At 49.9% G+C, this 72,089-nt stretch overlaps 1 protein-coding gene across 1 annotated transcript; it reads left to right on the top strand.

The window, feature by feature from the left end:
- Positions 1-14,119: 14,119 nt before the first annotated feature.
- On the top strand, positions 14,120-64,554 carry LOC138350509 (uncharacterized). Its single transcript, XM_069301528.1, has 3 exons — positions 14,120-15,354; positions 16,944-17,348; positions 64,280-64,554. The coding sequence occupies exons 1-3, from the start codon at positions 14,121-14,123 to the stop codon at positions 64,432-64,434; spliced, it is 1,794 nt and encodes a 597-aa protein (XP_069157629.1). The 5' UTR covers position 14,120; the 3' UTR covers positions 64,435-64,554.
- Positions 64,555-72,089: the final 7,535 nt, after the last annotated feature.

Raw genomic sequence — 72,089 nt, 5'->3', positions numbered from 1 at the left:
ATCATAAAAGGAAGAGATGCGGCGCGCCTTGCACCCAAATGCTTAGACTGCATCAGTAAAGAGGCAAACCAGATTGGGATCAAACTCAACCCCTCAAAGTCAAAGGCCATGCCCAAAAAAATAGCGAAGCCCAACATTCAACTCACAGTACAGGGCCAACCAATAGAATGGGTCGACACCTATCAGTATCTAGGAATCATCCTGGACACACACATGAATTTTAATGCTGAGGTCACTTACTTGAGAGAGCGAACTGCGGCCCGGACGGCAATCCTCAGGTCGCTAACCTCCCTTTCTGGAGGAGCCAATCTGCAAGTCCTTCGCACATACTATGTACAGGCAGTCAGATCAGTGATCGATTATGCCGCACCTGTACTCACAAATCTATCACACCAACAGTGGAAAAAGCTTGAAGTTGCCCAAAACAATGCTATGAGAGCTGCACTGGGAGCCCCCATGTGGACCAGGCTTGAAACTCTTAGACTGGAGACGGGTTTGCCCTCTCTACAAAAAAGAATATCACAAAGGACAGCTACAATTATCAGTAAGATAATTATTTCTTCCGATCCAATCCCAGTACGGCAGGCCTTGGTGGTTGGACTAGGCCAAAACAATGGAAACTCTTGGGTTGCAAGAGCAGGAAAAGTCCTAAACAGACTACATTTAAAAAGCATGATTCTTGATAGAGAGGGTGATCATCCACACCCAAATTACACTCCTTCCGCGCCGTGGGAAGACCCTACTTTCAAAATAGTAATAGAAAGTCTCCCAATGAAAAAGGCTGCCTATGATCCGACAATCCTAAGGCGCATAATAGAAGAGCAAATGTATAGCATAGCAGTAGCAGGAGCCACCCACATCTTCACAGACGGATCGGTGGACACAGAAAATGAAAGTGCTGGCGCTGCTCTTTGCACGACCAGCGTACAGGCATATTGGAGACTGGGAGGACTAGTATCATCAACCCAAACTGAGCTGTTTGCCATACAACAGGCATTCGCATATGTGATTGCACAAAACACTCAAAATGCAATCATACATACAGACTCAAAAGCTGCACTTCAAATACTAGGACAAAAACAGTGGAAAGATAATGTGGAAATAATTACCACCATTTTGTATCTTGGAGCAGTCGCTAAAGGCAAAGGACTCAACATAACTTTAAACTGGATCCCATCCCATATTGGAATCTCATTAAATGAAAAAGCTGATGAAATTGCTAAATTGGCAACTCGTCATCCAGTGATACATAAAACAATTCAACCCAGACTAGAGAACATAAAAAACATCATCACCAAAAAACTCTCACATCTCAACAAAGCCTACCTGCACCAGAGAATAGCTGAAGGTTCGCCATCTGCAACATGGTATCTTCAGGCTACCAAATTAGAAAGGTTAAATATCCCAAAAGGAATCCACAGGGAAATAGCAGTTAGGTTATATAGACTACGTCTAGGTTACAGATGCAACTGGGAGATTGGTGAACCCCGACAGAGAGAGTGCATCTTCTGCCAAACTGTCACAGAAAAGCCATTACTTCACTATCTACTGGAATGTGAAGCAACCAATGACCTTAGACGAGCTTTAAGAGTTCCTGAATCATGCAGTGGCCACCCTGAAGCCATCAACACAGCCACTCTCCTGGTCAACAAAGGTGTCCAGCAGCTGGACACCCTCATAAAGACTGTGAAGCAGTATCCTCCCCCGCGATAACAGCTTGATGGTTAAAAGCAACCTCAGAATACTGAGAAAAAAAAATTGTACCACTTACGGGCTATTCATGCCCGTGCCACCTCTTGGGTGGCTTAATCTTCATCAATCTTCCTCATCACAATCGAATTGTGAATGGTCCAGGACGGACCGAAACGTCGTCGTCCCTTCACCTTCTAGTGTGTAGTCTGGTCAACTTACTTTAGCCACGTTATTGTGACTCATCGCCTTCTTAGTTAGCTTGTACATAGGGTCAGACCTGTGTTGATTACGTACCATTACTATAAATCCAACAGTTATCTTACTGGGCTTTGCTCGTGTATTGCTTGCTCTAGTGAACTCGGCTGTTGCCTTGGACAGTTGTTCTCGTATTTTCTTGAAAACTAGTTGCATTTGTCTACGCTTTACTTGAAGCGTAAATTACTTGATTTACGCTTAACCAGGAAAAATTAAAGCGTAAAGCGTTTACTTGAACAAAATGATCTACGTTATACAAAGGAGTAGGGGGTATGTTAATAAATTCATTAGCGAGAATCTTATCTATACCATAAAGAATAGCGTGAGGAGTGTCACCTGTGGAAACATTAATTGAAGAATTTATGGCCCACTGAAGTAAGGGTATGAATACATTCCAATTGTTGTTATCAAAATTCAATGTGACCCTCAAGGCATCTAACACTTTCCTGTTAGTACGCTCTGCTAACCCATTACTTGCTGGGTGATATTGCATAATACTACATTTTTTAATGTTATATTAATCGCACAAGCTAGTTAAAATACTATTACTGAATTCTGGACCATTATCTGAAAGGATTACTTTAGGCATACTATATCTACAAATAATTTTGTGAGGGAATGCACTGGCTATAGTTTCTGCTGTTTTGTTCGGGATTGGAACTAGTTCGCAATACCGTGAAAAATTATCAACCATTACAAGCAAGTGTTTGTTCCCTTTTTCTGTGTCTGCAAAATTTGTCAACAAATCCATCGATACTCATTCCCAAGGAGCTTTAGTCGTTGGGTACACATGAATTGGATTAGGTCCTGCTACATGATCCTTGTGCTGTTAGCACATTAAACATCTGTCAACATAATGAGTAATCTCCTTAGCCATTTTTGACCAAAAGTACTTTAATCGACCTTGCTGGAGTGTACGATCCTTTTTTGGATGTGCACTTGCAGGAGCATCATGGATAATTTTTAACACAGTTGGTACCAAGACAGCTGGAACAACTAACTGACAACATTTCCTCGGGGCTCTCCCTAGCTTTACTACTCTATACAGCAAATTGTCCAAAATCACTAACTCTTTCAATGGTACTGGAGGTTTGTGAATTGGGCGAGTATCTTGCTTAGTTAAAAACTTAATGATAGGTGCCTATATAGGGTCTTGTCTCTCTTCCGTCTCTACTACTGTAGCGTCTAATGCAGGGTAATTTAACTGATTCGCAGCTACATGTCGAGAAAACGCATCAGCACAATATTTTGTTTTTCTGGAATATAACCAAATGTGGGACTGAACTCTTGAATTGTGAGCAAATATCTGGCAAACTTTCCAATTGGATTCTTATTCTTGAACAAAGGAATTAATGGTTGGTGATCTGTAAGAACATGAACTGGGTAATTATAAATTGTATCCCTGAAATTTTTAAGAGCCCATACAACTGCTAACGCTTCACGTTCTGATGCACTATAATTTTTCTCTTTAGATAATGTACAGCTTGCATAAGCTATTGCGGGATCTCTGTGACCTGCTGTTTGAGGCAGAACTTGCAGCACTTAACCCAATGCCACTAGCATCTGTAACCAACGTGTAAGGTTTAGAGAAATCTGGGTACCTAAGGACAGGTGACGAGATCAAGGCTGTCGTGAGTTTTTGGAATGAATGTTCCTGGACTTCTTCCCAAACAAAGGTTTCATCTTTCCTTTGCAACTTGTAAAGTAGAGCAGCTATAATAGAGAATCCAGCAATAAATGAACGATAAAATCCTACAAGACCTGTGAACTGTCTTATGGCTTCTGCTCTCTGAGAATGGGGTAAACGATGTGCTGGTACATAAATTGGCATAGTTCCTTGCTCAAGGGGAATTTTATGTGTAATAAGAGGAATGAGACCAAACTTTTCTCCTGGTAGAGCAACAACGGCTCTATTCCTGTTTAGAATTTCCAAAAGTTGAACCAGAGTCAGGGAAGTCAGTAGGACTGAGGTGCACTGCACTTCTAGCTGAGATCCCTGTTCTCCTGGTGTGAGAGTACAAACAGTATGTTCCATGGAGACATCATCCACCACTTGCACCGGTAACGAGTAATGGGCAAAATTTTCAACATGGGTGCCAGACTGGAGATGGATGTCGGCATTACTAGTGTTTGCAATATACAATGTAACGGTACCATCCTTCACTGTGTGCCAGGAGGGTTCAACAAATGTACCGTTCACTTTACACGTATAACTTTCCGCAATGACATCCGATAACTCAGGGACTCCCTGAACCTTAAATGTGTTGAGAGAATGAGAGTGCAGCACAGTGTCAGTAGAAGTCGAACACTGACTTCAGAGATGGAAGCTGCTAGGCAAGCAAGACAACGAGAATCCGTTAGGGCGTTCCCTTCCAGAAAATCTCGATACTCGCTCCCTAACAACTGCACAACTAAGATGCTTCTATCGAGTGCCGGTATTCTTGGGTATGCTACTGCGACAAGGATCTGACAAACCTACGCTAGCGAGTTGGGTTTGACAAAATTAACGTAGTCTGATTGAAGGTTGAACTCATGGCCCTGTCGATACATGCTGCACAAGGGTATGACGTGGTCTTTGATACTTATGTTCCAACGATGGGGAAACAAGGCAATATTTTTATCAATAATGGTGTACAGACCTAAGAGAATGTCACCAGGAAAATGGATATAGTCAACAACTAAACAGGTTATTGAAAGTGTGGTGTCATCTAACTTGAGTGGAAGGTCAATTTCTTCCTGAACTTTTACTGTGTTTCCTAAAACACCACTTAGAAAAGGTATGGGTGACTTTTTTACTGGAGTAGAGTACTTACTTGCAATATCCCTAAGAGCTGAGGCCTTGACAATATTAATTTTTGCACCAGAGTCAAGAAAAACTTTTAAAATTCTACTATGTACGATGGCTGAGACAAGGGGGCCATCACTTGATACTGGACATGTTACTACTTTTGATTTATGTTGTCTAGGGTATCTGCGTCTCGTCTGGGTCAAATACACTGCGATTCTGTCAACATCTACAACTGGTCGAGAGTCAGTGTCCAAATCTATTTTGGATAGCTACTGAGTAGACAGGGAGGGCACTAGGACTGGCTAACTTGAATTGGTTAGCAGATGGCTTTGGGAATTTCCCGACAACATGGAATGAACATTTTGAGGTCCAGCAGTCAGTGATCGAGTATTAAAATTGGACGTTGTATTATGGTTGTGCTGGGAGTTGTAATTACAAGAGTTTTGATAATGTCTAGGACGCTGTGCGCCTCGCCAAGACTGACCGTGGGAATTACAAGGTGGAGATGTCCTTTGCCTAGCTCTACAATCTGCCGTGTGGTGACCAACTTGTTTATGATACTTGCAATATGGGAGCCTAGAATTATTAGATTGACGAGGAGACCGAGAGAATTGTCTAGGGGGTGATGATTGAGGAGTGGACCAACAGTCCCTTGCGAGGTGGTTAGTCTTACCACAATGCCAACATGAGGGATTGGATGGTTGTGTGCTATGGCGTTTCAGCAACTTATGAGGAGGAAAATTTGACTGCGGCTACGACCATGGGTGCGGTTCTGTGACCAAGCGTTTTGAGAGTTTGTGGGAGGATGCTGAGGGTCTGTTACTACATTCACATTGTCAGAGGACGGCAACAATTGAGCACTTCAGGGAGCTAGTTTATCGGCGGCATTATTGATAGCCTCAAACACTTCACCAATTTCAACTTTAACTCAAAAATTTTGTTGCTCAATGATCGGTTTAGTATGCTCTGGGGCAAAATTAATTAAAGTCCCAAATGCAATCATTTTGGCCATGGCCTGGGGGATCAATGTTTTGTCCTTATCATCCCATGAGGAACTAAGCATGGCAGTCTCCAAGGCATACAGATACCGATCAAGACGGCTAGTAAATGCATTAAACGATTCACAAAGGCTGAATGGTGGCATTGGCAATATTCTTGACTAACCTATACGGGTCGAGGTCTCCTTTGTTAACAAAGTGCCAGTGAAAGAAATCCTTATATTCTGACCATGACTGGAGGCTAACAATGGCTTTCTCGTCTACCACAAAATGTGCATCACCTCTGGTTGTGTGAACGGCTGACCGAGCAATTGCCAAATATTCGGCATCATTAGGTTCAGAAAAACAGGCCTTGGTTTTAGCCTCAACCTTGCTAAACCAGGACTCTAACAAACAGGATTCGCCAGCAAAAAACGGAATAGTCATTTCCTGAGCTGACCTTTGGACAGTAGCACAAGCAATTGCTAAATTGGAGGGAGAAGAAGTTGCAACAGTGGAAGGCTTTATCACATCCATGGAAGTAATGTTGGAACGCAGATAATACTTAAATGCACCAGGCATCAGAAATAGAATACACAAAAATAAACACTCAAAAATATCAAACTTGGTTAATGTAAGGAAATGGCAGAAATAAAACTATTAAATTGGGCTAGGCAACAAAATAATTCAAAACAAGCAAAATTGTGAATTAAATCAGCAATCTGGTATGAAAATGGTTGGAATTAGATGTATATAAATTAATTATACCAGGCTAAGCACTGCAAATTAAATTAAAAAACTGTTAAGGGCAATTGCAATTTTGATAAAAAATCAACACAACACGTGGCAATACAGGAAATATTAGTGTAGCACAGAAACTGGATACAAGTATATATAAATTTCTATGGTAAAAATTATTATATGAAATGTTGAAAGAATAAATTTCTATTTTATGTCTGAAGAAATTAAATTTTTTATATTGTGCAAATCCTTAACTGCTACTAAAACAATGATTTCTTACTTCTCTGGACTTTGAATTTACCAATAACACTCTAGTAGCACAATTAAAACTCAATGAAATTACTGTGAGAAGCAGGAATGTTGAAAATGACTCAGAGAAACTGTGGGTGGAGTATGTAACCAGCTCCAATATTTAACAAGTCACTGAATGGGTATTACATGTGATGTTGTGGATATTATTATGTAAATCACTGTTAGAACATGGCACAGGAAGGCTCATCTATCAATTATTTATCTTGGGGGTGCAGTTCATGAGAATCACCAGTAGCCAAATTAGGAGAAACGTCGTGAAGGTGTTGTTGTTGTTGTTGTTGTTGAGTTAGGGGCGACGACGATCGGGGGATCGGATGCGCCCCGGCGTACCCGTGAAGGGTGAATCGCGAAGCCAGGAAAGGCGAAAAGCCAAGCCAAAACGCGAAACGAGTGACGCCAAGCACTAGAAACTAATACGCCACACGACAAAGCAACGCACAAAGGGAGAGGCAGAAGCACAGACTAGAACAGGGCAAACAAACAGCCAGAAGGGCACACAGCATGTCATAAAGCAAATACACAGGAAATCAGAGCACATATTTGCCCGGGAACCTTACATTGAACGCCTCCCAGAGCACCCATTGCCAAGGGTCTCGTCCATCCACCGGGTACGCCATAACATCTGGAACTGGGGCAACAAACACCTGCAAACTGGGGACCCAGATGGTAGTACTCATGAGGCGAGAAGTCGCCACTCGCCCCCACAGGAAGGGAACTTGCCCCCCACGAAAGCACTCCGGGCCGTCAGACAGCAGTAACTCGGCAATCTTCGACCAGTGACCCGGTGGCATCACAGACGCCGGCAACACGTCCCTCAGGGGCCCAACTCGCACCACAGGGGTACCTGCAGCCCTGGGCACACCACCAGACGACAGCAGGGAACCCGGACGGCGCGCATCCTTCCGTAACGTCACCACCAGGCCACGCCCAGCACCAGAGTCCACACTATCCCTGGCAGCGGAAGCCACCACCCCCCACTGTGGAGAGTCCCCCGGCGGAGAAAGAACCGAAGGCACGTCCGAGACACAGGCACCAGCACCAGCAGGCACATGTACCTCCACCACCACGAACTGCGGAGACATATCCGTATCCACACCGTCAATACCCGAAGACCCGCAGTCACTGAAGTCACCAACGTCCGCCCAGGCAGAAGACGAACGCCGGGAACGTTTGGGCACCGGCCGGATATCGTCAGAGCCGGTAAGTGACCCAGAAACACGGGTACCACGAGCCGGAGGAACCGACGCCCGACACAGAACGGCAGCAGCCTCTACCACAAGGGGAACCGGGCAACACACAGCAGGAGTCTCCGCAGTCACCCCATCACCAAGCACATCCGGGACCTGAGTCACGGACACAGGGCCAGGCACAGCATCAGAAGACGAGGGAGAAGACAGCGACGTCACACAGGGAGCTCCAGGAAGGCCCACGAGAGCAGCTGGGACAGCGACAGGATCAGGCAGACCAACCGACGGGACCTCAAGAACCGGAGGAGGGACGGCAACAACCGGAGGAACGGCAGGCGCCGCCGGGGAAACCGCAGCAGCAAACGGGACGCGCACCTCCTCATCAACATTACCGGAGACTGCCTCCAGAGGGAGCGATGGGAAATCCTCGTCGTGGAACAAGTTGACAGGAGCAACTGGGGCCTCAGAGCACCCGGCAGCCTGATGCCCCAACAAGCCACACCGGAAACAGGTACGAGGCTGCCGGGCATAATATACCCGGACGTAGTATCCCATAAGCCGGACAGAAAAAGGTATATCCGACCGCAGGCGCATCCCCAACGTGCGAATGTTTGTACGCCTCCCAGCATACCACCCCAAGGAGAGCGTGTTCACCCGCACGCTGACAACAGAACCAAACCCCCCAAAGTAACGCCGGAGGAGGTCATCAGGGAACTCCAGGGGCGCACCACGGATACTGACATAAGTCAGGGCACCACTGCGGTCCGATATCGCCACAGAGCCGGCATCGTCTGGCAACGGCAACGTACGCCCCCTGTACCGACGGAGGAAGTCCCGGTACTCGTCCTCCCCCACGAAATTAATAACAACCCGATGGGCCTAACTAGCTCCACACCGTAAATAGCTTCCACCGGGATACGAAGCATGTCACACATCACCATCTCGATGGTCGGAACAGCAAACAACTCCAACAGCCACGGATGGTCGGTAAACGTCCTCACTCCACGGCTGCTAGCAGTCGACTCCTCCGTCGTTAAGGTGCGTGAAGATCACATGCAGGGTTTTGTTTTCGTATTGGTGTAGCAGGCAGCGCTCCTATCGGCCGTGCGCGAACATCTTCTGGGACCCTGCACTGGAATTGATGTTACAAGCGCGACGATAAACGCTGAGACGATGATATTGCGTCGATGGTGGTGGAGGAAGCACGATTTGCTAGGCAGGAGTTCACAGAAAAATGATGTAGCACGGGGCTGTGGCGATGGTGAGAGGAGGCGAGGAGTATGTAAGCTGGTGGCGAAACTTAGTCAGACAATTGCAGTCCACCAATTATTCTCAAACATCTGTACAACACATACGATGATGAGTTGATACTTGCGACAATGACTGACGGCGATTGCAGTAGCTTGATCACTCACAAGGCTTGATGCTGTCAGCTTGGGTGATGATTGTGGAGGTGGCGCAGGTTCCAAGATGGTGCAGGAAATTAAAAAATCGCTGGCGGCGCAAATTCCTCTCCCTTCACTGATGAAATTTCGTTCTCACTTCTAAATATTTCGCCTTACTTCTGAGAACGTCGACCTAGAGTAGTGGCTAATGGTAGGACCCCGGACTGGCACAATAATTGATGCGTGGGGTGGCAGGATGGCGGCTTATGGCGGCGGTGGCGGTGGAGGCTGGAACACGTGGTGATGTGGGTACATGAATTTTCGATGCCAGAAAATTAATTCTGGATCCAACAGCTGCTACCAGTATTAGTTTCCTTCTTCGATATGTATTGTTGTTGCTGGATAGTAGATAATACACGATTGATGACTTCAGCAGTTTATTGAGGAAGGTAACAAGTAGTATATCTGGCCTTCCGAGGTCCTACCTAACTCTGAGGTCTGTGAGATACTGACCGGTCACCGGAACGACTAGTCCCAGCCCTCTGCAGAGAATGACGTCAGAGGCTTACTTGATTGTGATTGGCTATCCCCAACCGTCGTACAAAATGAATACTAACATATGTGACTCTAGGCAGCCCCTGTATGTGCCTTCAGGCGAACCCTTTATGTGCCTCTATGCGGCCTCTTTATGCATCTCTTGGCGGTCCACTTATGTGCCCATAGGCGACCCCTTTATGTACCTTTAGGCGGCTCCTTTATGTACCTCTAGGTGGCCCCTTTATGTGCCTCTAGGCGGCCCCTTTATGTGCTTCTAGGCGGTCCCTTTATGCTCCTCTTGGCGGCCCCTTTACGTACCTCTAGGCGGCCCATTTATGTGCCTCTAGGCGGACCCTTTATGCGCCTTTCGGCGGCTCATTTATGTGCCTATAGGCGGACTCTTTATGCACCTCTTGGTAGCCCCTTTATGTGCCTCTAGGCGGTCTCTTTATGTGCCTCTAGGCGGACCCTGTATGTGCCTTTAGGCGGCCCCTTTATGTGCCTCTAGGGGGCCACTTTATGTGCCTCTAGGCGGCCCTTTATGTGCCTCTAGGCGGCCCCTTTATGCACCTCTAGGCGGCCCCTTTATGTATCTCTTGGCGGCCCATTTATGTGCCTCTAGGGGGGCCCCTTTTATGTACCTCTAGGCGGCCCCTTTATGTACCTCTTGGCGGCCACTTTATGTGCCTCTAGAAAGATCTTTATGCACCTTTAGGCAGCCTTTTTTTGTGCCTCTAGGCGGACCTTTTCTGTGCCTCTAGGCGGCCCCCTTATATGCATCCAGGCGGCCCCTTTATGCGCCTCTAGGCGGCCCCTATATGCTTATAAGAGGTCTCTTTATGCGCATCTAAGCGGTCTCTTTATGTGCCTCAACGTGGCCCATTTATCAAAGCGGCATCTTTATTTGCTTCTAGGCGGCCCTTTTATGTACCTCTAGGCAGCCTTTTTATGTGCCTCCAGGAGTCCCATTTATGTGCCTCCAGGAGTCCCATTTATGTGCCTCTAAGCGGCCCCTTTATGCGCATCTAGGCGGCCCCTTTATGCGCCTCTAGGCGGCTTCTTTATGCGCCTCTAGGCGGCCCCTTTATGCGCCTCTAGGCGGCCCCTTTATGCGCCTCTAGGCGGCCCCTTTATGCGCCTCTAGGCGGCCCCTTTATGCGCATCTAGGCGGCCCCTTTATGCGCCTCTAGGCGGCTTCTTTATGCGCCTCTAGGCGGCCCCTTTATGCGCCTCTAGGCGGCCCCTTTATGCGCCTCTAGGCGGCCCCTTTATGCGCCTCTAGGCGGCCCCTTTATGCGCATCTAGGCGGCCCCTTTATGCGCCTCTAGGCGGCTTCTTTATGCGCCTCTAGGCGGCCCCTTTATGCGCCTCTAGGCGGCCCTCTATTTTTGCTCCTATGAGAGACTCTCAGGGGACGGAAATTTACTTGTAGTAAACTCCATGTAAGTTGTTTACATTGTACTGTGAATATTGTCCACAAGAGAGCGGAGGAGGAGAGGGCGATCTACACAGAATCTCAGCTGGGAACTTTAGCTATAAAATAAATAAATAATTCAAAGCCCAATTAATATGATATTGCAAAGTTCGCAGTAGGGGTAGCTTTGGCACTGCGTAAAGTTGTAGTCGCTACATATATGCCCTGGGTATATATGTAGCCCTGGGTATGTGCCCTGTTGGGCACATACCCAGCAGGAATCACTGTTTGGAATTAGTTCTAGCTCCCTGGGTCTGGTCCTCAACATCGAATAAACACAGAGACAAACATTAATTGTTATTTATACAGATTTATCGTTTCTTGTTCTATTTTGTGTTGATATAGTTAACAACTTATTATTATTACCTTTGATATAACTTTTCATCCTTTTGACAACATCAATAATATCAACTATACTTTCCAAAGAATGTGTAAACATAGCTTCCTTAATCGCTTTTAATAAGGGAGATTTCTAATTCCTGAGATCAACTTTGTCATTCTTCACTTTACGGGATCAAGTTAAATTATGTCCAGTATATTGTATGTTGACCAAACTGAACTGCATAATCTAAATAGGTCCTTACAAGAGCAAGATAAAGGCAGAGAATAACATTACTAAATGCTACACCGTATATTTCTGTGTGAGAAAATGAGCACCATTACTCTACCTAAACCAGAAGCCAACACCACAATGATCACAGGAGTTAGGTCAAAATATTGACAAGTTTTAAGTTATAAAATATAACAAAATGCAGGAGGCAGACTTTGGAATTTTATTTGTTTTAGTGATCTCAAAAATGTATTTCTGGCCCAATGTTTAACACTAACATCTTGTTTTAATAACGTTAAATTGTTCTTCCAGATGACAGAATTCTGAAGAATATGAAGACAGAAGAAATTTACTAGTTAAAGAACAAATTAATAATAACAAATAAAGCTGGATCCGAATATTGCATTAACATGTGAACACATTTAGTAAAATTTGGTTTATTTGGAAATCACTTATATTGTTGGTCAATTAAGTGACTGTATTGTGGTTAATGCAGTCGGATCATCAACGATTAGATCCGAGTTTGATTTCCTGGCAGTGTGAGATGCTCAGCTTCCTGATACCTCTGTTCACCTAGCAGTAAACATTAACCTGGAAATTAGTCAACTGTTGAGGGATGCATCCTAAGGAAGGTCTGTCGTTGGCTTAGGAAGGCCTACACAAGCCTAACAAGCTGCCCGTCTCCGACAGTGGGAAACAATGTTATGTTTTTAAACATAATATAATAACAAAACCAGCGTGGGACATTTACTGCTTGTGTGAAACTTGACAACAGTTGTGTGAGGTGAGAATCATACGGCCCAATATGGCGGCCTCGAGTCCTGTTATCCAACCGGAAGATGTGAACAGACTGCGGTATGGACTGGCTGTGACTAAGGCAGGACGAGACGCGCTAGCAAGTGTTTATGTGGTCGTACCGGGGCACCTTCCCAGTAGGGACTTACCTCACTCAGGACTTGGGGTACACCAATGCTCAGTACAGGCGTGTCTTTGATGATCACCAGAGGAATAAACTAGAAGCTTCCTCTGACGCGGCTACTTTTGACATCACCCTGTTGTATAAACTCCTGCAACGTGTGTGTGGTCTGGCTGAGATGAATGACCCCACGTGGACCGCTCCAGGGCCTCAGGGACCATCACTTGAACACCTCATTTACAGCCTGAAGCAACACCGAAACACGTTGGCCCATGATAATGTGAGAATGTCAGAGCAAGATCTTACATCAACACTTACGGAGCTCAGTGACTTATTGGCCACGATGCTGGCAAAGGCCGGCGTCTGGTGTAGGACAAACAGCCAGGTTAAGGACCACGTGACCAGAGATGTCACCGAGTATATTAGTGGTCTGCTAGCGAAGGTCAGAGAGCCGCTGGATCCCTCAGATGTGGCGTACTTGCCTCAGCTCCGCCAGGAGATTAAGATGTTCAAAAGCCACATCACAGAAGAGGTTAAGCAGATGAGCAAGCAGGAGCTAACTGACGGGTATAAACTGCTGTACCAGATTGTTCCCGCACCCTGGCTCCTCCTCAACATTAACTACAACCCAAGTCTTGCTTTTACACGACTGCGACTCCTCGAAGATCCCGTCATAGGGGCAAGACCCTCCCACGCTGCCAAGGGTCAGGATATAAACTATGAAGACATCTTGAGTATGAGACGAGAGGACGGAAGAGTCTCTCAGTGTGTCCTCCTGACGGGGGAAGGTGGTATGGGCAAGACAACTTTACTCAAGCTCATCCTCGAGAAGTGGGTAGAGGACCCAGCTGCCATACGTCACCTGGGCACTGTGGACCTCGTTTTCTATGTACAGTGCAGGGACAAACATCTTAATACCTTCGATGATCTCCTGCACCAGTTGCTGCCTCAAACACTTAGTGATTCTGACGCTGACTTCGAGCTGTTTAAGGAGATAATATTGAGCTTAAATATATTAGTCCTGATTGACGGCTACGACGAGGTCAACGACCATTCAGGAAGGCTGGTGGAGGAGCTGTTGCACCTGCCTGGCAAGGATGTGAGGTTGGTGATAACCACACGGCCGGGGTGGGACCAACACCTGTCACAGCTCGTCCCACACACCAGACCTCGCTGCAACATCCTCGTCTTGGGCATTACTCCAGAACGTCGCGTGGAGTTCGCCGAGAGAACCATCAAGGTGCTGGAGGAGGAAGAGAGCCAACGGAGTGTCATAACAGGAAGGTTTACCCAGCGGCTGGAGCAGATGAGTGAGTTCCTGGGTGAGTACCTCAACACTCCACTCACCTTGACCTTGTTGGCGCTGCTGTGTGTCGAGGCTCCAGAAGAATTTAACAACCTCACCACAAACACTCAAGTCTACGAGAAGATTCATGACTTCATAACCAACAAATTAGTATCCAGACTCACAGACAAACGTATGACTGAACCCAAAGGAAAATGTGACGAAAATGTGAAAAAGTTTTTGAGGTTCTTAGAAGAGATTAGTTTAAGAGGGATCCAGAGGCAGGAGTACGACCTTTGGCCGGAGACGGAAGCGCAGATTAGGGAGAAGTGTGAGTCTCTGGGACTGCCACAGGAGGAGGTCTTGTCCAACTATTTCACAAGAACCAGCTACCGTCGGGGCCTCAATGTGGTGTGGGTATTTGGCTATTTTCACGCCAGGTACCAGGAGTATTGTGCCAGCAGGAGGCTGGTCGATCTCTTGTTGAGGGCTGAACAAGAACGAGGTGATCCAGCATCACTCCGTGTGTCAGGGGAAAGGTCTATAATCATTGACCTCTTGGTGGATGTTGTACGTAAGAAAAAGGGTTCCTTGAGAGATCATCTGAGAGGGTCAAAGTTTGATATTAGCGACGTGCAACATGAGCTTTGGGAGCGCCCCAGATGGCAAAGTATTTTACTCAGCACTACCGGGGTGCTGTGTGCCCGGGGAGTAGAGCACAAGTTCATTACTCACATAACTGATCTGTGCGAGATGGTTACACATGAACCTGACGAGCTGTTGAAGCATGTAGCAGAGTCCCGTGGGAGTGAGCACGTCATCCAAGCCGTGTGTGAGAAGCTGCGTTTAGAACACGTGTGGACAATATGGAGTGTTGACTCGTGTGTTGTCCTGCCGCTTGTTCTTAAGAAGGTGACACCTAAGAACATTTACCTAATCATGAACGATACACCCCAACTAAAGCAGTGTCTGTCTACACTGTCTGTGCTGGCAAAAATGAAGGTAACCATATCCTTAGTTCTTGGCGATAGATTATACAGCAAAGACGGAAATATTGATAAATCAAAACTATGTTTGGAGAGGCTGACAGCCCCCGGCAGTAAGTGTACCTTAGAGGGGTTTGATGGTCACTTGCCTGATGCAGCCATACCCCTCCTGCCTCACACCCTCGGGAGCCTCACCCTGTACCTCACACTACACCAACTGCCCGTCCTCATCCGTCACCTGTCTCACCTTCCTCACCTGCAGACTCTTGGTAAATATTCATATTTTCCACCATAATTTTTAGGGTTATTTATTAATACCAAAATTACGCAAAGGGCTTCATTCGTCATGTTTAATATAGTAATTCAGATTTACATTGTTTACATATATGTTTACAACCTTATGGACGAAAGACTCCTTATATTGTTTACAAACATAATCACCTTATGGGAGACAAACACCTTATATTGTTTACAAATATAGTTACCTTAGGGCGAGACATTGTTTACATATATAGTTACCTTAAGAGCGACAAACACCTTATATTGTTTACAAATATAGTCACCTTAAGGTTGACAAACCTTCTACTTTGATTACAAATATAGACTTATTAAGGGCGACTACATAAATAATAAATTTTCGAAACATTCCGCTGCTGTATAAATTCTTGTGCATAAATAATTTCATGAAGTATTTAGCGACGCCATACTTTTGGTTCAGATGACTTACCACTCTGACTTTGACTCGTGGTACAGATCTCCATTCACTGTGACCTAATTCCTTTTCAGGATGACCTTTCACTGTGACCTAATTCCTGTTCTAGATGACCTTTCACACTGACCTAATTCCTGTTCAAGATGACCTTTTACTGTGACCTAATTCCTGTTCAAGATGACCTTTCACACTGACCTAATTCCTGTTCAAGATGACCTTCACACTGACCTATTTCCTGTTCAAGATTACCTTTCACTGTGACCTAATTCCTGTTCAGGATGACCTTTCACTGTGACCTAATTCCTGTTCAGGATGACCTTTCACTGTGACTTAATTCCTGTTCAAGATGACCTTTCACACTGACCTAATTCCTGTTCAAGATGACCTTTCACACTGAACTAATTCCTGTTCAAGATGACCTTCACACTGACCTAATACCTGTTTAAGTTGATCTTTCACTGTGACCTAATTCCTGTCCAAGATTACATTTTACTGTGACCTAATTCCTGTTTAAGATTACCTTTTACTGTGACCTAATTCCTGTTTAAGATGACCTTTCACCGTGACCTTGATCCTTGGTTAATAAGACCTTCCGTAACTTTGATCCATAATTCAGGTGACCCATCTATCCCTGTGACCTTGATACTTGCTCCAGATGACCTTTCACTGTGACCTTGACTTAGTTTACATGACCTTTCACTGTGACCTTGACTTAGTTTACATGACCTTCTAATGAGACCTTGACTTAGTTTATATGACCTTCTAATGAGACCTTGACCATTGATAAAGATGACCATGACCATGATACAGATGACCTTGACCATCGATACAGATGACCTTGACCATTGATACAGATAACCTTGACTGTGACCTTGACAATTGATACAGATGACCTTGACTGTGACCTTGACAATTGATACAGATGACCTTGACTGTGACCTTGACCATTTATACAAATGACCTTGACCGTGGCTTTTAAAAGCTATTAATACATAGTTTAGATGCTATTAATACTGTTCAAAATACGGACTTGTCATCAGGTAATAAACCCAGCAGTAAGGTGAGTGGATGGCTCAGTATGTCTTCTTGTTATATCTTAGAACATAACAGTAACGACAGTGACTGTATCTCAGTGTATGTCTTCAGACATTGACCTGGACGCCACGGGCTACGTGGACCCGGACACCCTGGACGACACGGGTTACGTGGACCCGGACACCCTGGACGCCACGGGCTACGTGGACCCGGACACCCTGGACGCCACGGTCTACGTGGACCCGGACACCCTAGACGCCACGGGCTGCGTGGACCCGGACACCCTGGACGCCACAGGCTTCGTGGACCCGGACACCCTGGACGCCACGGGCTACGTGGACTCGGACACCCTGGACACTCTGCCGTGCCAGGGAAGGACGCTCGTACTGACCATCAGGCGGGACATTACTGATGACGACCCCGCCATAGACTGGTGCTGCCACCTGGCGGCTCAGCTGTGTCCTCCCTCAAGAGGACGGTATAGTGGCCTGGACTTCTCTAACACGCGTCTCACCAGTACGTATTGACGACATTTTAACACGTGAATATCTGTACCTCAGATGTTTAATTCACAGTGCTTCCAGTGGTTTCAAAAATATTTTTACATTAAAAGTCATGAATTAGAGAACTTATAAGGCTTCTTGAGTAACTTTGAGCACCGTTTAGCGACCAAGAATATTCATTAAACAAGCTTCACTGCTTATAAGATAACACTAATCAATATTAAGCCCAACAATGTCTTGCTTAATACAAGCTAGACTTACTTGATATAAGTTTTCTTTGGCATGAGTGTGTGACATAGACAGGTGGTGGTGTGGAGAGTAGCCAGGTGTGGGCTTTAGTGTTCCCTCTCATGTGCAGGTGTGGGTCGGGAGAGTAGCCAGGTGTGAGCATCAGTGTTCCCTCTCATGTGCAGGTGGGGCCCAGGAAACAATTTTAGGTTGCCACAAGGTACCTGGAAGGTGTTTGAAATCTGTGGCAACGTTTGTTTTCATGTATTAGTTACGTTATTGTGTGGTTGTAAATAAGTTGCCACAACTTACTGCACAACTTTGGCTAAACAATTTTGAGACCGTGTCGCAACCTTAAATGTTGCATAAAAATAGTTTTCCTGATTGATGGAATATATATATATAAATGCAGAAATATATTAAAAATATATTTTTACATAAACTAGAAATAAAATTGAAGCATAATAAAAGGTAGGTTAAAAATATTTTATTCATTACTTTCACTTAATGGAGAATCCATGGTAGTGGTGGTGGAATTGTTGCTGGGTTGTGGTTGGTGGCAGTGGTGGTAGGTTGTGATTGGTGGCAATGGTGGGTGATGTTTATTGTTGGTGGTAGTGGTTGGTGGCAGTGGTGGTAGGTTGTGATTGGTGGCAATGGTGGGTGATGTTTATTGTTGGTGGTAGTGGTTGGTTCTAGTGATGGTTAATAGTTGTGGATAGTGGTGTTGGTGGTGGTTGATTGCTGTGGTTGGTAATTGTGGTGGCTGATGGTTGTGATTAGTGGTAGTGGTGGTTAATGCTAATGGTGGTTGAGGTTGTGGTGGTTTATGGTATTGGTGGTTGATAGCTCTGGTGGTTGATGTCTGTGATGGTTGATGGCTAAGGTGGTTGATGGTGGTGGTAGTTAATGGTTGTGGTGGTTGATGGTAGTGTTTGTTGATGGTTGTGGTGGTTGATAATAGTGTTTGTTGATGGTTGTGGTAGTTGATGGTAGTATTTGTTGATGGTTGTGGTGGTTGATGGTAGTGTTTATTGATGGTAGTCGTTGTTGATGGTTGTAGTGGTTGATGGTTGCGGTGGATGATGGTAGTGTTTGTTGATGGTTGTGGTGGTTGATGGTAGTATTTGTTGATGGTTGTGGTGGTTGATGGTAGTGTTTGTTGATGGTTGATGGTAGTGTTTGTTGATGGTTGTGGTTGTCGATGGTAGTGTTTGTTAATGGTTGTGGTGGTTGATGGTAGTGTTTGTTGATGGTTGATGGTAGTGTTTGTTGATAGTTGTGGTGGTTGATGGTAGTGTTTGTTGGTGGTAATGGTGGTTAATTGTTGTGGTGGATGATTGTTGTGGTGGTTGATTGTTGTGGTGGTTGATGGTTGTGGTGGTTGATGGTTGTGGTGGTTGATTGTTGTGGTGATTGATGGTTGTTGTGGTTGATGGTTGTGGTGGTTAATTGTTGTGGTGGTTGATTGTTGTGATGGTTGATGGTTGTGGAGGTTGATTGTTGTGGTGGTTGATGGTTGTGGTGGTTGATGGTTGTGGTGGTTGATTGTTGTGGTGGTTGATGATTGTGGAGGTTGATGGGTGTGGTGGTTGATGGGTCTGGTTGGGGGGTTAATTGCGGTGGTGGTGGTTGATGGGTCTGGTTGGGGGGTTAATTGCGGTGGTGGTTGTTGTGGTTCGTGATAGTAGTGGTTGATTGTTGTACTTTATGTAGTGCCGGTTGTTGGTTATAGTTCGCGTGGGTGTTGGTTTATTAATTGTGGTGTTTGGTGGTAGTGTTGGTTGATTGTTGGTGGTAGTGGTGGTTGATTGTTGAGGTTGTTGTTGGTGGTTTATGGTTGTTGGTTGTTGATAGCTGTGGTTGGTGGTAGTGGTTGTTGATAGTAGTGGTTGAGGGCAGTGGTAGATGGTGGTTGTGGTCGTTGATTGTTTGTGGTAGTGGTGGTTGATTGTTGTGTTTGTTGATGATTGAGGTGTTTGATGATTGTTTTGGTTGATGGCAGTGGTTATTGATGGTTATGGTTATTGATAGTAGTTGAAATTGAAATTGATATTGAAATAAGTTTATTGAAGTAAAATACACACAAAGGGATGAGGTAGCTCAAGCTATTCTCACCCCGATCAGTACAAAGTGTTCATACATATATAGACACACATCACAAACAATAAACATATTACAGAACATTTTGAGCGATAAACATATACATTTCCTCCTTTACACAAGTAGTATGGTATCAGACGTACACACAAATACTTCTATGACTTATGTATACTGTATAGACAATTTGCAAGAAACATGCAGATAATTCAACAAAAGATTACAGTCGTGGTGCAAAATTCTTATATCTCTCCAGAATATCATCAACCTTTCCGTTGTGACACATCTAGGCTTTTTGTTCAGGAACAGTCCTTATCTCAGTGTTTCTCTATACATTAATCAACGGACAATCAAGAACATAATGGGCAAGGGTGTGAGACCTTAACATACAACATAGTTTACACTTCGTGTCATTATCATGAACACCTATCCCATATTCCCAGTAATATTTGTACCCAAGCCTGAGCCGCATGTGCACAGTCACTCCAAGCATTTCTCCTTTTACCATAACTGAAATGGATGTTTTGACTCACACACATATAGTGTTGCATGGTTTGGCTTCCCTCATACATTATACCTCTCCTCGCCACTTCTGCCTGTGCCTGAATATTTCTGATTTTGCTTCTTATTTGTCTCATTGTGAATTCACATTCGATGTCAACTTGAGGTTTTAATGTGGCACGTTTGGCCAAGTCATCCGCCACCTCGTTGAGCACTATTCCAACATGAGATGGAATCCACATGAATTTCACATTGTGACCTTTCAGCTGTATCTCAGTTATCCTTTTCTTACAATCCTCAACTATGGACATGAAGACTGGATTTCGACTGTTTAAGGACTCCAGTGCTCCTCGGCTATCGACAAATACAAAAACATCTTTGTCGTCATGACGTACTTCCTCCAAACACGCCAGAATGGCCTGCAGTTGAGCACTGATAGTAATGGTGGTTGGTTGTTGTAGTTAGAGGAGGAGGTCGAGGAGGAAGGAGGAGGAGTAAGGAGGAGAAAGAGGAGGAAGGAGAAGGTCGAGGAGGAAGGAGAAGGTCGAGGAGGAAGGAGAAGGTCAAGGAAGAAAGAGGAGAAGGTCGAGGAGGAAGGAGAAGGTCAAGGAAGAAAGAGGAGAAGGTCGAGGAGGAAGAATGAGAAGATCGAGGAGGAGAAGGTGTTGGTGGTGGCTGTTGGTTGTTGTTAGTGGATATTGATGGTTGAAGAACATAGAAGGATTAGGAAAAATATGGAAGGCAGGAACGAGAAGGAAGTTTAAGGTAGGAGTAGGAAGATTACGGAAGGAGGAAGAAAAATATGGAAGGAGGAAAAATAAGGAAGGAGGAAAAATAAGGAAGGAGGAAGAATAAGGATGGAGGGAGAATTAAGAAGAAGGAAGAAGAATAAGGAAGGAGGAGGAGGAATAAGGAAGGAAGGGGAAAAATAAGGAAGGAGGAAGAATAAGTAATGAGTAGGAATAGTAAAGAAGGAGGAAGAAGAATAGGGAAAAAGGAAAAAGAAGGAAGGAGGAGGAAGAATAAGGAAGGAAGAGGGAGCCGAGCGGACAGCACACTGGACTTGTGATCCTGTGGTCCCGGGTTCAATCCCGGGTGCCGGCGAGAAACAATGGGCAGAGTTTCTTTCACCCTATGCCCCTGTTACCTAGCAATAAAATAGGTACCTGGGTGTTAGACTGCTGTAACGGGCTGCTTCCTGGGGGTGGAGGCCTGGTTGAGGACAGGGCCGCGGGGACACTAAAGCCCCGAAATCATCTCAAGAAAACCTCATGATAACTAAGGAAGGAGTAGGAAAAATAAGGAAGGAGTAGGAAAAATAAGGAAGGAGTAGGAAAAAAGGAAGAAGGAGGAAGAATAATGAAGGACGAGGACAAATATAGAAGAAGGATGAAGAATATGAAAAGTGCCTACGTACGTAAATACATAAATACACAGATTTACATAAGCCCTACATAAAGTGTACGAAGTGTCATTAATGTGCATTTACAAAGGTGAAGTGCAAATTCTGATCAGCTTCCATATTTACTTTATACACATACATATACATACACATGCGAACAAGCCTGAATGGTGAACATTTGTAGAACATGGAGTGAACACAGAAAACATGAAAAAAATGTGAAAAACGCAGCAGAATATAGAGATAATATGCAAATACAGTATGATTATTGAAGGTTTGGATACGTTGGGGATAAGAAGGTAAGGGGGGGAAAGGGTAAGGTAATTACTCTGATAAAGAGTTAGGCTGGAGAGGGACTTGATCGGATATATTTATGTTCGATGATCTAAGTCAGAGGAAACGGTTTTACTACGTTAGAAGTAAGGTGATCTTAAATCTCAGGTGATTTAGTTGGATAATAAAGAACTTGTACAAAATGAGCTAAGCGGGGAATAAGAGTTGAAGCTCCGTAACTGAACTGGCCTTTTATTTACTATGTCTGAAAATGTAGTTGGGTGTTTAAATCTCCGGGGGATTTGGACTGATAGTAGTGAATTTACAGGAGTGAACTTGGACAGAGGACAAGAGCTAGAGTTTGGTAACTGCCCCGATCTTATTTACTGTGTCTGAAATACAGAGGGTAAAAATTTCAGGGAAATTGATGGGTTATTTACAAAGATACGAGAGAGAACTAACGTGGGGACGAGAGCTGGAGCTCGTTAACTGTTTTTTATCTTATTTACGGTGTCTGAAATACAGAGGGTAAAAATTTCAGGGAAATTGATGGGTTATTTACAAAGTTACGAGAGAGAACTAAGGTGGGGACAAGAGCTGGAGCTCGTTAACTGTTTTTATCTTATTTACGGTGTCTGAAATACAGAGGGTAAAAATTTCAGGGGAATTGAAAGGATATTAACAAAGACTTGAGGAGGAAGTAGGGTGGGGGACGAGAGCTGGAGCTCAGTAACTGACTTGATCTTATTTACTACGTCTGAAATATGACTGTTTAAAATTTCAGGGGGGATTGGACTGCTAGTAGCGAAAATGTGGTCTCTGTCAAATTTGGGTCTTCAATTGGACTCTGATTAATTTCGATCATGAACTGGACTCTGAATATTTTGGCACAAAGTGGACTCTGGCGAATTTTTGGTATAAACTGGACTCTGATGAAAATTGGGTAGAAAATGGACTCTGTCAAATTTCTGTCGTTAATTGGACTCTGATCATTTTTGGGTAAAAACTGGACTCTGATGAAGTTTGAGCTTAAACTGAACTCTGACGAATTTCTGTTGTTAATTGGACTCTGATCATTTTTGGCCTTTACTGGACTCTGATGAAATTTTGGTATAAAATGGACTCCGAAGAATTTTGCTAACAAAGTGGACTCTGACGAATTTTGCTCACAAAGTGGACCCTGATCATTTTTGGGTAAAAACTGGACTCTGATGAATTTTGCTAGAAAACTGGACTCTGACGAATTTTGAGCTTAAACTGAACTCTGACGAATTTCTGTTGTTAATTGGACTCTTGTGATTTTTCTGGGTAAAACTTGACCCTGACAAATTTCTGTTGATAATTGGACTCTGATCATTTTTTTGGTAAAAACTGGACTCTGAAGAATTTTGCTCACAAAGTGAACTCTGTTAATTTCGGGGAAAAACTTGTCTCTGATTATTTCAGGCATTAGTCTCGGAGGCAGCTTCAGTATTAAAGGTTACATTGAGATGCCTCGGTTGATTTGTGTAAAACTGACTGGTTAACCCTTACACTGCTCAGGGGTCATATGGACATTTACACCCCTGTGCGCAAGAAAAAAAAAAATTCAAAAAAATTTTTTCGTCTTCTAAACATGTTAATTTGTGTCCCCTGAGCACGGAAAAAAAAAAATCGTAGGTGACATATTTTGGGCGCAATTGAACGAGGAAGTCTGGCAAAAAGTGAGCGTTGACAGAGCGGTCGTCAGACCCGGTCAGCGTCACCCGCGTTGACAGATGGGAGTTGCCACAAAGATATTATTACCTAATTGTTTCAATGTCTCCGATTGATTTTTTCTTAGTTTTTTTGCAGTAATATTATTCAATAGTGTGTATTGTAATATATTTATATAATAAAAGTGGTTAATAATCGCTATACTCAAAAGTATGATGTGCATATTAGTGATTCAATTATTATGTTTATAAAACAATAAACAAATAGTTTTGCTGCTATTACACTCTATACACAGGTTATATATAAGTATTGGCATGTTTTGGTCACCATACCGAACCATTAAGTTGGTATTGAGAGTCGAAAAGCAACGAGGAGTTACCGCCACACACCAGCCAGCCACTCGCTGCCACTCCCTCAACACACGCACTAAACTTTCTCCCCCAACAATACCAGTTGTGGTGTTATTACACTATATACAGACGTTATATATAAGTATGTGTATATTTTGTTCACCACAACTGTACAGCTAAGCTGATATAGTTAGTTCAGGCACTAAGAGTCGTCGCTATACACAGATGGCGGCTGGCGGCTCCCTCACTCTTTCAAAGTCACACGCACTAAACTTTCTCCCCCCACAATACCTTTTGCAGTGTTATTACCCTATATACACATATTATATATAAATATCTACATGTTTTATGCACCGTAACTGTACACCTAAGCTTGTAGTGCGCCCAAAGAGCATAGTGGCCACCCTCTAAACAGCTAGAGAAATCGTGCAGACGACGTCACCTCCGTCACCCATATGGCTCCTCCCAGCATAATCCTTTTGCTGTTATTACACTAATACACACATTATATATAAGTATCTACATTTGTGTTCACCATAGAGAACCACTGACCTGGTATGGTGAACGCAAACAATAACAGGTGGCCACACAGTCAGTAAACGATGCTGTCTCCCTCCGTCTCTCAGCATCACTCCTCACACAGCGCTAATTATTACAACAATCCTGCTATTATCACAACCCTGGTTATTTATATCACAGTCATTGGTCATCTGTAATATTGTCATCGCTAAATAATAACAATTATATATTTATTTTGACATTTTTCGGCGATGCTGTGGTCACAAGCTGAACATCAATGCTGTTCGCTCATGCTGCGTGCGCCGGCCTTGGTTGCTCCAACAGTACTGTGCCTCTCACACCTCAGAATATTGCCCACGATTTTTTTTTTAAATGGCATCTGTTTACAAGAGCCCTGAGGAAGCTACTGTGAACCCCGTGTAGCCGTGGGCCATTTGAATCAGGCCTGGCACCCTATGGCGTATATATACGCCATGCGCACCATGGGACATGTTACTCAGGGCGTGTATATACGCCATGCGCAGTTTAAGGGTTAATGAAAAAGGAACAAACATTACGATGTCAGAAAATAGCTGTAAGGAAATACGAAGAGAGAACAATATGAAAGGAGAGAGAGAGAGAGGGTGGAGGGATGGTCCAGATATTATGGAGAAGATAAGATTATAGAGGTGACCTGAAGGCAACGTCTGGCTGGCAGCGTAAAGTAAACACAGGTGACGCGAGAGATTAAGAGGTAAGGGGGAGGGAGGGGGTGTGATGTATGAGCAGAATATGCAGGGGGAGGGCATGGTAGGGAAATGATTCAGTTATATAGCAATATACTAGTTTCTAAGTAAAAATGCTACTTAAATGTATAAGGCCTAAATATCTGTTTATTATTAGTAGGAACTCTGAAAAAATTTAGCCCATAAGAACTGAACAAAACTCGTATGACATTATTTTCATCATAAAAACTTTTAACAAACTTCTAAAGACTCGGAAATTATTTTTCTCATAAGAATTCCTTACTCCAAAATCTGTGACTGCCCAAATTTACCTGAAAAACCCTGGCTCATATGCGTGATATTTGACCTGAAAACCCTGGCTCATATGCGTGATATTGGACCTAAAAATCCTGGCTCATATGAGTGATATTGGACCTGAATACGCTGGTTCATATGCGTGATATTTGACCTGACACAAAATATCACGTTTACGCTGTCAACCCTACTACTCTCATCCAATGTACCACTACCCTCCTCCTCTGCACCACAACCCTCCTCTTCTGCATCACTACCCTCCTCCTCCTCTGCACCACTTCTTTATTCCTCCTACTCTGCACCACTATCCTCCTCCTCCTCTGCACCACTACCGTCCTCCTACTCTGCATCACTACCCTCCTCCTCTGCACCATTACCATCCTACTCCTCTGCATCACTACCCTCCTCCTACTCCTCTGCACCACTACCCTCCTCCTCCTCTGCATCACAACCCTCCTCCTCCTCCTCTGCACCACTACCCTCCTCCTCCTCTGCACCACTACCCACCTCCTCCTCTGCACCACTACTCTCCTCTTCTGCACCACTACCCACCTCCTCTGCACCACTACCCTCCTCCTCTGCACCACTACCCTCCTCCTCCTCTGCACCACTACCCTCCTCCTCCTCCTCTGCACCATTACCCTCCTCCTCTGCACCACTACCCTCCTCCTCCTCCTCTGCACCACTACCCTCCTCCTCCTCTGCACCACTACCCTCCTCCTCCTCTGCACCACAACCCTCGTCCTCTGCATCACTGCCCTCCTCCTCCTCTGCACCACTACCCTCCTCCTCCTCTGAACCACAACCCTCCTCCTCTGCATCACTACCCTCCTCCTCTGCATCACTACCCTCCTCCTCCTCTGCACCACTACCCTCATCCTCCTCTGCACCACTACCCTCCTCCTCCTCTGCACCACAACCCTCCTCCTCTGCATCACTACCCTCCTCCTCCTCTGCACCACTACCCTCCTCCTCCTGTGCACCACTACCCTCCTCCTCTGCAGAACTATCCTCCTCTGCACCACTACCCTCATCCTCCTCTGCACCACTACCCTCCTCCTCCTCTGCACCACTACCCTCCTCCTCTTCAGCACCACAACCCTCCTCCTCCTCTGCCCAACTACTCTCCTCACCCTCTGCACCACACCCCTCCTCCTTCTCCGCATCACGACCCTCTTCTTTACCACCACTACCCTCATCCTCCTCCTCTGCATCACTACCGTCCTCCTCCTCTGCATCACTACCCTCCTCCTCCTCTGCACCACTGCGCTCCTCCTCCTCATCATCACTACCCTCTTCCTCCTCTGCATCGCTACCCTCCACCTCCTCCTCTGCACCACTGTCCTCCTCCTCTGCATCACTACCCTCCTCCTCTGCACCACTACCCTCCTCCTCTGCACCACTACCCTCCTCCTCTGCATCACTACCTCCTCCTCTGCACCACTCCCCTCCTACTCCTCTGCACCCCTATACTCCTCCTGCGCACCACTACCCTCCTCTTCTGCACCACTACTCTCCTCCTCCTCTGCATCACTACCCTCCTCCTCCTCTGCTCCACTACCCTCCTCCTCCTCTGCACCACTACCCTCCTCCACCTCTGCACAACTACCCTCCTCCACTGCACCACTACTCTCCTCCTCCTCTGCATCACTACTCTCCTCCTCTGCATCACTACCCTCCTCCTCCTCTGCATCACTTCCCTCCTCCTCCTCTGCACCACTACCCTCCTCCTCCTCTGCACCACTACCGTCCTCCTGTGCATCACTACCCTCCTCCTCCTCTGCATCACTTCCCTCCTCCTCCTCTGCACCACTACCCTCCTCCTCCTCTGCACCACTACCCTCCTCTTCATCTGCCCCACTACTCTCCTCCTTCTCTGCACCACTACCTTCCTCCTCTGCATCACTACCCTCCTCCTCCTCTGCACATCTACCCTCCTCCTCTGCATCACTACCCTCCTCCTCTGCACCATTACCCTCCTCCTCTGCATCACTACCCTCCTCCTCTGCAGCACTACCCTTCTCCTCCTCTGCACCACAACCCTCCTCTTCCTCTGCCCCACTACTCTCCTCCTCCTCTGTAGCACTACCCTTCTCCTCCTCTGCACCACTACCCTCCTCCTCCTCTGCACCACTACCCTCCTTCTCTACACCACTACCCTCTTCCTCTGAATCACTACCCTCCTCCACCTCTGCACCTCTACCCTCCTCCTCCTCTGCATCACTAAACTCTTCCTCAACACCAATACCCTCCTCCTCCTCCTATGCACCACTTGCACCACTACCCTCCTACTCCTCTGCACCACTTACACCACTACCCTCCTCCTCTGCACCACTTGCACCACTACCCTCCTCCTCCTCTGCACCAATACCCTCCTCCTCCTCCTCTGCACCATTTGCACCACTACCCTCCTACTCCTCTGCACCAATACCCTCCTCTTCCTTTGCACCACTTACACCACTACCCTCTTCCTCTGCACCACTAACCTCCTCCTCTGTACCACTACCCTCCTCCTCTGCACCACTACCCTCCTCCTCCTCTTCACCACTTGCACCACTAACCTCCTTCTCTGTACCACTGCCCTCCTCCTTCTCTGCACCACTACCCTCCTCCTATGCATCACTACCCTCCTCCTCCTCCGCACCACTATCCTCCTCCTCCTCTGTACCACTACCCTCCTCCTCCTCTGCAGCACAACCCTCCTCCTCTGCATCACTACCCTCCTCCTCCTCTGCAGCACTAGCCTCCTCCTCCTCTGCACCACTACCCTCCTCCTCTGCGCCACTACCCTCCTCCTCCTCTGCACCACTACTCTCCGCCTCTGCACCACTACCCTCCTCCTCTGCAACACTACCCACCTCTTTTGCACTACTACCTTCCTCCTCTTCCTCTGCACCACTACCCTCTTCCTTCTCTGCACCACTACCCTCCTCCTCCTCTGCACCACTACTCTCCTCCTCCTCTGCACCACTACCCTCCTCCTCTGAATCACTACCCTCCTCCTCTGCACCACTACCCTCCTCCTCCTCTGAACCACAACCCTCCTCCTCTGCATCACTACCCTCCTCCTCTGCATCACTACCCTCCTCCTCCTCTGCACCACTACCCTCATCCTCCTCTGCACCACTACCCTAATCTTCCTAAGCACCACTACTCTTCTCCTCCTCTGAACCACTACCCTCCTCCTCTGCACCACTACCTTTTTATTCTGCATCACTACCCTCCTCCCCCTCTGAACCACTACCCTTCTCCTCTGCATCACTACCCTCCTCGTCCTCTGCATCACTACCCTCCTCCTCCTCTGCAGCACTACTCTCCTCCTCTGCATCACTACCTTCCTCCCCCTGTTCCCCACTAGCCTCCTCCTTTGAACCACTCCCCTCCTTCTCTACACCACTACCCTCCTCGTCTGCACCACTACCCTCCTTGTCTGCACCACTACCCCCCTCCCCCTCTGCACCTCTACCCTTCTCCTCTGCACCACTACCCTCCTCCTCCTCCTCTGCCCCACTACTCTCCTCACACTCTGCACCACAACCCTCCTCCTCCTCCGCATCACTACCCTCCTCCTTACCACCGCTACCCTCCTCCTCCTCCTCTGCACCACTACCCTCCTCATCTTCTGCACCACTACCCTCCTCCTCCTCCTCCTCCTCCTCCTCCTCCTCCTCCTCCTCCTCCTCCTCCTCCTCCTCCTCCTCCTCCTCCTCCTCCTCTGCACCACTACCCTCATCCTCCTCCTCTGCACCACTACCCTCATCCTCCTCCTCTGCATCACTACCGTCCTCCTCCTCTGCATCACTACCCTCCTCTGCACCACTGCCCTCCTCCTCTGCATCACTACCCTACTCCTCTGCACTATTACTCTCCTCCTCTGCTCCACTACCCTCCTCCTCCTCTGCATCACTACCCTCCTCCTCCTCTGCATCACTTCCCTCCTCCTCCTCTGCTCCACTACCCTCCTCCTCCTCTGCACCGCTACCCTCCTCCTCCTCTGCAACACTACCCTCCTCCTCCTCTGCACCTCCTCCTCTGCATCATTACCCTCCTCCTCTGCATCACTACCCTCCTCCTCCTCTGCACCACTACCCTCCTCCTCCTCTGCACCACTACCCTCCTCCTCCTCCTCTGCACCACTACCCTCCTCCTCTGCACCACTACCTTCCTTCTCCTCCTCTGCACCACTACCCTCCTCCTCCTCTGCACCACTACTCTCCGCCTCTGCACCACTACCCTCCTTCTCTGCAACACTACCCACCTCCTTTACACTACTACCTTCTTCCTCTTCCTCTGCACCACTACCCTCGTCATTCTCTGCACCACTACCCTCCTCCTCTGCATCACTACCCTCCTCGTCTGCACCACTACCCTCCTCCTCTGCATCACTTCCCACCTGCTCTGCATCACTACCCTCCTCCTCTGCAGCACTACTCTCCTCCTCCTCTGCATCACTACCCTCCTAATCCTGTTCCCCACTAGCCTCCTCCTCTGAACCACTCCCCTCCTCTTCTACACCACTACCCTCCTCGTCTGCACCACTACCCTCCTCCTCCACTGCACCTCTACCCTCCTCCTCTGCACCACTACCCTCCTCCTCCTCCTTTGCACCACTACTCTCCTCCTCCTCTGCACCACTACCCTCCTCCTCCTCAGCACCACTACCCTCCTCCTCCTCCTCTGCATCACTACCCTCCTCCTCTTCAGCACCACAACCCTCCTCCTCTGCCCCACTACTCTCCTCACCCTCTATAACACAACCCTCCTCCTCCTCCGCATCACTACCCTCCTCCTTACCACCACTACCCTCCTCCTCCTCCTCTGCACCACTACCCTGCTCTTCTTCTGCACCACTACCCTCCTCCTCCTCCTCCTTCTCTGCACCACAACCCTCATCCTCCTCCTCTGCATCACTACCGTCCTCCTCCTCTGCATCACTACCCTCCTCCTCTGCACCACTGCCCTCCTCCTATGCATCACTACCCTACTCCTCTGCACCACTACCCTCCTCCTCTGCTCTACTACCCTCCTCCACCTCTGCACCACTACCCTCCTCCACCTCTGCACCACTGCCCTCCTCCACCTCTGCACAACTACCCTCCTCTACTACACTACTACTCTCCTCCTCCTCTGCATCACTACCCTCCTCCTCCTCTGCATCACTACCCTCCTCCTCCTCTGCACCACTACCCTGCTCCTCTGCATCACTACCCTCCTCCTCCTCTGCATCACTTCCCTCCTCCTCCTCTGCACCACTACCCTCCTCCTCCTCTGCATCACTTCCCTCCTCCTCCTCTGCACCACTACCCTCCTCTTACTCTGCCCCACTACTCTCCTCCTCCTCTGCACCACTACCTTCCTCCTCTGCATCACTACCCTCCTCCTCTGCACCACTAACCTCCTCCTCTGCATCACTACCCTCCTCCTTATCTGCACCACTACCCTCCTCCTCCTCCTCTGCACCACTTGCACCACTACCCTACTCCTCCTCTGCACCAATACCCTCTTCCTCCTTTGCACCACTTACACCACTACCCTCCTCCTCTGCACCACTACCCTCCTCCTCCTCTGCACCACTTGCACCACTACCCTCCTATTCTGCATCACGACCCTCCTCCTCTGAACCACTACCCTCCTCCTCTGCATCCCTACCCTCCTCCTCCTCTGCATCACTACCCTCTTCCTCCTCTGCAGCACTACTCTCCCCCTCCTCTGCATCACTACCCTCCTCATCCTGTTCCCCACAACCCTCCTCCTCTGATCCACTCCCCTCCTCCTCTACACCACTACCGTCCTCGTCTGCACCACTACCCTCCTCCTCCTCTGCACCTCTACCCTCCTCCTCTGCACCACTACCCTCCTCCTCCTCCTCCTCCTCTGCACCACTACTCTCCTAAACTGCATCACTACCCTCCTCCTCTGCACAACTACCCTTGTCCTCCTCTGCACCACTACTCTCCTCCTCCTCTGCATTACTACCCTCCTCCTCTGCATCACTTCCCTCCTTCTCTGCATCACTTCCCTCCTTCTCCTCCTCTGCACCACTTCCCTCCCCCTCTGCATCACTACCCTCCTCCTCCTCTTCACCAGTACTCTCCTCCTCCTCTGCACCACTACCCTCCACCTCCTCCTCTGCACCACTACCCTCCTCCTCTTCATCACTACCCTCCTCCTCCTCTGCACCACTAACGTCCTCCTCCTCTGCACCACTACCCTCCTTCTCCTCCTTTCCACCACTACCCTCCTCATCCTCCTCTGCACCTCTACCCTCCTCTTCTTCTTCACCACTACCCTCCTCCTCCTCCTCCTCCTTCTTTGCACTACTACCCTCATCCTCCTCTTCTGCATCACTACCGTCCTCCTCCTCTGCATCACTACCCTCCTCCACCTCTGCACCACTACCCTCCTCCTCCTTTGCATCACTACCCTCTACCTCCTCCTCTGCACCACTACCCTCTTCCTCTGCATCACTACCCTCCTCCTCTGCACCACTACCCTCTTCCTCTGCATCACTACCCTTCTCGTCTGCACCACTTCCCTCCTCCTCTGCATCACTACCCTCCTCCTCCTTTGCACCACTACCCTCCTCCTCCTCTGCATCACTACCCTCCTCCTCCTGTGCATCACTACCCTCCTCCTCCTCTGCATCACTTCCCTCCTCCTCCTCTGCACCACTACCCTCCTCCTCTGCACCACTACCCTCCTATTCCTCTGCCCCACTACTCTCCTCCTCCTCTGCAGCACTACCTTCCTCCTCTGCATCACTACCCTCCTCGTCTGCACCACTACCCTACTCCTCTGCATCACTACCCTCCTCCTCTGCACCATTACCCTCCTCCTCTGCATCACTACCCTCCTCCTCCTCTGCACAACTACCCATCTCCTCTGCATCACTACCCTCCTCCTTCTCTGCACCACTACCCTTCTCCTCCTTTGCACCACTTGCACCACTACCCTCCTCCTCCTCTGCACCACTACCCTCCTCCTCCTTTGCACCACTTGCACCACTACCCTCCTCCTCCTTTGCACCACTTGCACCACTACCCTCCTCCTCCTTTGCACCACTTGCACCACTACCCTCCTTCTCCTCTGCACCACTTGCACAACTACCCTCCTCCTCTGCACCACTACCCTCCTCCTCTGCACCACTTGCACCACTAACCTCCTCCTCCTCCTCTGCACCACTACCCTCCTCCTCTGTACCACTACCCTCCTCCTTCTCTGCACCACTACCCTCCTCTTCTGCATCACTACCCTCCTCCTCTGCACCAATACCCTCCTCCCCCTAGCCTGCACCACTACCCTCCTCCTCCTCTGCACCACTACTCTCCTCCTCCTCTGCACCACTACCCTCCTCCTCCTCTGCCCCACTTGCACCACTACCCTCCTCCTCCTCTGCACCACTACCCTCCTCCTCTGTACCACTACCCTTCTCCTTCTCTGCACCACTACCCTCCTCCTCTGCATCACTACCCTCCTCCTCCTCCGCACCACTATCCTCCTCCTCTTCTGTACCACTACCCTCCTCCTCCTATGCACCACAACGCTCCTCCTCTGCATCACTACCCTCCTCCACTGCACCAATACCCTCCTCCCCCTCCTCTGCATCACTACCCTCCTCTTCTGCACCACTGCCCTCCTCCTCCTCTGCACCAATACCCTCCTCCTTTGCACCACTTACACTACTACCCTCCTCCTCTGCACCACAACCTTCCTCCTCCGCACTACTACCCTCCTCCTCCTCTGCACTACTTGCACCACTACCCTCCTCCTCCTCTGCACCACTACCCTCCTCCTCCTCTGCACCACTACCCTCCTACTCCTCTGCACCACTACCCTCCTCCTCCTGTGCACCACTTACACCACTACCCTCCTCCTCTACACCACTACCCTCCTCCTCCTCTGCACCAATACCCTCCTCCTCCTTTGCACCACTACCCTCCTCCTCTGCACCACTACCCTTCTCCTCCTCTGCACCAATACCCTTCTCCTCCTTTGCACCACTTACGCAACTACCCTTCTCCTCTGCACCACTACCCTCCTCCTCCTCTGCACCACTACTCTCCTCCTCCTCTGCACCACTACCCTCCTCCTCCTCTGCCCCACTTGCACCACTACCCTCCTCCTCCTCTGCACCACTACCCTCCTCCTCTGTACCACTACCCTTCTCCTTCTCTGCACCACTACCCTCCTCCTCCGCACCACTATCCTCCTCCTCTTCTGTACCACTACCCTCCTCCTCCTATGCACCACAACCCTCCTCCTCCTCTGCAGCACTAGCCTCCTCCTCCTCTGCACCACTACCCTCCTCCTCTGCGACACTACCCTCCTCCTCCTCCTCTGCACCACTACTCTCCTCCTCTGCACCACTACCCTCCTCCTCTGCCTCACTACCCACCTCCTTTGCACTACTACCCTCTTCCTCCTCCTCTGCACAACTACCTGTGAGATTTTTCTCTACGCCTACCTCCCTTAGGAGGTGGACTACAAGTTTAAAGTCTGCTCACTGCAGTTAAGCATGAGTCCAATAGAAAAAGGAAAAGCGGGAGCAAACCGCCAGGCCTCCACCACTAGGGGTGAAAACCTGTCCACAATAGGCCGCTGGCTTCTTCTAGTTAAACAGGACGTTAAAACTAATAAAGGGTAACCGACGGGTTCTCACAATCAAATTTTTATATTTGATGTGGCGCTATGAATTGGAATTCGAATTCCCAAGAGCAGCCGTTGTATCCATTATCACATCAACATTTAATCGTAATATGCAGAAATATGGTGGAATAATATGGTAGAAGGGTTGACATCAAAGACCGTTTTCTATAACATAACAATTTATTAATAACAAGAGACTAACTACTACATTACCAAGATTACGATACGTTAATGTCCATCCAGTGGCACGATAACAAACAGCTAAATAGCAACCCTTGCTGTGAGGCTGCATACTGAACTAACCTGAACACAGGTGTGCCCACTGATGACGCAATATTGCAAATCAAAGAAAAATATCACAGACTAAGTTACACCACAGCGAATGGTTACGTTATTGTCCAACAAGTGGCATTTGCAACACAGCTATTCAACAGCCCCTTGAGAAGTGACAGCAGGCTCCATCTTGCTGACACTTCGGGCTGACAACATGAACTAACTGAACAAATGAAGGATATCCACTGAAGACACAAGCATGCAATCAATAGTGTCTCGGTTTCCCTGACAGCTACTATAATCACAAGCTTAGGGGTCCTCCCGCCCCCCAGGAGAGACCCACGTAACTAGGCGGGTAGTTCAACAGTGACCCCCCCTATCACAACCCAGTGTGAACACTCTTTGCAACTCCCTACAAGAAGTTGCACTGTTGTAAACAGTAACAAAGACAGGCAAGGCGGGATTCTGGGACACAGCTCCACAGATCCCTAGATGACTCTACTCTCGTCACCAGACGACAACCAAAAGAAATTGCCTTAAGTGATTAATTACGTTAATTGACTGATCGCAGCAGTCAGCAACAAAGTACTACGGTAATCATAAACAATTGTCTCCCACTAGACAACAACATGATGATACTCTACGTTAATCTTTAACACTTGTCTCTCTCTTGTTAACAATAACTCAACATATATTACATCACACTTGACTCCTTGCAAGTATTCAGTGAGTAATTCTAAATTAAGGTCAAACGGACCACTAATTACATCCCCATTGAGTTACGTTAACTAAGCCTACCCTAACTTGGTAGCTTCTCAACAGTCTGTGTCAAAAATTTACTAGTGAGTGTTAATTACCCTAATTAATTCCCTAATTAATTCTGAGCAATTAATTAACTGTCACCAGGAACGATAATTAATCATCCATAAATACGTCTCACTCCGCACTGCCTAAGCAGGTCTCATCAAACACTGTGAATTCACGGGGAAGGAGTTAATTACCCCTAATTAACAAGATGTGCCACTAATCCACTGTCCTCAGACAGGATATGATTAATACAACGATTTATGCTAGCTCCATGACCTCGCTTTACCGAGTCATCGGAGCTCTCAGATGTTAATTATGTAATGATCTGGGGCTCAGATCATTAGTTCTCCCTTCTCCCCTCCTTTCCCTCTCCTTCTCCCCTCCTTTCCTTCTCCCCTCCTTTCCTTCTCCCCTCCTTTCCTTCTCCCTCTCCCCTCCTTCCTTCTCCCCTCCCCTTAGCCGTCATTCGTCTCCTCCTCTTCCCCCACCCCCCTGTCGCCCATTTGTCAGGGTCAAGAGGTTGACCTGAGGGTGGTCTTGGATACCTCTCCATCCCCCTCTCATTCCCTCTCTTTCCCTCTCAGAAGCGGTCCCGTCCCCATACGAGGCAAAGTCAAATGTCCCTACTCGTATCTTAGAGGAGACAGGCTTGAACATAATTTATCAGTTTTGTAAACATTGCTCGCAGGTGCCTGGGGCTCCATAGAGGCGCCTTGTCACCCTTCTCTTAGCTGGGGAGAGCTGACTCAATCTTCAGGAATTCATGTAGCTTTCCACGGCAGATCAGTGAAGGTGATTGGCCTGAGATAAGGACCAAGTCCTTATTGGCCCTAGAGTGCCAGAACTCAGGCCTAGGTGTTAAATGGTTGGCCATTGCCAAAATAATGGGTGGAGCCCTGGGGCTGTATTAGATGGTGGGAGGAGTAATCCTTCCCAGCAATAAGCTGGGAAAACAAAATTTCATCAGTGTGTCTTGGGAGTTTATTAGGAACAGGGCCGCAAGCCCGTATCCTCGGGGCTGAGGGCAGCCATCAACATCGTGGCCATAGTGCGGGTATTTAAGGTATAGTAGCACTTGAGTTTCGTGCCCTCAATAAATATCCATTGTGCCTCTAGGGAATAGAATAGGTTATGTGTTCAAATTGTCTTAATTTACATGTTTCATAAAATAAATTGTATAGCTTGTCCAGTGGTATTCACTTAACTCCCCTTTGATATATTTTGGTACTTTGTCATTTTTAGGTGTTGTATTGGAAGCCCTCAGGTTCTCCTACAATTAATCGATAGTAAAGTTGCCCTTGGATTCAAATAAGTAACGTAAATTAAACAAACTAATTTTCCAAAATTTATTACTGAAATTCATATTACCCGGAGTCCCATGGTTACTGATTCCTTGCCTTCCTGGGGGATCGGTGATAAGACACATTCAGGTGTGGTTGGTCGGGAAGGTGGTGGCAGTGTTAATGTGTTTTGTTATTTTTTTAACTAATAACCCTTGTCCTTGGTGTATCTTCCTCATTTAATATTCCTCTTATATACGGGGCAGTCCAGTGAGGGGTCATACTGGACTGTAACAGTGTTAAGCTGGGGTATTGAGTGAAGAGAGACAGAGAATTACAACAGAGAGCGTATAGTACGATTATGAGAGATAACAAGATAACAGGATTAATACTGGGGAACATTGGGTTATTACAATAGAGGCCGCGGTAATTACGACAGGGTAAAGCGGTCATCACAATTACTCCACTAATTAACCTGAGCCACTAATTGCTATACCCCAGAAAGTAATTAGTCTCGAGCAAATTACGTTAACACAAATACTGACAGACCCTGACAGATCCTCTCCCACTATGTGAATTCATGATGAGAAGGCTAATTACATAATTAGCTAGAGTGGTCAATTGGTTGTCACACGGACAATTAATTGCTCCCGAGATATCTCACTCAAGCTCAACGCTGTTCTCTCTCATAACAGCTCTCACTCACTCCACAATAAGTGTGCACCCCCTATCCAGTTCATTACCCCTTACTTAATTAACTCACTGAATCCTTAAGTCCTCAACACAACTTAAAGAAACAAAGTAACCCCAGTGTTACATAGGTCACACTACAATGGCATGCAGCAACACAAATGCACTGCCCACATATGGTTGCGGCTACTGCAACTCGTTAATTACTGTGCCCACACAATAATGACACACGGTTGTGCAACACACAAGAGTATACCAATATTACTGCCCCCCTTATCTTGCACCCGTTGCAAAGGACTACTGTGAACACACATTTACCTCAGCAAGGCAATTAACCCATCAATTGCCTGCTCTCATTAAGTACTGTGAATTCCCCTGAATAATCCTAGAGGTCCCTTAAACCCTCAACACAGTTCCTAGGGCAACAATAATATCGTATAAACTGGTAACAACACTGCACAAACCTGCAACATAATGATGCCGTCAGCATACCCCACATGCTAATGACATCATTAGGCAATCAGTCAGCAATCACATCTACTGACTTACCACACAACACAGTACATAAAGCATGCAAATGAACACATAGAAATGGCATTCACATAATCAATGCAAATTATATCATCAGGTAAATGTAACTAACTACACAGACCTCAGGGGTCCCCACTGACATCCCTGCAACCTGGCCTGCCTACCTCTAATGATTATAATTTATATACGGTACTCTATGGCATTAATCCAGCCTGAACGATTATATAGAATCGACAGGCTCGATCACTTATATGGGAAATCTCTACACTGACCGGTTACATACTCGAGTCAGTCTACACATATATACATCATGATACTACAGTGTGGTCCCGTGTATAATATCTATCTCCGGATACCGCCCTGCCAGTCACCTGGACGTGCTACAAACAACAGTCTCTCAGCTGCTTCTCTAGCCTAACGAGGCTCTGAGACAACTCTTACCGGGAATTTCCACCAGTACTCATCAAACTGTACACAATGATAATAGTGCTCACGTCTTTCTCTCCTTATCTTTTACTCATTTCCCAGGTCACTACCTCACTGGCTGTCAACACTTAGCTTGCTCCTCATGCGTCGACAAGATGTGGCCCTAGGCTGTCCCGGGAAAGTGGCCAAGTGGCCCAAGGAGGTGGCCAAGGCATGTGGCCACAGCATGGCCCACAACGCCCCTCCCGAGCTGAGGGGGTGGTAGCCGGCGAGCGGGTGGGTAGCCGGCGCGCGGGCCGAGCCGAGCCTGGCCATGCGGCTGGGTGGCCTGAGGGTGGCCACGGGTAGCGCATGACGTCATAGCACCCCACTCGGCTGAGCTGGTGCGCGGGGTGGGGTGGGGGTTTGGCCGCGCGGGCGGCCTGAGGTGGCCTGGGGGTGGCCACGGGTTGACGCGGGCGGCCTGGATTGGCCGCGCACATGGGTGCCTCAGGCTGGCAGGCTGCCGCCCATAGGCGTACACACGCGGATGGGGAATCACTAACAACCCCAACAAACGAGAGCCTGCCTTACTCTACACTGGGGTGACAATGGCCAGCGGCGTCCCCACACTGACGCAGCCTGGCGGAATTCAAAGTCCAACATGGGCCTGTAATCACACCACAATTACACTAGGAGGCCCTGCTCGATTCCACTAATTGCCCAACAACACTAGACAGGTTATTCAAACCACCTGTTACACCATGAGGCTCTGCCAGCTGCCTCATGGGTGAACACTGTATCTTTAGCTTTTTACTGTTCCTTCCGTAAATCCTTGGCCACAATTCACGCCAATTGGGCCTTGACACAACCCCTAATGGCAGGAGTGCCATGCTCAATGAGTAATTTGGACGACAGAAGCGATTAACGGGGGGTTGGAGGTGGCGGGCCTGCCACCTCCACCAGTCACTTCTTCTTCTGCTTGCCGCCCAATTCAAACTGCTCTATGGCGGGCAGGGAAGCTCAAATGCCCATATCTCCCCCCTTACTTTGTCTTGACCAATCAGCCCAAAGCAGGCACGGCTCCCTCGTGCCGCTCCCAATCACAGCTCTTCCCGCCAAAACTCGGCTTGGAGCACACATGCCTACTCCAATCACAACCTCACTCACCCCTCGAGCGTCCCGTGACGTCACAAGGAGGGGGAGGCCTAAAGACAATGGCGTGATGTCTCACATGTCGGGGGGGGGGGGGGCAACGTTCACCCCACTCTCCCCCCCCCCCACCTCTAACGGTTTTAGTCAAGTATCCTCCTCATCCTATTTCACAGAAACAGTAAAATTCTCTGTAATTCTCTCTACAGAGCAATCACAGACTTCTGACTACTCACAAATGATAGACCAAAACATAAGCTTTCATTCAACACCCAACAAGTATATGTTAGTTTAAAAGCTTCAGTTTCTAGAGCGACTAGCCTAATCTAGAAACTAGGAAAACTAGCTGAGGGAATCTAGATTCCCTCACATTACCCTCCTCTTCCTCTGCACCACTACCCTACTCCTCCTCTGCACCACTACTCTCCTCCTCTGAACCACTACCCTCCTCCTCTGCATCACTTCCCAACTCCTGTGCACCACTACCCTCCTCTTCCTAAGCACCACTACTCTCCTCCTCCTCTGCACCACTACCCTCCTCCTCTGCATCACTACCCTCCTCCTCTGCATCACTACCCTCCTCCTCTGCACCCCTACCCTCCTATTCTGCATCACGACCCTCCTCCTCTGAACCACTACCCTCCTCCTCTGCATCACTACCCTCCTCCTCTTCTGCATCACTACTCTCCTCCTCTGAACCACTCCCCTCTTCATCCTCTACACCACTACCCTCCTCGTCTGCACCACTAACCTCCTCCTAATCTGCACCTATTCCCTCCTCCTCTGCACCACTGCCCTCCTCCTCCTCCTCTGCACCACTACTCTCCTCCTCCTCTGCATCATTACCCTCCTCCTCCTCTGCACTACTACCATCCTCCTCCTCTTCACCACTACCATCCTCCTCCTCTGCACCACTACCCTCCTCCTCTTCATCACTACCCTCCTCCTCTGCATCACTACCCTCCTCCTCCTCTGCATCACTTCCCTCCTCCTCCTCTGCACCACTACCCTCCTCCTCCTCTGCTCCACTACCCTCCTTCTCCTCTGCACAACTACCCTTATCCTCCTCTGCACCACTACTCTCCTCCTCTTCTGCACCACTACCCTCCTCCTTTGCATCACTTCCCTCCTCTTCTGCACCACTTCCCTCCTTCTCTTCCTTTGCACCACTACCCTCCTCCTCTGCATCACTACTCTCTTCCTCCTCTGCAGCACTACCCTCCTCCTCCTCTGCACCACTACCCTCCACCTCCTCCTCTGCACCACTACCCTCCTCCTCTGCATCACTACCCTCCTCCTCTGCACCACTACTCTCCTCCTCTGCATCACTACCCTCCTCCTCTGTACCACTACTCTCTTCCTCATACTCTGCACCACTATCCTCCTCCTCATCTGCACCACCACCGTCCTCCTCCTCTGCATCACTACCCTCCTCCTCCTCTGCATCACTTCCCACCTCCTCCTCTGCACCACTACCCTCCTCCTCCTCTGCTCCACTACCCTACTCCTCCTCTGCACCACTACCCTTCTCCTCCTCCTCTGCACCACTACCCTCCTCCTCCTCTGCACCACTACCCTCCTTCTCCTCCTCTGCACCACTACCCTCCTCCTCCTCTGCACCACTACCCTCCTTCTCCTCTGACCCACAACCCTCCTCCTCTGCATCACTATCCTCCTCCTCCTCTGCATCACTATCCTCCTCCTCCTCTGCACCACTACCCTCCTCCTCCTCTTCACCACTACCATCCTCCTCCTCTGCACCTCTACCCTCCTCCTCTGCATCACTACACTCCTCCTCTGCATCACTACCCTCCTCCTCCTCTGCACCACTTCTCTCCTCCTCCTCTGCACCACTACCCTCCTCCTCCCCTGCTCCACTACCCTCCTCCTCCTCTGCACAACTACCCTTACCCTCCTCTGCACCACTACTCTCCTCCTCTTCTGCACCACTACCCTCCTCCTCTGCATCACTTCCCTCCTCTTCTGCACCACTTCCCTCCTTCTCTTCCTCCGCACCACTACCCTCCTCCTCCTCTGCACCACTACCCTCCTCCTCCTCTGCACCACTACCCTCCACCTCTGCACCACTACCCTCCTCCTCTGCATCACTACCCTCCTCCTCTGCACCACTACTCTCCTCCTCTGCACCACTACCCTCCTCCTCTGCACCACTACCCTCCTCCTCCTCTGCACCACTAACGTCCTCCTCCGCTGCATCACTACACTCCTCCTCCTCTGCACCACTACCCTCCTCCTCCTCTGCACCACTACCCTCCTCCTCCTCCTCCTCTGCACCACTACCCTCCTCCTCCTCTGCACCACTACCCTCCTCCTCCTCTGCACCACTACCCTCCTCATCCTCCTCTGCACCACTACCCTCCTCCTCCTCAGCACCACTACCCTCCTCCTCCTCCTCCTCTGCACCACAACCCTCCTCCTCTGCATCACTACCCTCCTCCTCCTCTGCACCACTACCCTCCTCCTCATCCTCCTCTGCACCACTACCCTCCTCTTCTTCTGCACCACTACCCCCCTCCTCCTCCTCCTTTGCACCACTACCCTCATCCTCCTCTTCTGCATCACTACCGTCCTCCTCCTCTGCATCACTACCCTCCTCCACCTCTGCACCACTACCCTCCTCCTCCTCTGCATCACTACCTTCCACCTCCTCCTCTGCACCACAACCCTCTTCCTCTGCATCACTACCCTCCTCCTCTTCACCACTACCCTCCTCCTCTGCATCACTACCCACCTCCTCTGCACCACTACCCTCCTCCACCTCTGCACCACTACCCTCCTCCTCTGCACCACTACCCTCGCCTCCTCTGCACCACTACCCTCCTCCTCTTCCTCTGCACCACTACCCTCCTCCTCTGCATCACTACCCTCCTCCTCTGCACCACAACCCTCCTTCTCCTCTGCACCACTATCATCCTCCTCCTGTGCACCACTACCCTCCTCCTCTGCACCACTACCCTTCTCCTCTGCATCACAACCCTCCTCCATCTCTGCACCACTACCCTCCTCCTCCTTTGCACCACATGCACCACTACCCTCCTCCTCCTCTGCAGCAATACCCTCCTCCTCCTTTGCACCACTTACGCCACTACCCTCCTCCTCTGCACCACTTGCACAACTACCCTCCTCCTCCTCTGCACATATACCATCCTCCTCCTTTTCACCACTTACACCACTACCCTCCTCCTCCTCTGCACCACTTGCACCACTACATTCCTCCTCCTCTGCACCACTACCCTCCTCTTCTGTACCACTACCCTCCTCCTCCTCCGCACCACTACCCTCCTCCTCCACTGTACCACTACCCTCCTCCTCCTGTGCACCACAACCCTCCTCCTCTGCATCACTACCCTCCTCCTCCTCTGCAGCACTAGCCTCCTCTTCCTCTGCACCACTACCCTCCTCCTCTGCGCAACTACCCTCCTCCTCCTCATCTGCACCACTACTCTCCTCCTCTGCACCACTTCCCTCCGCCTCTGCCTCACTACCCACCTCCTTTGCTCTACTACCCTCCTCCTCCTCCTTTGCACCACTACCCTCCTCCTCCTCTGCACCACTACCCTCCCCCTCTGCATCACTACCCTCCTCCTCTGCACCACTACCCTCATCATCCTTCTCTGCACCACTACCATCCTCCTCCTCAGCAACACTACCCTCCTCATACTCCTCCTCCTCTGCACCACAACCCTCCTCCTCTGCATCACTACCCTCCTCCTCCTCTGCACCACTACTCTCCTCCTCTGCACCACTAACGTCCTCCTCCTCTGCATCACTACCCTCCTCCTCCTGTGCACCACTACCCTCCTCCTCTTTTCCACCACTACCCTCCTCATCCTCCTCTGCACCACTACCCTCCTCTTATTCTGCACCACTACCCTCCTCCTCCTCCTCCTCCTTTGCACCACTACCCTCATCCTCCTCCTCTGCATCACTACCGTCTTCCTCCGCTGCATCACTACCCTTCTCCACCTCTGCACCACAACCCTCCTCCTCCTCTGCATCACTACCCTCCACTTCCTCCTTTGCACTACTACCCTCTTTCTCTGCATCATTACCCTCCTCCTCTGCACCACTACCCTCCTCCTCCTCTGCACCACTTCCTTCCTCCTCTGCATCACTACCCACCTCCTCTGCACCACTACCCTCCTCATCCTCTGCACCACTACTCTCCTCCTCTGCACCACTACCCTCTCCTTCTCTGTACCACTACCCTCCACCTCCTCCTCTGCACCACTACCCTCCTCCTCTGCATCACTACCCTCCTCCTCTGCACCACAACCCTCCTCCTCTCCATCACTACCCTCCTCCTTCTCTGCACCAATACTCTCTTCCTCCTACTCTGCACCACTATCCTCCTCCTCCTCTGCACCACCACCGTCCTCCTCTTCTGCATCACTACCCTCCTCTGCACCACTACCCTACTCCTCTGCATCACTACCCTCCTCCTCTGCACCATTACCCTCCTCCTCTGCACAACTACCCTCCTCCTCTACACCATTAACGTCCTCCTCCTCCCCATCACTATCCTTCTCCTCTTCTGCACCACTAACCTCTTCCTCTGCACCACTACCCTCCTCCTCGTCTGCACCACTCCCCTCCTTTTCCTCATCTGCACCACCACCCTCCTCCTCCTCTGCACCACTACCCTCCTCCTCCTCTGCACCACAACCCTGTTCCTCTGCATCACTACCCTCCTCCTCCTCTGCATCACTTCCCTCCGCCTCCTCTGCACCACTACCCTCCTCCTCTTCTGCACCCCTACCCTCCTATTCCTCTGCCCCACTACTCTCCTCCTCTGCACCACTACCTTCCTCCTCTGCATCACTACCCTCCTCTTCTGCACCACTACCCTACTCCTCTGCATCACTACCCTCCTCCTCTGCACCATTACCCTCCTCCTCTGCATCACTACCCTCCTCCTCTGCATCACTACCCTCCTCCTCTGCACCATTACCCTCCTCCCCTGCATCACTTCCCTACTCCTCTGCATCACTACCCTCCCCCTCTGCACCACTACCCTCCTCCTCTGCATCACTACACTACTCCTCTGCATCACTACCCTCCTCCTCCTCTGCATCACTACCTTCCACCTCCTCATCTGCACCACTACCCTCTTCCTCTGCATCACTACCCTCCTCCTCTTCACCACTACCCTCCTCCTCTGCATCACTACCCACCTCCTCTGCACCACTACCCTCCTCCACCTCTGCACCACTACCCTCCTCCTCTGCACCACTACCCTCTCCTCCTCTGCACCACTACCCTCCTCCTCTTCCTCTGCACCACTACCCTCCTCCTCTGCATCACTACCCTCCTCCTCTGCACCACAACCCTCCTTCTCCTCTGCAACACTATCATCCTCCTCCTGTGCACCACTACCCTCCTCCTCTGCAACACTACCCTTCTACTCTGCATCACAACCCTCCTCCTTCTCTGCACCACTACCCTCCTCCTCCTTTGCACCACATGCACCACTATCCTCCTCCTCCTCTGCAGCAATACCCTCCTCCTCTTTGTCACCACTTACGCCACTACCCTCCTCTTCTGCACCACTACCCTCCTCCTCTGCACCACTTGCACCACTACCCTCCTCCTCCTCTGCACATATACCATCCTCCTCCTTTTCACCACTTACACCACTACCCTCCTCCTCCTCTGCACCACTTGCACCACTACCTTCCTCCTCCTCTGCACCACTACCCTCCTCTTCTGTACCACTACCCTCCTCCTCCTCCGCACCACTACCCTCCTCTTCCACTGTACCACTACCCTCCTCCTCTGCGCAACTACCCTCCTCTTCCTCCTCTGCACCACTACTCTCCTCCTCTGCACCACTACCCTCCTCCTCTGCACCACTACCCTTCTCCTCTGCATCACTACCCTCTGCCTCACTACCCACCTCCTTTGCTCTACTACCCTCCTCCTCCTCCTTTGCACCACTACCCTCCTCCTCCTCGGCACCACTACCCTCCTCCTCCTCTGCACCACTACCCTCCCCCTCTGCATCACTACCCTCCTCCTCTGCACCACTACCCTCATCATCCTTCTCTGCACCACTACCATCCTCCTCCTCAGCAACACTACCCTCCTCATCCTCCTCCTCCTCTGCACCACAACCCTCCTCCTCTGCATCACTACCCTCCTCCTCCTCTGCACCACTACTCTCCTCCTCTGCACCACTAACGTCCTCCTCCTCTGCATCACTACCCTCCTCCTCCTGTGCACCACTACCCTCCTCCTCTTTTCCACCACTACCCTCCTCATCCTCCTCTGCACCACTACCCTCCTCATATTCTGCACCACTACCCTCCTCCTCCTCCTCCTCCTTTGCACCACTACCCTCATCCTCCTCCTCTGCATCACTACCGTCCTCCTCCTCTGCATCACTACCCTTCTCCACCTCTGCACCACAACCCTCCTCCTCCTCTGCATCACTACCCTCCACCTCCTCCTTTGCACTACTACCCTCTTTCTCTGCATCATTACCCTCCTCCTCTGCACCACTACCCTCCTCCTCCTCTGCACCACTTCCTTCCTCCTCTGCATCACTACCCACCTCCTCTGCACCACTACCCTCCTCATCCTCTGCACCACTACTCTCCTCCTCTGCACCACTACCCTCTCCTCCTCTGTACCACTACCCTCCACCTCCTCCTCTGCACGACTACCCTCCTCCTCTGCATCACTACCCTCCTCCTCTGCACCACAACCCTCCTCCTCTCCATCACTACCCTCCTCCTCCTCTGCACCAATACTCTCTTCCTCCTACTCTGCACCACTATCCTCCTCCTCCTCTGCACCACCACCGTCCTCCTCTTCTGCATCACTACCCTCCTCTGCACCACTACCCTACTCCTCTGCATCACTACCCTCCTCCTCTGCACCATTACCCTCCTCCTCTGCACAACTACCCTCCTCCTCTACACCATTAACGTCCTCCTCCTCCCCATCACTATCCTTCTCCTCTTCTGCACCACTAACCTCTTCCTCTGCACCACTACCCTCCTCCTCGTCTGCACCACTCCCCTCCTTCTCCTCATCTGCACCACCACCCTCCTCCTCCTCTGTACCACTACCCTCCTCCTCCTCTGCACCACAACCCTCTTCCTCTGCATCACTACCCTCCTCCTCCTCTGCATCACTTCCCTCCGCCTCCTCTGCACCACTACCCTCCTCCTCTTCTGCACCCCTACCCTCCTATTCCTCTGCCCCACTACTCTCCTCCTCTGCACCACTACCTTCCTCCTCTGCATCACTACCCTCCTCTTCTGCACCACTACCCTACTCCTCTGCATCACTACCCTCCACCTCTGCACCATTACCCTCCTCCTCTGCATCACTACCCTCCTCCTCTGCATCACTACCCTCCTCCTCTGCACCATTACCCTCCTCCCCTGCATCACTTCCCTACTCCTCTGCATCACTACCCTCCCCCTCTGCACCACTACCCTCCTCCTCTGCATCACTACACTACTCCTCTGCATCACTACCCTCCTCCTCCTCTGCATCACTACCCTCCTCCTCCTCTGCTCCACTACCCTCTTCTTCTGCATCTCTACCCTCTTCCTCCTCTGCACAACTACCCTCCTCCTCTGCATCACTACCCTCCTCCTTCCCTGCACCACTACCCTCCTCTGCACCAATACCCTCCTCCTCCACTGCATCACTACCCTCCTCCACCTCTGCACCACTACCCTCCACCACCTCTGCACCACTACCCTCCTCCTCCTTTGCATCACTACCTTCCTCCTCCACTGCATCACTACCCTCCTCCACCTCTGCACCACTACCCTCCTCCTCTTCTGCATCACTACCCTTCTCCTCCTCTGCACCACTACCCTCTTCCACCTCTGCACCACTACACTCCTTCTCTGCATCACTACCCTCCTCCTCTGCCCCAATACCCTCCTCCCCCTCCTCTGCATCACTACCCTCCTCTTCTGCACTACTGCCCTCCTCCTCCTTTGCACCACTACCCTCCTCCTCCTCTGCACCACTACCCTCCTCCTCCTCTGCACCACTACCCTCCTCCTCCTTTGCACCACTAACACTACTACCCTCCTCCTCTGCACCACTACCCTCCTCCTCCTCTGCACCAATTGCACCACTACCCTCCTCCTCCTCTGCACCACTTGCACCACTACCCTCCTCCTCCTCTGCACCAATACCCTCCTCCTCCTTTGCACCATTTACACTACTACCTTCCTCCTCCGCACTACTACCCTCCTCATCCTCTGCACCACTAGACTCCTCACCCTCTGCACCACTTGCACCACTACCCTCCTCCTCCACTGTACCACTACCCTCCTCCTCCTGTGCACCACAACCCTCCTCCTCTGCATCACTACCCTCCTCCTCCTCTGCAGCACTAGCCTCCTCTTCCTCTGCACCACTACCCTCCTCCTCTGCGCAACTACCCTCCTCCTCCTCCTCTGCACTACTACTCTCCTCCTCTGCACTACTACTCTCCTCCTCTGCACCTCTTCCCTCCGCCTCTGTCTCACTACCCACCTCCTTTGCTCTACTACCCTCCTCCTCCTCCTTTGCACCACTACCCTCCTCCTCCTCTGCACCACTACCCTCCCCCTCTGCATCACTACCCTCCTCCTCTGCACCACTACCCTCATCATCCTTCTCTGCACCACTACCATCCTCCTCCTCAGCAACACTACCCTCCTCATCCTCCTCCTCCTCTGCACCACAACCCTCCTCCTCTGCATCACTACCCTCCTCCTCCTCTGCACCACTACTCTCCTCCTCTGCACCACTAACGTCCTCCTCCTCTGCATCACTACCCTCCTCCTCCTGTGCACCACTACCCTCCTCCTCTTTTCCACCACTACCCTCCTCATCCTCCTCTGCACCACTACCCTCCTCTTATTCTGCACCACTACCCTCCTCCTCCTCCTCCTCCTTTGCACCACTACCCTCATCCTCCTCCTCTGCATCACTACCGTCTTCCTCCTCTGCATCACTACCCTTCTCCACCTCTGCACCACAACCCTCCTCCTCCTCTGCATCACTACCCTCCACCTCCTCCTTTGCACTACTACCCTCTTTCTCTGCATCATTACCCTCCTCCTCTGCACCACTACCCTCCTCCTCCTCTGCACCACTTCCTTCCTCCTCTGCATCACTACCCACCTCCTCTGCACCACTACCCTCCTCATCCTCTGCACCACTACTCTCCTCCTCTGCACCACTACCCTCTCCTCCTCTGTACTACTACCCTCCACCTCCTCCTCTGCACCACTACCCTCCTCCTCTGCATCACTACCCTCCTCCTCTGCACCACAACCCTCCTCCTCTCCATCACTACCCTCCTCCTCCTCTGCACCAATACTCTCTTCCTCCTACTCTGCACCACTATCCTCCTCCTCCTCTGCACCACCACCGTCCTCCTCTTCTGCATCACTACCCTCCTCTGCACCACTACCCTACTCCTCTGCATCACTACCCTCCTCCTCTGCACCATTACCCTCCTCCTCTGCACAACTACCCTCCTCCTCTACACCATTAACGTCCTCCTCCTCCCCATCACTATCCTTCTCCTCTTCTGCACCACTAACCTCTTCCTCTGCACCACTACCCTCCTCCTAGTCTGCACTACTCCCCTCCTTTTCCTCATCTGCACCACCACCCTCCTCCTCCTCTGCACCACTACCCTCCTCCTCCTCTGCACCACAACCCTCTTCCTCTGCATCACTACCCTCCTCCTCCTCTGCATCACTTCCCTCCGCCTCCTCTGCACCACTACCCTCCTCCTCTTCTGCACCCCTACCCTCCTATTCCTCTGCCCCACTATTCTCCTCTTCTGCACCACTACCTTCCTCCTCTGCATCACTACCCTCCTCTTCTGCACCACTACCCTACTCCTCTGCATCACTACCCTCCTCCTCTGCACCATTACCCTCCTCCTCTGCATCACTACCCTCCTCCTCTGCATCACTACCCTCCTCCTCTGCACCATTACCCTCCTCCCCTGCATCACTTCCCTACTCCTCTGCATCACTACCCTCCCCCTCTGCACCACTACCCTCCTCCTCCTCTGCATCACTACCTTCCACCTCCTCCTCTGCACCACTACCCTCTTCCTCTGCATCACTACCCTCCTCCTCTTCACCACTACCCTCCTCCTCTGCATCACTACCCACATCCTCTGCACCACTACCCTCCTCCACCTCTGCACCACTACCCTCCTCCTCTGCACCACTACTCTCTCCTCCTCTGCACCACTACCCTCCTCCTCTTCCTCTGCACCACTACCCTCCTCCTCTGCATCACTACCCTCCTCCTCTGCACCACAACCCTCCTTCTCCTCTGCACCACTATCATCCTCCTCCTGTGCACCACTACCCTCCTCCTCTGCACCACTACCCTTCTACTCTGCACCACAACCCTCCTCCTTCTCTGCACCACTACCCTCCTCCTCCTTTGCACCACATGCACCACTACCCTCCTCCTCCTCTGCAGCAATACCCTCCTCCTCCTTTGCACCACTTACGCCACTACCCTCCTCCTCTGCACCACTACCCTCCTCCTCTGCACCACTTGCGCCACTACCCTCCTCCTCCTCTGCACATATACCATCCTCCTCCTTTTCACCACTTACACCACTACCCTCCTCCTCCTCTGCACCACTTGCACCACTACCTTCCTCCTCCTCTGCACCACTACCCTCCTCTTCTGTACCACTACCCTCCTCCTCCTCCGCACCACTACCCTCCTCCTCCACTGTACCACTACCCTCCTCCTCTGCGCAACTACCCTCCTCTTCCTCCTCTGCACCACTACTCTCCACCTCTGCACCACTACCCTCCTCCTCTGCACCACTACCCTTCTCCTCTGCATCACTACCCTCTGCCTCACTACCCACCTCCTTTGCTCTACTACCCTCCTCCTCCTCCTCTGCACCACTACCCTCCTCCTCCTCTGCACCACTACCCTCCTCCTCCTCTGCACCACTACCCTCCCCCTCTGCATCACTACCCTCCTCCTCTGCACCAATACTCTCTTCCTCCTACTCTGCACCACTACCATCCTCCTCCTCAGCAACACTACCCTCCTCCTCCTCCTCTGCACCACAACCCTCCTCCTCTGCATCACTACCCTCCTCCTCCTCTGCACCACTACTCACCTCCTCTGCACCACTAACGTCCTCCTCCTCTGCATCACTACCCTCCTCCTCCTGTGCACCACTACCCTCCTCCTCTTTTCCACCACTACCCTCCTCATCCTCCTCTGCACCACTACCCTCCTCTTATTCTGCACAACTACCCTCCTCCTCCTCCTCCTCCTTTGCACCACTACCCTCATCCTCCTCCTCTGCATTACTACCGTCCTCCTCCTCTGCATCACTACCCTTCTCCACCTCTGCACCACAACCCTCCTCCTCCTCTGCATCACTACCCTCCACCTCCTCCTTTGCACTACTACCCTCTTTCTCTGCATCATTACCCTCCTCCTCTGCACCACTACCCTCCTCCTCCTCTGCACCACTTCCTTCCTCCTCTGCATCACTACCCACCTCCTCTGCACCACTACCCTCCTCATCCTCTGCACCACTACCCTCCTCCTCTGCACCACTACCCACTCCTCCTCTGTACCACTACCCTCCACCTCCTCCTCTGCACCACTACCATCCTCCTCTGCATCACTACCCTCCTCCTCTGCACCACAACCCTCCTCCTCTGCATCACTACCCTCCTCCTCCTCTGCACCAATACTCTCTTCCTCCTACTCTGCACCACTATCCTCCTCCTCCTCTGCACCACCACCGTCCTCCTCTTCTGCATCACTACCCTCCTCCTCTGCACCACTACCCAACTCCTCTGCATCACTACCCTCCTTCTCTGCACCCTTACCCTCCTCCTCTGCACCACTACCCTCCTCCTCTACACCACTAACGTCCTCCTCCTCCCTATCACTATCCTCCTCCTCTTCTGCACCACTAACCTCCTCCTCTGCACCACTACCCTCCTCCTCCTCTGCACCACTACCCTCCTCCTCGTCTGCACCACTCCCCTCCTTCTCCTCATCTGCACCACCACCCTCCTCCTCCTCTGCACCACTACCCTCCTCCTCCTCTGCACCACAACCCTCTTCCTCTGCATCACTACCCTCCTCCTCCTCTGCATCACTTCCCTCCACCTCCTCTGCACCACTACCCTCCTCCTCTTCTGCACCCCTACCCTCCTATTCCTCTGCCCCACTACTCTCCTCCTCTGCACCACTACCTTCCTCCTCTGCATCACTACCCTCCTCTTCTGCACCACTACCCTACTCCTCTGTATCACTACCCTCCTCCTCTGCACCATTACCCTCCTCCTCTGCATCACTACCCTCCTCCTCTGCATCACTACCCTCCTCCTCTGCACCATTACCCTCCTCCCCTGCATCACTACCCTACCCTCCTCCTCTGCATCACTACCCTCCTCCTCTGCACCATTACCCTCCTCCCCTGCATCACTACCCTACTCCTCTGCATCACTACCCTCCTCCTCTGCACCACTACCCTCCTCCTCTGCATCACTACACTACTCCTCTGCATCACTACCCTCCTCCTCCTCTGCATCACTACCCTCCTCCTCCTCTGCACAACTACCCTCTTCCTCTGCATCTCTACCCTCTTCCTCCTCTGCACCACTACCCTCCTCCTCTGCACCACTACCCTTCTCCTCTGCATCACTACCCTCCTCCTCTGCATCACTACCCTCCTCCTTCCCTGCACCACTACCCTCCTCCTCTGCACCAATACCCTCCTCCTCCACTGCATCACTACCCTCCTCCACCTCTGCACCACTACCCTCCTCCACCTCTGCACCACTACCCTCCTCCTCCTTTGCATCACTACCTTCCTCCTCCACTGCATCACTACCCTCCACCTCTGCACCACTTCCCTCCTCCTCCTCTTCTGCATCACTACCCTTCTCCTCCTCTGCACCACTACCCTCTTCCACCTCTGCACCACTACACTCCTTCTCTTCTGCATCACTACCCTCCTCCTCTGGCCCAATACCCTCCTCCCCCTCCTCTGCATCACTACCCTCCTCTTCTGCACCACTGCCCTCCTCCTCCTCTGCACCACTACCCTCCTCCTCCTCTGCACCACTACCCTCCTCCTCCTTTGCACCACTAACACCACTACCCTCCTCCTCTGCACCACTACCCTCCTTCTCCTCTGCACCACTTGCACCACTACCCTCCTCCTCCTCTGCACCAATACCCTCCTCCTCCTTTGCACCATTTACACTACTACCTTCCTCCTCCGCACTACTACCCTCCTCATCCTCTGCACCACTTGCACCACTACCCTCCTCACCCTCTGCACCACTTGCACCACTACCCTCCTCCTCCTCTGCACCACTACCCTCCTCTTCCTCTGCACCACTTGCACCACTACCCTCCTCCTCCTTTGCACCACTTACACCACTACCCTCCACCTCCTCTGCACCACTACCCTCGTCCTTCTCTGCACCACTACGCTCCTCCTCTGCATCACTACCCTCCTCCTCCTCCGCACCACTATCCTCCTCCTCCTCTGTACCACTACCCTCCTCCTCCTCTGCACCACAACCCTCCTCCTCTGCATCACTACCCTCCTCCTCCTCTGCAGCACTAGCCTCCTCCTCCTCTGCACCACTACCCTCCTCCTCTGCGCCACTACCCTCCTCCTCCTCCTCTGCACCACTACTCTCCTCCTCTGCACAACTACCCTTATTCTCCTCTGCACCACTACTCTCCTCCCCCTCTGCACCACTACCCTCCTCCTACGCATCACTTCCCTCCTCTGCACCACTTCCCTCCTTCTCCTCCTTTGCACCACTACCCTCCTCCTCTGCATCACTACCCTCCTCCTCCTCTGCAGCACTACCCTCCTCCTCCTCTGCACCACTACCCTCCACCTCCTCCTCTGCACCACTACGCTCCTCCTCTGCATCACTACCCTCCTCCTCTGCACAACTACTCTCCTCCTCCTCTACATCACTACCCTCCTCCTCTGCACCACTACTCTCTTTCTCCCACTCTGCACCACTATCCTCCTCCTCTGCACCACCACCGTCCTCCTCCTCTGCATCACTACCCTCCTCCTCCTCTGCACCACTACCCTCCTCCTCCTCAGCACCACTACCCTCCTCCTCCTCCTCCTCTGCACCACAACCCTCCTCCTCTGCATCACTACCCTCCTCCTCTTCTGCACCACTAACGTCCTCCTCCTCTACACCACTACCCTCCTCCTCTGCACCACTACTCTCCTCCTCTGCATCACTGCCCTCCTCCTCATCTGCACCACTACCCTCCTCCTCAGCACCACTACCCTCCTCCTCCTCCTCCTCTGCACCACAACCCTCCTCTGCATCACTACCCTCCTCCTCTTCTGCACCACTAACGTCCTCCTCCTCTGCATCACTACCCTCCTCCTCTGCACCACTACCCTCCTCCTCCTCTGCACCACTATCCTCCTGCTCCTCTGCACCACTACCCTCCTCCTCTGCACCACTACTCTCCTCTGCATCACTGCCCTCCTCCTCATCTGCACCACTACCCTCCTCCTCCTCTGCACCACTACCCTCCTTCACCTCTGCACAACTACCCTCCTCCTGTGCACCACTACCCTCTTACTCTGCATCACTACCCTCCTCCTCTGCACCACTACCTCCTCCTCTGCGTCACTACCCACCTCCTCTGCAACACTACCCTCCTCCTCCTCTGCACCACTACCCTCCTCCTCTGCACCACTACCCTCTCCTCCTCTGCACCACTACCCCTCCTCCTCCTTTGCACCACTATCCTCCTCCTCCTCTGCACCACTACCCTCCTCCTCTGCACCACTACTCTCCTCCTCTGCATCACTGCCCTCCTCCTCATCTGCACCACCCCCCTCCTCCTCCTCTGCACCACTACCCTCCTTCACCTCTGCACAACTACCCTCCTCCTGTGCACCACTACCCTCTTACTCTGCATCACTACCCTCCTCCTCTGCACCACTACCTCCTACTCTGCGTCACTACCCACCTCCTCTGCACCACTACCCTCCTCCTCCTCTGCACCACTACCCTCCTCCTCTGCACCACTACCCTCCTCCTCCTCTGCACCACTATCCTCCTCCTCCTCTGCACCACTACCCTCCTCCTCTGCACCACTACTCTCCTCCTCTGCATCACTGCCCTCCTCCTCATCTGCACCACTACCCTCCTCCTCCTCTGCACCACTACCCTCCTTCACCTCTGCACAACTACCCTCCTCCTGTGCATCACTACCCTCCTCCTCCTATGCTTCACTTCCCTCCTCCTCCTCTGCACCACTACCCTCCTCTTCCTCTTCCCCACTACTCTCTTCCTCCTCTGCACCACTACCCTCCTCCTCTGCATCACTACCCTCCTCCTCTGCACCACTACTCTCCTCCTCTGCATCACTACCCTCCTCCTCTGCACCATTACCCTCCTCCTCTGCATCACTACCCTCCTCCTCAGCACCACTACCCTCCTCCTCTGCATCACTACCCTCCTCCTCTGCACCACTACCCTCCTCCTCCTCTGCACCACTACCCTTCTCCTCTGCATCACTACCCTCCTCCTTCTCTGCACCACTACCCTCCTCCTCCACTGCATCACTACCCTCCTCCACCTCTGCACCACTACCCTCCTCCTCCTCTGCATCACTACCCTCCTCCACTGCACCAATACCCTCCTCTGCATCACTACCCTCCTCCTCTGCATCACTACCCTCCTCCTCCTCTGCACCACTACCCTCCTCCTCTGCACCACTACCCTCCTCCTCCTCTGCACCACTACTCTCCTTCTTCTCCTCTGCTCCACTACCCTCCTCCACTGCACCAATACCCTCCTCTGCATCACTACCCTCCTCCTCTGCATCACTACCCTCCTCCTCCTCTGCACCACTACCCTCCTCCTCTGCACCACTACCCTCCTCCTCCTCTGCACCACTACTCTCGTTCTTCTCCTCTGCTCCACTACCCTCCTCCTCCTCTGCACCACTACCCTCCTCCTCCTCTGCACCACAACCTTCCTCCTCTGCATCACTACCCTCCTCCTCCTCTGCACCACTACCCTCCTTCTTCTCTGCACCACTACCCTCCTCCTCTGCAGCACTACCCTCCTCCTCTTTAGCACCACAACCCTCCTCCTCTACCCCACTACTCTCCTCACCCTCTGCACCACAACCCTCCTCCTCCTCCGCATCACTACCCTCCTCCTTTCCACCACTACCCTCCACCTCCTCCTCTGCACCACTACCCTCCTCTTCTTCTGCACCACTACCCTCCTCCTCCTTTGCACCACTACCCTCCTCCTCCTCTGCATCACTACCCTCCACCTCCTCCTTCTCTGCACCACTACCTTCCTCCTCTGCACCACTACCCTCCTCCTCCTCTGCACCACTATCCTCCTCCTCCTCTGCACCACTACCCTCCTCCTCTGCACCACTACTCTCCTCCTCTGCATCACTGCCCTCCTCCTCATCTGCACCACTACCCTCCTCCTCCTCTGCACCACTACCCTCCTTCACCTCTGCACAACTACCCTCCTCCTGTGCACCACTACCCTCTTACTCTGCATCACTACCCTCCTCCTCTGCACCACTACCTCCTCCTCTGCGTCACTACCCACCTCCTCTGCAACACTACCCTCCTCCTCCTCTGCACCACTACCCTCCTCCTCTGCACCACTACCCTCTCCTCCTCTGCACCACTACCCCTCCTCCTCTGCACCACTACCCTCCTCCTCTGCATCACTACCCTCCTCCTCTGCACCACTACCCTCCTCCTCCTCTGCACCACTATCCTCCTCCTCCTCTGCACCACTACCCTCCTCCTCTGCACCACTACTCTCCTCCTCTGCATCACTGCCCTCCTCCTCATCTGCACCACTACCCTACTCCTCCTCTGCACCACTACCCTCCTTCACCTCTGCACAACTACCCTCCTCCTGTGCACCACTACCCTCTTACTCTGCATCACTACCCTCCTCCTCTGCACCACTACCTCCTACTCTGCGTCACTATCCACCTCCTCTGCACCACTACCCTCCTCCTCCTCTGCACCACTACCCTCCTCCTCTGCACCACTACCCTCTCCTCCTCTGCACCACTACCCCTCCTCCTCTGCACCACTACCCTCCTCCTCTGCATCACTACCCTCCTCCTCTTCACCACTACCCTCCTCCTCCTCTGCACCACTATCCTCCTCCTCCTCTGCACCACTACCCTCCTCCTCTGCACCACTACTCTCCTCCTCTGCATCACTGCCCTCCTCCTCATCTGCACCACTACCCTCCTCCTCCTCTGCACCACTACCCTCCTTCACCTCTGCACAACTACCCTCCTCCTGTGCATCACTACCCTCCTCCTCCTCTGCTTCACTTCCCTCCTCCTCCTCTGCACCACTACCCTCCTCTTCCTCTTCCCCACTACTCTCTTCCTCCTCTGCACCACTACCCTCCTCCTCTGCATCACTACCCTCGTCCTCTGCACCACTACTCTCCTCCTCTGCATCACTACCCTCCTCCTCTGCACCATTACCCTCCTCCTCTGCATCACTACTCTCCTCCTCTGCACCACTACCCTCCTCCTCTGCATCACTACCCTCCTCCTCTGCACCACTACCCTCCTCCTCCTCTGCACCACTACCCTTCTCCTCTGCATCACTACCCTCCTCCTTCTCTGCACCACTACCCTCCTCCTCCACTGCATCACTACCCTCCTCCACCTCTGCACCACTACCCTCCTCCTCCTCTGCATCACTACCCTCCTCCACTGCACCAATACCCTCCTCTGCATCACTACCCTCCTCATCTGCATCACTACCCTCCTCCTCCTCTGCACCACTACCCTCCTCCTCTGCACCATTACCCTCCTCCTCCTCTGCACCACTACTCTCCTTCTTCTCCTCTGCTCCACTACCCTCCTCCTCCTCTGCACCACTACCCTCCTCCTCCTCTGCACCACAACCCTCCTCCTCTGCATCACTACCCTCCTCCTCTGCACCACTACCCTCCTTCTTCTCTGCACCACTTCCCTCCTCCTCTGCAGCACTACCCTCCTCCTCTTTAGCACCACAACCCTCCTCCTCTACCCCACTACTCTCCTCACCCTCTGCACCACAACCCTCCTCCTCCTCCGCATCACTACCCTCCTCCTTTCCACCACTACCCTCCACCTCCTCCTCTGCACCACTACCCTCCTCTTCTTCTGCACCACTACCCTCCTCCTCCTTTGCACCACTACCCTCCTCCTCCTCTGCATCACTACCCTCCACCTCCTCCTTCTCTGCACCACTACCCTTCTCCTCTGCATCACTACCCTCCTCCTCTGCACCACTTCCCTCCTCCTCTGCATCACTTCCCACCTCCTCTGCACCACTACCCTCCTCCTCCTCCTCCTCTGCACCACTACCCTCCTTCTCCTCTGCACCACTACCCTCCTCCTGGTTGATTCCTGGTTGATGGGGTTCTGGGAGTTCTACTCCCCAAGCCCGGCCCGAGGCCAGGCTTGACTTTTGAGAGTTTGGTCCACTAGGCTGTTGCTTGGAGCGGCCCTCAGGCCCACATACCCACCACAGCCCGGTTGGTCCGGCACTCCTTGGAGGAATAAATCTAGTTTCCTCTTGAAGAAGTCCACGGTTGTTCCGGCAATATTTCTTATGCTTGTTGGGAGGACGTTGAACAACCGCGTACCCCTGATGTTTATACAGTGTTCTCTGATTGTGCCTATGGCACCTCTGCTCTTCACTGGTTCTGTTCTGCATTTTCTTCCATATCGTTCACTCCAGTACGATGTTATTTTACTGTGTAGATTTGGTACTTGGCCCTCCAGTATCTTCCAGGTGAATATTATTTGATATCTCTCTCGTCTTCTTTCTAGTGAATACATTTGGAGGGCTTTGAGACGATCCCAATAATTTAGGTGCTTTATTGCGTCTATGCGTGCCGTATATGTTCTCTGTATTCCCTCTATTTCAGCAATCTCTCCTGCTCTGAAGGGGGAAGTGAGTACTGAGCAGTACTCAAGACGGGACAACACAAGTGACTTGAAGAGTATAACCATTGTGATAGGATCCCTGGATTTGAAAGTTCTCGTAATCCATCCTATCATTTTTCTGGCTGTCGCAATATTTGCTTGGTTATGCTACTTAAACGTTAGGTCGTTAGTCATTATTTTTCCCAAATCCTTTACATGCTGTTTTCCTACTATGGGTACATTTGATTGTGTTTTGTACTCTGTATTATGTTTAAGGTCCTCATTTTTACCGTACTTGAGTACCTGGAATTTATCACTGTTAAACATCATGTTATTTTCTGATGTCCACTCGAAAACTTTATTAATATCAGCTTGAAGTTTTTCAATGTCTTCAGACGAGGTAATTTTCATACTGATTTTTGTGTCGTCTGCAAAGGATGATGAAGCTGTGACTTTTTCTATATCTGATATGAGAATAAGGAAAAGCAGCGGTGCAAGGACTGTACCCTGAGGTACACAGCTTTTAACTGCACATGGACTAGATTTTATATGGTTGACCGTTACTCGCTGAGTCCTGTTTGACAGAAAACTGAGTATCCAGCGCCCTACTTTACCGGTTATTCCCATTGACTTCATTTTGTGTGCTAACACGCCATGGTCACATTTATCGAAAGCCTTTGCGAAGTTCGTGTATATCACATCAGCATTCTGTTTTTCTTCTAATGCCTCAGTGACTTTGTCGTAGTGCTCAAGTAGCTGTGAGAGGCACAATCTTCCCGCTCGAAATCCATGTTGGCCTGGGTTGTGAAGGTCATTGGTCTCCATGAAATTGGTGACCTGACTCCTAATCTCTCTCTCAAATACTTTTATGATGTGCGATGTTAGTGCAACTGGTCTATAATGCTTTGCCAATGCTTTGCTCCCTCCCTTGTGTAGAGGATCTATGTCTGCTACTTTAAGTGCATTTTGTATCTCCCCCGTGTCCAAGCTCTTCCTCCACACTATACTGAGTGCCTGTGCTACCGGCACTTTGCATTTCTTAATACATATTGAATTCCATGATTCTGGACCTGGGGCCGAGTGCATGGGCATGTTTTCAATTTCTCTTTCAAAATTTAGTGCGCTCGTGTTAATATCAGTTATACTTACAGGGGTTTGAATATCCCGCATAAAGAAATTGTCTGGATCTTCCACTTTCATGTTGTTTATTGGAGTGCTAAACATGTCCTCATACTGCTTTTTTAGGATTTCACTAATTTCTTTGTCATCCTCCGTGTATGAACCTTCACTTGCACGAATAGGTCCAATACTGGCAGTGGTTTTTGCTTTTGATTTCGCATATGAGAAGAAATATTTTGGATTTTTCTTTATTTCCTGAATTTCTTGCTGTTCTAACTGTCTTTCTTCAGTTTCATATGAGTGTTTCAATTTCCGCTCAATTTCTTCAATCTCCCTATTTAAATTATTCCTTCTTTGACGGGAAATTCGTGTGCATAAGCAGTTCCGTTATTTTTTTCCTGCGTTTATAGTGTCGTCTGCGTTCTCTTTCTACGTTGGATCTCTTTCTGGCTTTCCTCAAAGGAACATGTTTTAGACAGACTTGATACGCTTCCGAAGTTAGTTTTTCTATTCCTTTTGTAGGACTTGTATTACTTAGAACAGTTTCCCATGGAATGTTTGTAAGTTCCCTGTTTATTATCTCCCAGTCTATCCTTTTATTATTAAAATTGAATTTACTGAATAGCCCCTCTCGCTTTATCAACGTTTTAGGTCTATTCTGAATATTGATGGTAGTTTGCACTTCAATGAGCTTGTGATCTGAGTATGTGGTATCTGATATCGTAATGTCTCTGATAATGTCTTCATTGTTCGTAAAGACCAGATCTAGAATATTTTCATTTCTCGTTGGCTCCGATATCTGCTGATCGAGTGAAAATTTGTCACAGAATCTAAGTAGATCTCTAATCTGTGGTTAGTTAGGTCCCGATAGATTTCCTGGTATAATATTATTGTTTGCTATTTTCCACCTGAGACTAGGCAAGTTGAAGTCACCTAGGAAGATAATATCAGGTATCGGGTTCTCCAAATTATGAAGGCTATTCTCTATTTTGTTTATCTTTTCTGTGATTTCCTCAGCCGTTGCATCTGGCGGTTTGTATATTAGAATAATTACTAAATTTATTTTCTCTATTTTTAATCCCAGTACCTCTACCACCTCATTTGTAACGTTTAGGAGCTCCGAGCATACAAGGTCTTCTCTAATATACAGACCCACTCCTCCATGTGACCTAATTTTCCTATCACACCTGTATAGGTTATATCCTGGAATCCAGATCTCACTGTCCAACAATTCCCCTGCACGGGTTTTTGTGAAAGCTCCAAATACTGCTTTTGACTCCGTGAGGATACCATTTATGAACTGTACTTTGTTGTTCCTCCTCTGCACCACTACCCTCCTCCTCCTCCTCTGCACCACTACCCTCCTCCTCTGCATCACTACCCTCCTCCTCTGCATAACTACCCTCCTCCTCCTGTGCACCACTATCCTCCTCCTGTGCACCACTACCCTCTTCCTCTGCACCACTACTCTCCTCCTCCTCTGCATCACTTTCCTCCTCCTCTGCACCAATACCATCCTCTTCCTCTTCCCCACTACTCTCCTCCTCTGCACCACTACCCTTCTCCTCTGCATCACTACCCTCCTCCTCTGCATCACTACCCTCCTCCTCCTCTGCACCACTACCCTCCTCCTCCTCTGCACCACTACCCTTCTCCTCTGCCTCACTACCTCCTCCTTCTCTGCACCACTACCCTCCTCCTCTGCACCAATACCCTCCTCCTCCACTACCCTCCTCCACCTCTGCACCACTACCCTCCTCCTCCTCTGCATCACTACCTTCCTCCTCTGCACCAATACCCTCCTCCTCTGCATCACTACCCTCCTCCTCTGCATCACTACCCTCCTCCTCCTCTGCATCACTACCCTCCTCCTCTGCATCACTACCCTCCTCCTCCTCTGCACCACTACCCTCCTCCTCCTCTGCACCACTTGCACCACTACCCTCCTCCTCCTCTGCACCAATACCCTCCTCCTCCTTTGCACCTGTGGGATATCTGGGGCTTGATTCATATATTCAATTATTTACTTATTTGATTTAATAAATCGAAGGACCACCCACTTTTGAGAAAAGAGGGAAAACTAATACAAGTGATCATTAAAATAACACTAGAGAACCAGTGTCTATGGATAATTATTAAAAGGATAATCACTTGAAATAATGAATGGACTGTATGATTAATTAATTAAAGTCAGAGCCTCAAAGACCTACATTGGGAGGGGGGGTATTTCTAGAAATTCATATACATCTAGGAACCAGTGTGGTTCGCCACCAGTTCATTGCTGAGTAAATGATATTATAAATCTAAACTACTATAGATTCAAATATGAGAACTCAAATTGTAAATAATAATGATTATAAATTACTGAGCAACAGTCAGAGCAAACACATGAATTACCAATCATCATTTCTGGTAATAATCTATTCAAGGCAAAGATTCTACAAGAATTATATAAGAATCAAATCATGTAAATTAAATTTGTACGAAAAAGGTCTTAGCTTTAAGACGATTTCTATAACATCGTTTCATCATTCGTCCTCGTGTTCACAGGATCTCCACAAGGAAAGAACTAGAGGTGAATAACACGAATGAAGAGAAACAACTTGATGACTCCTCGCATACACGCTGAAATCAGAGAAAATTAAGTAGCATTTGAATAGGCTACGTTTTAATTTCAATATTCATGAAAACGGAGGAAATTGCCGAACTTGTACTAACGTGGTATATTGGGTCTCCTCACTATATAACGACAGCCTACTCACAAATATACAATCTTGGATGATGCATCAAACGAGAAACCTATACTTATCATGAGCGTATTGAATACTGAGGTCTGCCGGTATCGCGTCAGCCAGTCCCTGACGCTCACTGCTGTGTACGTGTAATTACGGGTCTTGGCTTCAATTGTTGACACGTTATTAACTGGCTGGGCACTATAGAACACGTGGATGAGTAATTATTAACTGTTGACCGAGTATCAGCGTAATTCTTGCCAATAAACTCCCCAGTCACTACCACGTGTCTCGCCACTCTTCACGCCAGGGATCCCTTCTCTCGCACAATGGCGTCGCCGCCTCCCCCAACCCGTCTCTCACATTCACCATAGAAATTATTAATCACGAATAATTCTTTTCCGCGCTATTATGGATGTAATACGTTAATGAGAACAGGGTTGCAATTATAGGGATTTAAATATTATCATATTCTCGTTTTATGGTGTTAAACGAGAAATGGAGAAGATTTTATTTTTCTCCATGACCTTCGTAGGTAACAGAAAGAACTGTTACTACAGAACAATTTAGTTAATAACTCTCGCTTTATGATTATTGGGAGTGATATTATCCGTAAGTAATTATTACACGGAATACTGATGATTTTAGAGAACCACATTCAATTCTCTAACCCACTGATAATAAATGTGTCTAACTAGACATTATCTGACGCAATGTTGCTACTCGATTTCATGAGAATTCTAGCATTAATACGCTGATGCAATGGTTAGTTTATGTTGACACTACAGTAAGTAAAATTAGTAACTACTGCAGTTAGTATATATTGATAATGATTTATTATAATACAATAGTAGTTTATTAGTGTTGGAAATTTCCAACAGCATTACTTACACCACTACCCTCCTCCTCCGCACTCCTACCCTCCTCCTCTTCTGCACCACTACCCTCCTCCTCTGTACCACTACCCTCCTCTTCTGCATCACTACCCTCCTCCTCCTCCGCACCACTACCCTCCTCCTCCTCTGTACCACTACCCTCCTCCTCTGCAACACTACCCTTCTCCTCTGCATCACTACCCTCCTCCTCTGCAGCACTACCCTCCACCTCCTCTGCACCACTATCCTCCTCCTCCTCTGCGCCACTACCCTCCTCCTCCTCTGCACCACTACCCTCCTCCTCTGTACCACTACCCTCCTTCTCTGCATCACTACCCACCTCCTTTGCACTACTACCCTCCTCCTCTTCCTTTGCACCACTACCCTCCTCCTCCTCTGCACCACTACCCTCCTCCTCCTCTGCACCACTACTCTCCTCCTCCTCTGCACCACTACCCTCCTCCTCTGCATCACTACTCTCCTCCTCTACACCACTACCCTCCTCCTCTGCATCACTACCCACCTCCTCTGCACCACTACCCTCCTCTTCCTAAGCACCACTACTCTCCTCCTCCTCTGCACCACTACCCTCCTCCTCTGCATCACTACCCTCCTCCTCTGCACCACTACCCTCTTCTTCTGCACCACTACCCTCATCCTTCTCTGCACCTCTACCCTCCTCCTCTGCACCACTACCCTCTTCCTCCTCCTCTGCACCACTACCCTTATCCTCCTCTGCACCACTACTTTCCTCCTCCTCTGCACCACTACCTTCCTCCTCTGCAACACTACCTTCCTCCTCTGCATCACTACCCTCCTCCTCTGCATCACTACCCTCCTCCTCTGCATCACTACCCTCCTCCTCTGCAGCACTACCCTCCTCCTCCTCTGCATCACTACCCTCCTCCTCCTCTGCACCACTACCCTTCTCCTCCTCTGCAACACTACCCTCCTCCTCCTCCTCCTCTGGACAACTACCTTCCTCCTCCTCTGCAGCACTACCCTCCTCCTCCTCCTCCTTAAGAGATGGGTGTGAGTAGTAGCCGGGTGTGGGCTTCAGTGTTCCCTTTCATCTGCAGCTGTAGGTGGGGAGAGTTGTCAGGTGTGGGCTTCAGTGTTCCCTTTCATCTGCAGGTGTTGGTGTGGAGAGTTGCCAGGTGTGGGCTTCAATGTTCTCTCTCATCTACAGATGTGGGAGGGGAGAGTTGCCAGGTGTGGGCTTCAGTGTTCCCTCTGATCTGCAGGTGTTGGTGTGGAGAGTTGCCAGGTGTGGGCTTCAATGTTCCATATCATTTGCAGGTGTAGGTGGGGAGAATAGCCAGGTGTGGGCTTCAATGTTCCCTCTCATCTACAGGTGTGGGAGGGGAGAGACTCCTGCGAGGACTTCACCGGAGGGACGTCACTGGCCGTGACCTTGCGATTGGGATCCGGGACAGTGAGGAGAACAAGAAGTACCTCCAAGAGCTCAGTGCGTCGCTTAACAATTTTAATAATGTTTATATATCGTAGATTGTTGAGACCTGCCTCACGAGACCAATGATGTACAAGGACACATCTACGAGGAGCTGGTTGTTGAGACCAGCCTCACGAGACCAATGATGTACAAGGACACATCTACGAGGAACTGGTTGTTGAGACCAGCCTCACGAGACCAATAATGTACAAGGACACATCTACGAGGAGCTGGTTGTTGAGACCTGCCTCACGAGACCAATAATGTACAAGGACACATCTACGAGGAGCTGGTTGTTGAGACCTGCCTCACGAGACCAATAATGTACAAGGACACATCTACGAGGAGCTGGTTGTTGAGACCTGCCTCACGAGACCAATAATGTACAAGGACACATCTACGAGGAGCTGGTTGTTCAGACCAACCTCACGAGACCAATAATGTACAAGGACACATCTACGAGGAGCTGGTTGTTGAGACCTGCCTCACGAGACCAATAATGTACAAGGACACATCTACGAGGAGCTGGTTGTTGAGACCTGCCTCACGAGACCCATAATGTACAAGGACACATCTACGAGGAGCTGGTTGTTGAGACCAGCCTCACGAGACCAATAATGTACAAGGACACATCTACGAGGAGATGGTTGTTGAGACCTGCCTCACGAGACCAATAATGTACAAGGACACATCTACGAGGAGCTGGTTGTTGAGACCTGCCTCACGAGACCAATAATGTACAAGGACACATCTACGAGGAGCTGGTTGTTGAGACCTGCCTCACGAGACCAATAATGTACAAGGACACATCTAGGAGGAGCTGGTTGTTGAGACCTGCCTCACGAGACCAATAATGTACAAGGACACATCTACGAGGAGCTGGTTGTTCAGACCTGCCTCACGAGACCAATAATGTACAAGGACACATCTACGAGGAGCTGGTTGTTGAGACCAGCCTCACGAGACCAATAATGTACAAGGACACATCTACGAGGAGCTGGTTGTTGAGACCAGCCTCACGAGACCAATAATGTACAAGGACACATCTACGAGGAGATGGTTGTTGAGACCTGCCTCACGAGACCAATAGACACATTTTGACAAGGACACATCTGGGAGTACCTCGCTGGAACTGTTACCACTGGCGGCCTTGTTTTATTTGTTTATTTTGTTTTTGTTTTGAAGTTATCACACGCATGCTGACGGTATGGAGGTTTTATTGTATGCTGAAGGTATGAATAAGTTTTGATATCCTGGTGGTATGAATGAGTTTTAGTATTTTGGTGGTATGAATGAGTTTTGGAATACACATTGCATGAGTAACTTTTGGTATGTAATTTATATATTAGCATTTTCTGCAATTTATTATCAATCTGACTTTCTCTTAATTGTTTATTGCATTACTATTATTATTTTTGGCTGCTTATTTCTTTAGGAATCTTTGCTATTGTAACAATATTAGTATTTTAGGCATTAATAAGAATTGTTGTCTGACTTTTAGTTTGTCTTAACCTTATTATCCTCAAGATCAAGCAGAAGCATATATACACCTTTGTTATTGTAAGTTGCTTAATGTACAACTAAATACAATAAGTTTCCTACTGTAACTTACCATAATGCATTAAGCAGCTTACTGTATATGAACGTTAATATTATCTGTATCCTATCGTATACTTCCTCTAATACAGTTGCTAGCCTTCTGTGCGCTTACTTTATTACAGTAAGTACCTTCCTCTACAAGTACTTTAATACAGTAAGCAGCTTACTGTTCAAATAGTTCAATACAGTAAATACCCGTCTGTACACTTATATGTACAATTTCTTTAGTAAAGAGACTACCATATATACACCACCTTTGATACTGTACATAGCCTATATCCGTTCCCTGTAATACAGTAAGTAACCTATTGTACACTTTTTCTTAATTTTAAGGAGCTTATTGTATATTTTTTATAGTTGAGTACTGCAAGTACTTAAAGTACTTAAATTAAATACATGCATTATCTGAAATAAAGCTACATATTAGTTTAAACAATTTAAACTTAAATTTAAATTTAATTGTCATCTCAGTGCTGGTTAAGGAAGGGGAGAGAGAATCCTTCTAAAAAAAACATATAAAAAAAAGTATGCCAGGTGGGAATTGTCACGTTAAATAACTCCAAATTACATCTATTATTGGGATACTCTGTGGCAAGATGCTGGGTGTCCCAGAGATGGCTGGGATACTCTGTGGCAAGATGCTGGGTGCCCCAGAGATGGCTGGGATACTCTGTGGCAAGATGCTGGGTGCCCCAGAGATGGCTGGGATACTCAGTGGCAAGATGCTGGGTGTGCCAGAGATGGCTGGGATACTCTGTGGCAAGATGCTGGGTGTCCCAGAGATGGCTGGGATACTCTGTGGCAAGAGGCTGGGTGCCCCAGAGATGGCTGGGATACTCTGTGGCAAGAGGCTGGGTGCCCCAGAAATGGCTGGGATACTCTGTGGCAAGATGCTGGGTGTCCCAGAGATGGCTGGGATACTCTGTGGCAAGAGGCTGGGTGCCCCAGAGATGGCTGGGATACTCTGTGGCAAGATGCTGGGTGTCCCAGAGATGGCTGGGGTACTCTGTGGCAAGAGGCTGGGTGCCCCAGAGATGGCTGGGATACTCTGTGGCAAGATGCTGCGAGCAGCCGCGTCTAACAGCCTGGTTGATCAGTCCAGCAACCAGGAGGCCTGGTCGACGACCGGGCCACGGGGACACTAAGCCCCGGAAGCACCTCAAGGTAACCTCAAGGTAGGTCCCAGAGATGGCTGGGATACTCTGTGGCAAGATGCTGGGTGCCCCAAAGATGGCTGGGATACTCTGTGGCAAGATGCTGGGTGTCCCAGAGATGGCTGGAATACCCTATGGCAAGATGCTGGGTGTCCCAGAGATGGCTGGGATACCCAATGGCAAGATGCTGGGTGTCCCAGAGATGGCTGGGATACTCTGTGGCAAGATGCTGGGTGTCCCAGAGATGGCTGGGATACCCTATGGCAAGATGCTGGGTGACCCAGAGATGGCTGGGATACTCTGTGGCAAGATGCTGGGTGTCCCAGAGATGGCTGGAATACCCTATGGCAAGATGCTGGGTGTCCCAGAGATGGCTGGGATACCCTATGGCAAGATGCTGGGTGTCCCAGAGATGGCTGGGATACTCTGTGGCAAGATGCTGGGTGCCCCAGAGATGGCTGGCATACCCTGTGGCAAGATGCTGGGTGCCCCAGAGATGGCTGGGATACCCTGTGGCAAGATGCTGGGTGCCCCAGAGATGGCTGGGATACTCTGTGGCAAGATGCTGGGTGTCCCAGAGATGGCTGGGATACTCTGTGGCAAGATGCTGGGTGTCCCAGAGATGACTGGGATACCCTGTGGCAAGATGCTGGGTGCCCCAGAGTTGGCTGGGATACTCTGTGGCAAGATGCTGGGTGTCCCAGAGATGGCTGGGTTACTCTGTGGCAAGATGCTGGTGCCCCAGAAATGGCTGGGATACTCTGTGGCAAGATGCTGGGTGCCCCAGAGATGGCTGGGTTACTCTGTGGCAAGATGCTGGTGCCCCAGAAATGGCTATGATACTCTGTGGCAAGATGCTGGGTGCCCCAGAAATGGCTTGGATACTCTGTGGCAAGATGCTGGGTGTCCCAGAGATGGCTGGGGTATTCTGTGGCAAGATGCTGGGTGTCCCAGAAAAGGCTTGGATACTCTGTGGCAAGATGCTGGGTGTCCCAGAGATGGCTGGGATACTCTGTGGCAAGATGCTGGGTGCCCCAGAAATGGCTTGGATACTCTGTGGCAAGATGCTGGGTGCCCCAGAGATGGCTGGGTTACTCTGTGGCAAGATGCTGGTGCCCCAGAAATGGCTGGGCTACTCTGTGGCAAGATGCTGGGTGCCCCAGAAATGGCTTGGATACTCTGTGGCAAGATGCTGGGTGTCCCAGAGATGGCTGGGATACCCTGTGGCAAGATGCTGGGTGCCCAGAGATGGCTGGTATACACTGTGGCAAGATGCTGGGTGTCCCAGAGATGGCTGGGATACCCTGTGGCAAGATGCTGGGTGTCCCAGAGATGGCTGCCTGTCCCAGACCAGACCAAGAACTAGTGCTCTAACCATCATATTATCCTAACCTAACTTAACCTAACCTAACCATCATATTATCAACAGGATTTAAGACAAAGCAAATGTTTTACAATCAAAGGATTTCTGATTGCGTTAAAAGACAAAACGGTTTATGAATTTCGTGATGAAATTATAAAATTATGTGAGTAAGGAACGTCGTTGAAGATTCCTCTGGGCCTGTATTACATGTAATACTTTCAGAGATAAGTATTCTACACTATACAGCAGCGCTGTATACAGGACACGAGACTTAACCTGACCTTACAGCAAAATGATGTCCAAATAAACCCATCCTCATCCTTCCCCCCTCCATCTCCTCCTCATTCTCTCCCTGCCTGTACAACGACACTCTACACACACACTCACACAATATACAATGCCCAACCTACTAATCATAGAATTAAGATGTGAATAAGGCTGTCTGTCTAAACTCTTTCTCCCTCTTGTTTTTCGCCATTCCAAACGATCATTCCCGAGCGGTAGCCAAAACTGGGATCTTAAAATTCTCGCGATGGTTTGATCGGGCAATTAAAAACCTTGTAGCAGGCTTAGGCTGTCGATATGTTCAATTACCAACTGTTCAAGTAGCTCTAGTTGCCTAACAACTAGAAGTTAGCGGCCTCGGCCGAACTAACATCCACCAGCCACTTAGTCTACCAAGACACAACACAAACATCCACCTTAGTACAGATTAGACTAGGCTTCCTGGCCCAACAAGGTCATGGCGACCAAAGTCAGCTTCACTGACGAATCTGGCCAGATTCGTTCTCCAGCCCAACTACTTGAAGTAATTCATGAGATCACCCAGATTACCTACAAAAAATGCGTTCAAAATAACAACTAGAGCCATCTTGTTGGTACACAATGCAGACCTTCCAGAACTCCTTTCGACCGACAGTCTGAACAAACTATTGGAGAAGGTGGATCACAGTCTATCCCCCGGCCGAATTCCAAGCCAAACGCACTATCTTTGTACATAGGATCCATGACATCATCATGGATCACTCAGTTTATGAGATATCTGCAGAAATCTGGAGAAAAAACAGGGATATTAAAATAATTCAGGCCCACTGGTTCACAACTCAATCCCACAACAACCAAGTACTGAAGCTAACTCTGGCTTCACCGAAGCAAGCAGCACAAATCTGCAACCTTGGCTTTTCTGCATTTGGCATCAAGTCTGGCCCTGACCAAATCACCCTACAGAGGTTTCACAATCTCAAACAATGCTTCAAATACTTCCAGTATGACCACTATTCCAGTGCATGCAACATTGAAATCCCCAAGTGCAGCAGGTGTGCAGGGGAACACAACTACAGGGAATGCACAAGCCCAACACCCAAGTGTGCACTATGCAATGGTGCACACATTGCAATCTCTCATTTGTGTCCCCATAAACAGGATGCAATCAATCAAGCACAAGAAACGGTGACAACAGCCCGTCAACAAGCAGCAATCACCATTCCTGCCCCTCCTCCACCAGTAAACGCCTGGGGTAACCCCAACCAACAAGAGGCACAATGGCCTGTCCCCTGTCCACATGTCCAAGGACTCGCAGGCCTACCTATCTCCTAACAACACAATAGCTACCGGCCAGGCCCAAGCACAACCCAACAACCCCAACCCAAGTACTCTCCACCCCCAGGCCTCATCCAACGCTCAAGAGACACCACTCCCAGAATCAACCCGGCCCCTCCACCCCGACTAACTAGCAAACACCCAGGTCCACCCTTCCTACAGTAGTCCCAGACAGGATTGTACTCAAATCCTTCACAAGCACCCTTGCCAAAAGAAACCCTAGACGCAATCAGCGTCTCACACACCACAGTTTCACACACCGCAGTTCCACACACCACTGTTCTAAAAGGCTCAGGGCCAACTCTAGCAGCCGAAGCTCATCCTCTGAGGACAGGATAAGGGCAAGCAACCCCCCTAATACTCCATCTGTGAGTGACTCTAGCATTACAAACGTGGACATCGAGAACAGTAGCGTCAACAAAGACCCCTCAATTGTACAGCAACGTGTGGAAAACCTCATCCATCCCCCTGCCGGAACCAGGAACATGATCCCTGGTCCAAAAGACCTATCCTCCACCTACACACACATCAGAAGCCAAACCGAAGTTAACAACACTGACACTCGAGCCGAACAAACACATACGACTCACAACCAACAATGGGGATCACCATTCTTCAAGTGAATATCAGACTCTACTTCAACAACAGATACTTCCTCACCCTGGAGGTAGCCAGACTTGCCCAGATATTATCTTACTCAATGAAACAGCGGCTAGACAGGACCAGCACATCTCTCTTTGGGGATATTCTACTATGGAGGTCAACAGGGGGATGCACAGCGGGGTGGCAATCCTAATAAAGAGAAGGCTTTCCTACCGCCCATCCTCATAGAAGATGACCACTTCCTTGCAATAGAATTCACCACCTCACACGGCCCCCTAATCGTCTGCACCGCATACCTACCCCCAGGACTCACTTACTTCCCCTCTATCCCACTCAACAGGCTGCTCGACAGGACACTCCCAACTATAATTGCAGGAGACCTGAATGCCCACCACCACCAGGCCCTATTCAACGCTCCTACCAGAGCAGACCTAAATGGCAGACAGCTCCTCAGTTTAATGCAAAACAGAGACCTCTCCATCGAAGGCCCCCACTTCAAGACATTCTTTGCTGGCAATGTGAGTGGCACCCCTGACATATTACTGACCAGCAGAGACTGTGACCTGTTCCACTGCAGAGAGACCCGAGGCAAGAACGTGGTGTCTGATCACATCCCTGTGGTCACCATCCTCTAAGCTACCCCCTTCCAGTTTGTGACACCTCCCAGGCCCAGACTGGAAACCATGCGAGCCTGGGACTATGACACCTTCCTCACTGACGACCCTATAATTGAGTTTGACAACCTACCCACCCAAACAATAGACCAAGCAGTATTCACCATCCACAACCACATCTAGCTTGCAACTGAGGCCACCTGTGAAAGATCCACCACCAATATAAACCGACCCAAGAAATCAGAGGTAAAATGAAGGAGTACCAACGAGCCTGTCAAAGCCACTACCAAACTGGCCAGCCACCAGTGTTGTCCCTACAAACACTCAGAAGGGAAACCATATACCTAATGCAAACTCCTAAGAGCCACATATGGGGAACCCTTGTGAGACAGGCCAACCAGTACAAAAAGGAGCCAGAAGCCTTTTGGTGTAAGATCAGACAGCTCCTGGGATCGGCTAACCCCAGCCTCACCTGCCTCATACACACATTCCTGGATGAAGATTACGGGGAACAACAGGAAAAATTAGAAGACGCACAAGAACAGGCTGACCTCATCACTGCAGTATGGAAAAAAAGACACTCACGGCTTCAAACAGCAGAGCCTTCAACAACATTCACTTCATCCGTGTCAACCAATGGACAACAGAAAACGCCGCCTTCCTTCTCAGTATCCCCTTGATAGACCTGACAACCCTCCAAGACGACCACCCACTAACAAGACCCATAACTATGGTAGAGATGAGAGGAGTCATTAAAAACATCCAAGATAAGGCCCCAG

The sequence above is a fragment of the Procambarus clarkii genome, chromosome 46, assembly GCF_040958095.1.
Source record: "Procambarus clarkii isolate CNS0578487 chromosome 46, FALCON_Pclarkii_2.0, whole genome shotgun sequence".
NCBI lineage: Eukaryota > Metazoa > Arthropoda > Malacostraca > Decapoda > Cambaridae > Procambarus > Procambarus clarkii.
Note: the sequence above shows the minus strand (reverse complement) of the source record. Positions and strands in the feature narration are given on the sequence as shown.

Bases quoted from the DNA above. Each gene is read 5' to 3' on its own strand.
- LOC138350509 (XM_069301528.1), top strand. From the start codon at position 14,121: ATGAGTGAGTTCCTGGGTGAGTACCTCAACACTCCACTCACCTTGACC. The intron at 15,355-16,943 runs GTAAATATTCAT...GTATGTCTTCAG, and splicing joins TCCTCACCTGCAGACTCTTG to ACATTGACCTGGACGCCACG. The intron at 17,349-64,279 runs GTACGTATTGAC...TCTCATCTACAG, and splicing joins CTCTAACACGCGTCTCACCA to GTGTGGGAGGGGAGAGACTC.